General features: G+C 50.2%; 6 protein-coding genes and 1 non-coding gene across 13 annotated transcripts; 2 read left to right on the top strand and 5 right to left on the bottom strand.

Moving 5' to 3' along the window:
• Window positions 1-26,566: 26,566 nt before the first annotated feature.
• LOC100501346 (uncharacterized) lies at window positions 26,567-28,139 on the bottom strand. The gene has a single exon (NM_001357680.1). The coding sequence runs from the start codon at window positions 28,006-28,008 to the stop codon at window positions 26,716-26,718; it is 1,293 nt and encodes a 430-aa protein (NP_001344609.1). The 5' UTR covers window positions 28,009-28,139; the 3' UTR covers window positions 26,567-26,715.
• A 3,909-nt stretch (window positions 28,140-32,048) lies between these two features.
• LOC100216927 (VQ motif-containing protein 9) lies at window positions 32,049-33,948 on the top strand. Of its 2 annotated transcripts, NM_001143312.1 has the most exons (2): window positions 32,049-32,933; window positions 33,595-33,948. In NM_001143312.1, exon 1 carries the CDS (start codon window positions 32,084-32,086, stop codon window positions 32,792-32,794), a length of 711 nt encoding a protein of 236 aa, NP_001136784.1. In that variant the 5' UTR covers window positions 32,049-32,083; the 3' UTR covers window positions 32,795-32,933; window positions 33,595-33,948. The 2 variants fall into 2 exon arrangements, with proteins under 2 accessions (NP_001136784.1, NP_001144612.2); NM_001151140.2 differs by lacking the exon at window positions 33,595-33,948 and having other exon boundaries at window positions 32,061-33,335.
• Window positions 33,949-35,038: 1,090 nt separating this feature from the next.
• Window positions 35,039-37,371, bottom strand: LOC100272235 (Ras-related protein RABA4a). The gene is made up of 2 exons (NM_001159426.1): window positions 37,074-37,371; window positions 35,039-35,686 (listed from the first exon to the last, which is right to left on the bottom strand). Exons 1-2 carry the CDS (start codon window positions 37,286-37,288, stop codon window positions 35,248-35,250), a joined length of 654 nt encoding a protein of 217 aa, NP_001152898.1. The 5' UTR covers window positions 37,289-37,371; the 3' UTR covers window positions 35,039-35,247.
• Window positions 37,372-38,713: 1,342 nt separating this feature from the next.
• TRNAY-GUA (transfer RNA tyrosine (anticodon GUA)) lies at window positions 38,714-38,800 on the top strand. The gene is given in 2 exon segments: window positions 38,714-38,750; window positions 38,765-38,800. It is a non-coding gene; the product is annotated as a tRNA-Tyr (tRNA).
• Window positions 38,801-38,914: 114 nt separating this feature from the next.
• On the bottom strand, window positions 38,915-44,475 carry LOC100280724 (protein binding protein). 3 transcript variants are annotated; one of them, XM_008660325.4, is made up of 5 exons: window positions 44,125-44,475; window positions 43,820-44,037; window positions 42,598-43,717; window positions 42,369-42,515; window positions 38,915-39,676 (listed from the first exon to the last, which is right to left on the bottom strand). In XM_008660325.4, the coding sequence occupies exons 1-5, from the start codon at window positions 44,150-44,152 to the stop codon at window positions 39,105-39,107; spliced, it is 2,085 nt and encodes a 694-aa protein (XP_008658547.1). In that variant the 5' UTR covers window positions 44,153-44,475; the 3' UTR covers window positions 38,915-39,104. The 3 variants fall into 3 exon arrangements, with proteins under 3 accessions (XP_008658547.1, XP_023156749.1, NP_001147116.1); XM_023300981.2 differs by having other exon boundaries at window positions 43,820-44,042; window positions 44,139-44,475; NM_001153644.2 differs by having other exon boundaries at window positions 38,968-39,676; window positions 43,820-44,042; window positions 44,125-44,195.
• An 8,702-nt stretch (window positions 44,476-53,177) lies between these two features.
• On the bottom strand, window positions 53,178-54,884 carry LOC100283693 (legumin-like protein). Its single transcript, NM_001156594.2, has 3 exons — window positions 54,578-54,884; window positions 53,769-54,492; window positions 53,178-53,679 (listed from the first exon to the last, which is right to left on the bottom strand). The coding sequence occupies exons 1-3, from the start codon at window positions 54,774-54,776 to the stop codon at window positions 53,523-53,525; spliced, it is 1,080 nt and encodes a 359-aa protein (NP_001150066.1). The 5' UTR covers window positions 54,777-54,884; the 3' UTR covers window positions 53,178-53,522.
• A 5,138-nt stretch (window positions 54,885-60,022) lies between these two features.
• Window positions 60,023-67,955, bottom strand: LOC103639491 (probable mitochondrial adenine nucleotide transporter BTL3). Of its 4 annotated transcripts, XR_002264924.3 has the most exons (6): window positions 66,887-67,955; window positions 62,237-62,277; window positions 61,855-62,153; window positions 61,298-61,765; window positions 60,391-60,535; window positions 60,023-60,296 (listed from the first exon to the last, which is right to left on the bottom strand). XR_002264924.3 is itself a non-coding variant. In XM_020544055.3 (5 exons), the coding sequence occupies exons 1-5, from the start codon at window positions 67,345-67,347 to the stop codon at window positions 60,467-60,469; spliced, it is 1,338 nt and encodes a 445-aa protein (XP_020399644.1). In that variant the 5' UTR covers window positions 67,348-67,955; the 3' UTR covers window positions 60,023-60,466. The 4 variants fall into 4 exon arrangements, 2 of the variants coding, with proteins under 2 accessions (XP_020399644.1, XP_008660461.1); XR_004852857.1 differs by lacking the exon at window positions 62,237-62,277 and having other exon boundaries at window positions 61,855-62,158; XM_020544055.3 differs by having other exon boundaries at window positions 60,023-60,535.
• Window positions 67,956-69,456: the final 1,501 nt, after the last annotated feature.

Raw genomic sequence — 69,456 nt, 5'->3', positions numbered from 1 at the left:
ACATTAGGTCGGTTCCAGTACACCATCCCCTTTCGCCCTTGCCACGTCAGCTCTTGACTCCACTCTCACTTCTGTTGTTCCAGTACACGACATGCAACAGACTATAGCCTCACCCTATAGCCCGTCAGTTTTTTCTATTTTAGAATTAAGTAATTGTCGGGGACCATAATTAGGGGTACCCTCAAGGCGCCTAATTCTCAGCTGGTAACCCCCATCAGCATAAAGCTGCAAAGGCCTGATGGGCGCGATTAAGTCAGGGATCAGTCCACACGAGTGACTCGATCACGCTTCACCCGAGCCTAGCCTCGGCCAAAGGCAGCCGACCTCGAGAGACTTCCGTCTCGCCCGAGGCCCCCTTTTTATGGCGGACACATCACCGGCTCGCCCAAGGCCTTGGCTTCGCTCAGAAGCAACCTTGACTAAATCACCACACCGACTGACCAAATTGCAGGGGCATTTAACACAAAGGTGGCCTGACACCTCTATCCTGACACGCGCCCCCGGCAGAGCCGAGGTGACCGCCGTCACTCCACCGCTCCACTGGCCAGTCTGACAGAAGGACAGCGCCGCCTGCGCCACTCCGACTGCAGTGCCACTCGACAGAGTGAGTCTGACAGGCAATCAGGCCTTGCCAAAGGCGCCACGGCGAACTCCGCTCCGCCCGACCCCAGGGCTCGGACTCGGGCTAAGACCCGGAAGACGACGAAACTCCGCCTCGCCCGACCCCAGGGCTCGGACTCCGCCCTAGCCTCGGCCGAACGACTTCCGCCTCGCCCGACCCCTTGGCTCGGGCTCGGCCACGGCAACAGAAGGCAGACTCAACCTCGGCTTCGGAGGAAACCCCACGTCGCCCTGCCTAGGGCACAGACCGCCACGTCAACAGGAGGCGCCATCATCATCCCACCCCGAATCGACTCGGGTCACGGAGAACAAGACCGACGTCTCATCCGGCCAGCTCCGCTAGAGAGGCAATGATGGCGCTCCACAAGCTCTATGACGACGACGGCCCCCAGCTCTCTTACGGAAGCAGGACAACGTCAGCAGGGACTCGACCGCTCCAACAGCTGCCCCTCCATCAGGCTCCGCCGCACCTCCGACAGCCACGACATCACGCCAGCAGGGTGCCCAGATCTCTCCGGCTGCCACATTGGCATGTACCTAGGGCGCTAGCTCTCCCTCCGCTAGACACGTAGCACTCTGCTACATCCCCATTGTACACCTGGATCCTCTCCTTACGACTATAAAAGGAAGGACCAGGGCCTTCTCAGAGGAGGTTGGCCGCGCGGGACCGAGGACGGGACAGGCGCTCTCTTAGGGCCGCTCGCTTCCCTCACCCGCGTGGACGCTTGTAACCCCCCTACTGCAAGCGCACCTGACCTGGGCGCGGGACGAACACGAAGGCCGCGGGACTTCCACCTCTCTCACGCTCGGCTCCGGCCACCTCGTCTCTCCCCCCTTCGCGCTCGCCCACGCGCTCGACCCATCTGGGCTGGGGCACGCAGCACACTCACTCGTCGGCTTAGGGACCCCCCTGTCTCGAAACGCCGACAGTTGGCGCGCCAGGTAGGGGCCTGCTGCGTGCTGACGAACAGCTCCCCGTCAAGCTCCAGATGGGCAGTCTCCAGCAACCTCTCCGGCCCGGGACGGTGCTTCGTTTCGGGACTCTCGAGTTCATGTCCTTCGACGGCAGCTACGACATGACACTTCTTCCACCGCCGCGCGACTACGACAACGGCGGCCGACAACCCGCCCGCCGGCGGCGGAATCGACGACGTCTTCCCCGCGTGGTGGAAGAGCAATATTCGGGCTCGCTCCGTTCTCTCCCCCGCCAACGGAGGAGGAGGCGGAGCCGTCAAGGCCAGACGGGAGGCCGCGCTTCGTCGGCCGTCGAGCGAATCGACGCCCCCGACGCCCCGACGGAAGGCACGCCGGACGTTGACCTCGCGTTCAAGACGGAGGCGAGCGCCGTCCCCCCGCGGCACGCTGACCTTGAGCAAGAAGACGACGCCGGCGCGCTCGCGGAAAGCCTGCAGGACGTCGCCCTCGAACCAGAGATGACGGCGCAACCAGTCCCCGATGTGACTACGTCGCTCCTCGTCGACCAAAAGGTAACGACTAACTCCCATCTTGCGTCATTTCGACTCGGCCTCAACCCGCCAAACGACCTCGTTTTGGCGGGCGCTCTCATTGAGGCGAGTGCAACCCCACTGAGGTTCTGTATGCGGTCGCCTTGGGACCGACTGACGGACGTCTCGACCTACGGGCCCTCTGGGTCCGAGGAAGATGACGATCCCAGCATCGGTTGGGATTTCTCCGGACTTGGCAACCCCAGTGCCGTGCGGGACTTCATGACCGCATGTGACTACTGTCTATCCGACTGTTCCGATGGAAGCCGCAGCCTTGGCGACGAGAGCTGCGGCCCAAGCCGCGAATGTTTCCACATCGAGCTAGGGGATCCCACCGAAGGCAACCATCTTGGCATGCCGGAGGATGGTGATCTCCCCAGGCCGGTGCCTCGCGCCGACATCCCACGGGAGCTAGCTGTGGTCCCCGCTCCGGCGGGGGGTTACGACCCACAACTCGAGCAAGTCCGCGAGGCGCAGGCCAGGCTCAACGAGGGAACAGGAGCGCTTGAGCCGATCCGTCGGGACGTCGGACAGGCATGGGTGGGCCAACCCCTGACCGGAGAAATACGTCATCTGCCCCAAGGTCTCCAGCACCGCGTCGCCAACGATGTCAGGATCAGGCCGCCGCCCGCATCCAGCGGGGTCGGTCAGAACCTGGCAACCGCAGCGATGCTCATCCGCGCGATGCCGGAGCCGTCAACCACCGAGGGTCGGCGAATCCAGGGAGAACTCAAGAATCTCCTGGAAGGCGCTGCGGCCCGGCGGGCCGAGAGCACTGCATCCCGGAGGCAAGGATATCCCTCGGAACCTCATGCCGCGACTTCCCGATTCATGCGGGAAGCCTCGGTCTACACCGGGCGCACGCGCAACACCGCGCCTGCGGCCCCGGGCCACCTCGGCAACGAGCACCATCGACGCGACCGTCGGGCTCACCTCGACGAAAGGGTGCGCCGAGGCTACCACCCCAGGCGTGGGGGGCGCTACGACAGCGGGGAGGATCAGAGTCCCTCGCCCGAACCACCCGGCCCGCAGGCCTTCAGTCGGGCCATCCGACGGGCGCCATTCCCGACCCGGTTCCGACCCCCGACTACTATCACAAAGTACTCGGGGGAAACGAGACCGGAACTGTGGCTCGCGGACTACCGCCTTGCCTGCCAACTGGGTGGAACGGACGACGACAACCTCATCATCCGCAACCTCCCCCTGTTCCTCTCCGACACTGCTCGCGCCTGGTTGGAGCACCTGCCTCCGGGGCAGATTTCCAACTGGGACGACTTGGTCCAAGCCTTCGCTGGCAATTTCCAGGGCACATACGTGCGCCCCGGGAACTCCTGGGACCTTCGAAGCTGCCGGCAACAACCGGGGGAGTCGCTCCGGGACTACATCCGGCGATTCTCGAAGCAGCGCACCGAGCTGCCCAACATCACCGACTCGGATGTCATCGGCGCGTTCCTCGCCGGCACCACTTGCCGCGACCTGGTGAGCAAGCTGGGTCGCAAAACCCCCACCAGGGCGAGCGAGCTGATGGACATCGCCACCAAGTTCGCCTCCGGCCAGGAGGCGGTCGAGGCTATCTTCCGAAAGGACAAGCAGCCCCAGGGCCGCCCATCGGAAGAAGCTCCCGAGGCGTCTGCTCCGCGCGGCGCCAAGAAGAAAGGCAAGAAGAAGTCGCAATCGAAACGCGACGCCGCCGACGCGGACCTTGTCACCGCCGCCGAGTATAAGAACCCTCGGAAGCCCCCCCGGAGGTGCAAACCTCTTCGACAAGATGCTCAAGGAGCCGTGCCCCTACCATCAGGGGCCCGTCAAGCACACCCTCGAGGAGTGCGTTATGCTTCGGCGTCATTTCCACAGGGCCGGGCCACCCGCCGAGGGTGGCAGGGCCCACGACAACGACAAGAACGAAGATCACCCAGCAGGGGGGTTCCCCGAGGTCCGCGACTGCTTCATGATCTATGGAGGGCATGCGGCGAATACCTCGGCTCGGCACCGCAAGCAAGAGCGCCGGGAGGTCTGCTCGGTGAAGGTGGCGGCGCCAGTCTACCTAGACTGGTCCGACAAGCCCATCACTTTCGACCGGGCCGACCACCCCGACCATGTGCCGAGCCCGGGGAAATACCCGCTCGTCGTCGACCCCGTTGTCGGCGATGTCAGGCTCACCAAGGTCCTGATGGACGGGGGCAGCTGCCTCAACATCATCTACGCCGAGACCCTCAAGCTTCTGCGCGTCGATCCGTCCTCCGTCCGAGCAGGCGCTGCGCCCTTCCACGGGATCATCCCTGGGAAGCGCGTCCAGCCCCTCGGGCGACTCGACCTCCCAGTCTGCTTCGGGACACCCTCCAACTTCCGAAGGGAGACCCTGACGTTCGAAGTGGTCGGGTTCCGAGGAACCTACCACGCCGTGCTAGGGAGGCCATGCTACGCGAAGTTCATGGCCGTCCCCAACTACACCTACCTGAAGCTCAAGATGCCGGGCCCCAACGGGGCCATCACCGTCGGCCCCACGTACAAACACGCGTTCGAATACGACGTGGAGTGCGTGGAGTACGCCGAGGCCCTCGCCGAGTCCGAGGCCCTCATCGCCGACCTGGAGAACCTCTCCAAGGAGGTCCCAGACGTGAAGCGCCATGCCGGCAACTTCGAGCCAGCGGAGACGGTCAAGGCCGTCCCCCTCGACCCCAGTGGCGACACCACCAAGCAGATCCGGATCGGTTCCGGGCTCGACCCCAAATAGGAAGCAGTGCTCGTCGACTTTCTCCGCGCAAACGCCGACGTCTTTGCGTGGAGTCCCTCGGACATGCCCGGCATACCGAGGGATGTCGCCGAGCACTCGCTAGATATTCGGGCCGGAGCCCGACCCGTCAGGCAGCCTCTGCGCCGATTCGACGAGGAGAAGCGCAGAGCGATTGGCGAAGAGATCCACAAGCTAATGGCGGCAGGGTTCATCAAAGAGGTATTCCATCCCGAATGGCTTGCCAACCCTATGCTTGTGAGGAAGAAAGGGGGGAAATGGCGGATGTGTGTAGACTACACTGGTCTCAACAAAGCATGTCCGAAGGTTCCCTACCCTCTCCCTCGCATCGACCAAATCGTGGATTTGAGAGCACCTAGGGGGGGGGGGTGAATAGGTGATCCTGTAAAACTTCAAAGCTTAAGCCACAAAAACTTGTTAAGTGTTAGCACAATTATGGCCAAGTGGCTAGAGTGGAGTCAAAACACAATAACCACAAGAAATCAATCACAGAGATGACACGGTGGTTATCCCGTGGTTCGGCCAAGTACAAAACTTGCCTACTCCACGTTGTGGCGTCCCAACGGACGAGAGTTGCACTCAACTCCTCTCAAGTGATCCAATGATCAACTTGAATACCACGGTGTTCTTGCTTTTCTTTTCTCAATCCCGTTTGCGAGGAATCTCCACAACTTGGAGCCTCTCGCCCTTACAAAAGATGTTCACAGAGAAACACGGAGCAAGGGAGGGATTAGCAACACACACAAATCCACAGCAAATTGCGCACACACACGGCCAAGAATCGAGCTCAAAAGACTATCTCGAAGTTCTCACTAGAACAGAGCTCGAATCACTTAGAATGACAAACAAACGCGCAAAGACTGAGTGTGGATGATCAAGATTGCTCTAAGGTTGCTTCATTGCCTCCTCCATGCGCCAAGAGGTCCCTTTTATAGCCCCAAGGCAGCTAGGAGCCGTTGGGAACAAATCTGGAAGGCCATCTTTGCCTTCTGTCTCGTGGCGCACCGGACAGTCCGGTGCACACCGGACACTGTCCGGTGCCCGATTTGTTTCCTTAAACAGCACATCCGACCGTTGATATCTGATGCAGATCTGCGCACAGTTGGCGCACCGGACATGTCCGGTGCACACCGGACAGTCCGGTGTACCTTTCCGACCGTTGGCTCGGCCACGTGTCGCGCGCCGATCGCGCGGCCGACCGTTGGCCCGGCCGACCGTTGGCTCACCGGACAGTCCGGTGCACACCGGACAGTCCGGTGAATTTTAGCCGAAGTCGCCGGAGAAAAACCCGAGAGCGGCTGGTTTGCTCCGCGCTGGTCTGGCGCACCGGACACTGTCCGGTGCACACCGGACAGTCCGGTGCCCCAGCCCGAAACAGCCTTTGGCTGTACACAGCCACTCTCCACTTCTTTTCTTTTCTTCTTCTTCCTGTTTCTAACACTTAGACAAGATATTAGTACACAAAACCAATGTACTAAGGCTTAGAAACATACCTTTACTTGTGATTTGCACTTTGTTCAACCATGGGCACATTTTCACATTTAAGCACTTGTGTTTGCACCCAATCACCAAAATACTTAGAAATGGCCCAAAGGCACATTTCCCTTTCAATCTCCCCCTTTTTGGTGATTTATGCCAACACAACATAAAGCAACTAGAACAAGTGCAAAATCACTTCAAATAAAAACTAACTTTGAGTTTTATCCAATTTTGGCATATATGGATCATCTTTTGCCACCACTTGGTTTGTTTTTGCAAATCAAACTCAAATCTCTATCTCTAAGTCAAACACACATGTTGAAACATAAAGAGAGTCATTTCAAAAGAGATTGATCAAGGATTTCAAAAACTCCCCCTTTTTCCCATAATCACTACTTCTCCCCACAAGAAGCCAACTTTTGACAAGAGAGACAAAAGAGTTTTGACAAACCAAAAGTTCTACTCTACTATTTTCAAATCTCTCAAGTGGTAGCTGATCCATTTATTGCTTTGGCCTTTATTTTCTCCCCCTTTGGCATCAAACACCAAAACGGGATCAATCTTGGCCCTTTAACCCCATTGCCTCACCAAAATCTTCAATTAAGAGCAAATGGCAATAAGAGTTCATGAGATGAACTTGGAATGAGTTACCCTCTCATCGGAGTGCAGTGGAAGTCTTTCATGGTCCAAGTCCACCTTTTCCCTTTCAATTCTCCTTCGAGACTAAACTAAGCAAACTCAAGCAGATGGTTAGTCTCAAAGGGTCAAGTTGTAACACATCTCCCCCTAAACATGTGCATCACTTTGCAACGGACTTGTGAGGTCCAGGGAGTGTTTGTACAACTTGAGCACCATAATAAGCAACAAAATGCAGAAGGAACATGATCAAAGGCATAGACACATGTATGCTACAATTCAATCCAAGTTCCGCGAATCTAAGACATTTAGCTCACTACGCAGCCTGCAAAAGGTCTTCTCATCTAGAGGCTTGGTAAAGATATCGGCTAGCTGGTTCTCGGTGCTAACATGAAACACTTCGATATCCCCCTTTTGCTGGTGGTCTCTCAAAAAGTGATGCCGGATGTCTATGTGCTTTGTGCGGCTGTGCTCAACAGGATTTTCCGCCATGCGGATTGCACTCTCATTATCACATAGAAGTGGGACTTTGCTCAGATTGTAGCCAAAGTCCCTGAGGGTTTGCCTCATCCAAAGTAGTTGCGCGCAACACTGTCCTGCGGCAACGTACTCGGCCTCAGCGGTGGATAGGGCAACGGATGTTTGTTTCTTAGAGTTCCATGACACCAGGGACCTTCCTAAGAATTGGCACGTCCCCGATGTACTCTTCCTATCGACCTTACATCCAGCATAGTCGGAGTCTGAGTATCCAACCAAGTCAAAGGTAGACCCTTTTGGATACCAGAGCCCGAAGCAAGGCGTAGCAACTAAATATCTAAGGATTCGCTTCACCGCCACTAAGTGACACTCCTTAGGATCGGATTGAAATCTAGCACACATGCATACGCTAAGCATAATATCCGGTCTACTAGCACATAAGTAAAGTAATGACCCTATCATTGACCGGTATGCTTTTTGATCAACGGACTTACCACCTTTGTTGAGGTCGGTGTGCCCGTCGGTTCCCATCGGCGTCTTTGCGGGCTTGGCGTCCTTCATCCCAAACCGCTTTAGCAGGTCCTGCGTGTACTTCGTTTGGGAGATGAAGGTGCCGTCCTTGAGTTGCTTCACTTGGAACCCAAGGAAGTAGTTCAACTCGCCCATCATCGACATCTCAAATTTCTGCGTCATCACCCTGCTGAACTCTTCACAAGACTTTTGGTTAGTCGAACCAAATATTATGTCATCGACATAAATTTGGCACACAAACAAATCACCATCACATGTCTTTGTAAACAGAGTTGGATCGGCTTTCCCAACTTTGAAAGCATTAACAAGTAGAAAGTCTCTAAGGCATTCATACCATGCTCTTGGGGCTTGCTTAAGTCCATAGAGCGCCTTAGAGAGCTTACACACATGGTCGGGGTACCGTTCATCCTTGAAGCCAGGGGGTTGCTCCACGTACACCTCTTCCTTGATTGGCCCGTTGAGGAAAGCGCTCTTCACATCCATTTGGTACAACCTGAAAGAGTGATGAGCGGCATATGCTAGCAAGATACGAATTGATTCTAGCCTAGCCACAGGAGCAAAAGTCTCCTCGAAATCCAAACCTGCGACTTGGGCATAACCTTTTGCCACAAGTCGAGCCTTGTTCCTTGTCACCACTCCGTGCTCGTCCTGTTTGTTGCGGAACACCCACTTGGTTCCCACAACATTTTGCTTTGGACGAGGCACCAGTGTCCAAACTTCATTCCTCTTGAAGTTATTGAGCTCCTCTTGCATGGCCAACACCCAGTCCGGATCTAGCAAGGCCTCTTCTACCCTGAAAGGCTCAATAGAAGAGACAAAGGAGTAATGCTCACAAAAATTAACTAATCGAGATCGAGTAGTTACTCCCTTGCTGATGTCACCCAGAATCTGGTCGACGGGATGATCCCTTTGAATCATCGCTCGAACTTGGGTTGGAGGTGCCGGTTGCGCTTCTTCCTCCATCACATGATCATCTTGTGCTCCCCCTTGATCACACGCCTCCACTTGAGGTACCTGTTCGTCATCTTGGGTTGGGGGATGCACCATGGTTAAGGAAGAAGGTTGATCTTGCTCCAAGTGTTCCTGTGGTCGCACATCACCAATCGCCATGGTGCGCATAGCGGCCGTTGGAACACCTTCTTCATCTACATCATCACAATCAACAACTTGCTCTCTTGGAGAGCCATTAGTCTCATCAAATACAACGTCACTAGAGACTTCAACCAAACCCGATGATTTGTTGAAGACTCTATACGCCTTTGTATTTGAGTCATAACCTAACAAAAACCCTTCTACAGCTTTGGGAGTAAATTTAGAATTTCTACCCTTCTTCACTAGAATGTAGCACTTGCTCCCAAATACACGAAAGTAGGATACATTGGGTTTGTTACCGGTTAGTAGCTCATATGACGTCTTCTTGAGGAGGCGATGAAGGTAGACCCTGTTGATGGCGTGGCAAGCCGTGTTCACGGCTTCCGTCCAAAAGCACTCGGGGGTCTTGAACTCTCCTAGCATCGTCCTCGCCATGTCGATGAGCGTCCTGTTCTTCCTCTCTACCACACCATTTTGCTGTGGTGTGTAGGGAGCGGAGAACTCGTGCTTGATCCCTTCCTCTTCAAGGAACTCCTCCACTTGAAGGTTCTTGAACTCGGACCCGTTGTCGCTCCTTATCTTCTTCACCTTGAGCTCAAACTCATTTTGAGCTCTCCTGAGGAAGCGCTTGAGGGTCCCTTGGGTTTCAGACTTATCCTGCAAAAAGAACACCCAAGTGAAGCGGGAAAAGTCATCAACACTAACTAGACCATACTTACTTCCTCCTATACTCAGATAGGCGACGGGTCCGAAGAGGTCCATATGCAGCAGCTCCAGGGGTCTTGAAGTGGTCATCACATTCTTGCTGTGATGTGCTCCTCCCACTTGTTTACCTGCTTGACAAGCTGCACAAGGTCTATCTTTTTCGAATTGTACGTTAGTCAAACCTATCACGTGTTCTCCCTTTAGAAGCTTGTGAAGATTCTTCATCCCCACATGTGCTAAGCGGCGATGCCACAGCCAGCCCATGCTAGTCTTAGCTATTAAGCATGCATCTAGACCGGCCTCTTCTTTTGCAAAATCAACTAAATAAAGTTTGCCGTCTAATACACCCTTAAAAGCTAGTGAACCATCATTTCTTCTAAAGACAAACACATCTACATTTGTGAATAGACAGTTATACCCCATATTACATAATTGACTTACAGATAGCAAATTATATCCAAGAGACTCTACTAAAAACACATTAGAAATAGAGTGCTCATTTGAAATTGCAATTTTACCTAACCCTTTTACCTTGCCTTGATTCCCATCACCGAATACAATTGAATCTTGGGAATTCTTATTCTTGACGTAGGAGGTGAACATCTTCTTCTCCCCCGTCATATGGTTTGTGCATCCGCTGTCGATAATCCAGCTTGAACCCCCGGATGCATAAACCTGCAAGGCAAATTTAGGCTTGGGACTTAGGTACCCAACTCATGTTGGGTCCTACAAGGTTAGCACAAATATTCTTAGGGACCCAAATGCAAGTTTTGTCTCCCTTGCATCTTGCCCCTAATTTCCTAGCAATTACCTTTCCATCCTTTCTACAAATTACAAAGGAAGTATTCAAAGCATGATATATTGTAGAAGGTTCATTCACTACTTTTCTAGGAACATGAGCAACATTTCTTTTAGGAACCACATTTCTCCTAGTAACATTTCTATCATACACATATGAAGAACTAGGAGCAAACATGGCATGAGAATCATAAACATATGAATCAAAATCATTACCAGCATTTCTAGCATGTCTCCTATCATGGTACATAAAGGCATGGTTCCTTTTTGCACTACTAGCCATAGGAGCCTTCCCTTTCTCCTTGGCGGGAATGGGAGCCTTATGGCTTGTTAAGTTCTTGGCTTCCTTCTTGAAGCCAAGTCCATCCTTAATTGAGGGGTGTCTACCAACCGTGTAGGCATCCCTAGCAAATTTTAGTTTTTCAAAATCACTTTTGCTAGTCTTAAGTTGAGCATTAAGACTAGCTACTTCATCATTTAGTTTTGAAATTGAAACTAGATGTTTATTACAAGCATTAATGTCAAAGTCCTTACACCTAGTACAAATTGCAACATGTTCTACACACGAGTTAGATTTATTTGCTACTTCTAATTTAGCATTCAATTCATTATTAATGCTTTTTAATTTAGAAATTGTCTCATGGCAAGAAGATAATTCACAAGAAAGCATTTCATTTCTTTTAATTTCTAGAGCAAGAGAATTTTGTGCACTAACAAATTTATCATGTTCTTCATACAACAAGTCCTCTTGCTTTTCTACAAGTATGTTCTTATCATTCAAGGCATCAATCAATTCATTAATTTTGTCTACCTTGGTTCTATCTAGACCTTTAAACAAGCATGAATAATCAATTTCATCTTCATCACTAGATTCGTCATCACTAGAAGAAACATAAGTAGAGTTGCGAGTACATACCTTCTTCTCCCTTGCCATAAGGCATGTGTGACGCTCGTTAGGGAAGAGGGTTGATTTGTTGAAGGCGGTGGCGGCGAGTCCTTCATTATCGGAGTCGGAAGATGAGCAATCCGAGTCCCATTCCTTGCCTAGATGCGCCTCGCCCTTGGCCTTCTTGTAATACTTCTTCTTTTCCCTCTTGTCCCCTTTTTCCTGGTCACTTTCATTATCGGGACAGTTAGCAATAAAGTGACCAAGCTTACCGCATTTGAAGCATGATCGCTTTCCCTTGGTCTTAGTCTTGCTTGGCTGTCCATTGCGACTCTTTAGCACCGTCTTGAATCTTTTGATGATGAGGGTCATCTCTTCATCATTAAGACCGGCCGCCTCAATTTGCGCCACCTTGCTGGGTAGCGCCTCCTTGCTCCTTGTGGCTTTGAGAGCAAGAGGTTGTGGCTCGTTGATCGGTCCATTCAAGGCGTCGTCCACATACCTTGCTTCCTTGATCATCATCCGCCCGCTGACGAATTTTCCTAGGACTTCTTCGGGCAACATTTTGGTGTACCAGGGATTCTCACGAATATTATTCACCAAATGAGGATCAAGAACGGTAAAGGACCTGAGCATTAGTCGGACGACGTCGTGGTCCGTCCATCGCGTGCTTCCGTAGCTCCTTATTTTGTTGATAAGGGTCTTGAGCCGGTTGTATGTCTGAGTTGGCTCCTCGCCCCTTATCATCGCGAACCGTCCAAGCTCGCCTTCCACCAACTCCGTTTTGGTGAGCAAGGTAACGTCATTCCCTTCATGAGAGATCTTGAGGGTGTCCCAGATCTGCTTGGCGTTATCCAAGCCGCTCACTTTGTTATATTCATCCCTGCACAATGAAGCTAGAAGAACAGTGGTAGCTTGTGCATTCTTATGGATTTGCTCATTAATGAATGAAGGGCTATCCGAGCTATCAAATTTCATTCCACTTTCCACAATCTCCCAAATGCTTGGATGGAGAGAAAATAGGTGAGTACGCATTTTGTGACTCCAAAATCCGTAGTCCTCTCCATCAAAGTGAGGAGGCTTGCCAAGTGGAATGGGGAGCAAATGAGCATTTGAGCTATATGGAATGCGCGAATAATCAAAAGAAAAGTTTGAGTTAACCGTCTTTTGTTTGTCGTGGTCGTCGTCCTTTTGGGAAGAAGAGGACTCATCGCTGTCGTAGTAGACGATCTCCTTGATGCGTCTTGTCTTCTTCTTCTTCCCATCTTTTCGCTTGTGGCCCGAGCCCGAGTCATTGGACTTGTCATCCTTTGGCTCGTTGATGAAGGACTCCTTCTCCTTGTCGTTGATCACGATTCCCTTCCCCTTAGGATCCATCTCTTCGGGAGGTTAGTCCCTTTCTTGAAGAGAACGGCTTTGATACCAATTGAGAGCACCTAGAGGGGGGGGTGAATAGGTGATCCTGTAAAACTTCAAAGCTTAAGCCACAAAAACTTGTTAAGTGTTAGCACAATTATGGCCAAGTGGCTAGAGTGGAGTCAAAACACAATAACCACAAGAAATCAATCACAGAGATGACACGGTGGTTATCCCGTGGTTCGGCCAAGTACAAAACTTGCCTACTCCACGTTGTGGCGTCCCAACGGACGAGAGTTGCACTCAACTCCTCTCAAGTGATCCAATGATCAACTTGAATACCACGGTGTTCTTGCTTTTCTTTTCTCAATCCCGTTTGCGAGGAATCTCCACAACTTGGAGCCTCTCGCCCTTACAAAAGATGTTCACAGAGAAACACGGAGCAAGGGAGGGATTAGCAACACACACAAATCCACAGCAAATTGCGCACACACACGGCCAAGAATCGAGCTCAAAAGACTATCTCGAAGTTCTCACTAGAACAGAGCTCGAATCACTTAGAATGACAAACAAACGCGCAAAGACTGAGTGTGGATGATCAAGATTGCTCTAAGGTTGCTTCATTGCCTCCTCCATGCGCCAAGAGGTCCCTTTTATAGCCCCAAGGCAGCTAGGAGCCGTTGGGAACAAATCTGGAAGGCCATCTTTGCCTTCTGTCTCGTGGCGCACCGGACAGTCCGGTGCACACCGGACACTGTCCGGTGCCCGATTTGTTTCCTTAAACAGCACATCCGACCGTTGATATCTGATGCAGATCTGCGCACAGTTGGCGCACCGGACATGTCCGGTGCACACCGGACAGTCCGGTGTACCTTTCCGACCGTTGGCTCGGCCACGTGTCGCGCGCCGATCGCGCGGCCGACCGTTGGCCCGGCCGACCGTTGGCTCACCGGACAGTCCGGTGCACACCGGACAGTCCGGTGAATTTTAGCCGAAGTCGCCGGAGAAAAACCCGAGAGCGGCTGGTTTGCTCCGCGCTGGTCTGGCGCACCGGACACTGTCCGGTGCACACCGGACAGTCCGGTGCCCCAGCCCGAAACAGCCTTTGGCTGTACACAGCCACTCTCCACTTCTTTTCTTTTCTTCTTCTTCCTGTTTCTAACACTTAGACAAGATATTAGTACACAAAACCAATGTACTAAGGCTTAGAAACATACCTTTACTTGTGATTTGCACTTTGTTCAACCATGGGCACATTTTCACATTTAAGCACTTGTGTTTGCACCCAATCACCAAAATACTTAGAAATGGCCCAAAGGCACATTTCCCTTTCAGGATTCCACTGCTGGGTGCGAAACCCTGTCCTTCCTCGATGCCTACTCGGGGTATCACCAGATCCGGATGAAAGAGTCCGACCAGCTCGCGACTTCTTTCATCACGCCGTTCGGCATGTACTGCTATGTCACCATGCCGTTCGGCTTGAGGAATGCAGGCGCGACGTACCAGCGGTGCATGAACCATGTGTTCGGCGAACACATCGGTCGCACAGTCGAGGCCTACGTCGATGACATCGTAGTCAAGACACGGAAGGCTTCCGACCTCCTCTCCGACCTTGAAGTGACATTCCGGTGTCTCAAGGCGAAAGGAGTCAAGCTTAATCCTGAGAAGTGTGTCTTCGGGGTACCCCGAGGCATGCTCCTAGGGTTCATCGTCTCTGAGCGAGGCATCGAAGCCAACCCGGAGAAGATTGCGGCCATCACCAGCATGGGACCCATCAAGGACTTAAAAGGGGTACAGAGGGTCATGGGATGCCTCGCGGCCCTGAGCCGCTTCATCTCACGCCTCGGCGAAAGAGGTCTGCCTCTGTACCGCCTCTTAAGGAAGGCCGAATGTTTCGCTTGGACCCCTGAGGCCGAGGAAGCCCTCGGCAACCTGAAGGCGCTCCTTACAAAGGCGCCAGTCTTGGTGCCGCCGGCGGACGGAGAAACCCTCTTGGTCTACGTCGCCGCGACCACTCAGGTGGTTAGCGCCGCGATTGTGCTCGAAAGGCAGGAGGAAGGGCATACATTGCCCGTTCAGAGGCCGGTCTACTTCATCAGCGAAGTGCTGTCCGAGACTAAGATCCGCTACCCACAAGTTCAAAAGCTGCTGTATGCTGTGATCCTGACAAGGCGGAAGCTACGACACTACTTCGAGTCCCATCCGGTAACTGTGGTGTCATCCTTCCCCCTGGGGGAGATCATCCAGTGCCGAGAGGCCTCGGGCAGGATCGCAAAGTGGGCGGTGGAGATCATGGGCGAAACGATCTCGTTCGCCCCTCGGAAGGCCATCAAGTCCCAAGTGTTGGCGGATTTCGTGGCCGAATGGGTCGACACCCAACTGCCAACGACTCCGATCCAACCGGAGCTCTGGACCATGTTTTTCGACGGGTCGCTGATGAAGACAGGGGCCGGCGCGGGCCTGCTCTTCATCTCGCCCCTCGGAAAGCACTTGCGCTACGTGCTGCGCCTCCACTTCCCGGCGTCCAACAATGTGGCCGAGTACGAAGCTCTGGTCAACGGATTGCGGATCGCCATCGAGCTAGGGGTCAGACGCCTCGACGCCCGCGGTGATTCGCAGCTCGTCATCGACCAAGTCATGAAGAACTCCCACTGCCGCGACCCGAAGATGGAGGCCTACTGCGACGAGGTTCGGCGCCTGGAAGACAAGTTCTTCGGGCTCGAGCTCAACCACATCGCTCGGCGCTACAACGAAACCGCAGACGAGCTGGCTAAGATAGCCTCGGGGCGAACGACAGTCCCCCCGGACGTCTTCTCCCGGGATCTGCATCAGCCCTCCGTCAAGCTCGACGACGCGCCCGAGCCTGAGGTACCCTCGGCTCAGCCCGAGGTACCCTCGGCCCCCGAGGGCGGGGCATTGAACGTCGAGGAAGGGCAGAGCGGGGCCACGCCAGACCAGGATTGGCAGGCCCCGTACCTGCAATATCTCCGTCGAGGAGAGCTACCCCTCGACCAAGTCGAGGCTCGACGGGTAGCGCGACGCGCCAAGTCATTCGTCTTGCTGGGCGACGAAGAGGAGCTCTACCATCGCAGCCCCTCGGGCATCCTCCAGCGATGCATCTCCATCGCCGAAGGTCGGGAACTGCTGCAAGAAGTACACTCGGGGGCTTGCGGCCACCACGCAGCACCCCGAGCCCTTGTTGGAAATGCTTTCCGGCAAGGCTTCTACTGGCCAACGGCGGTGGCTGACGCCACTAGAATTGTCCGCACCTGCGAAGGGTGCCAATTCTATGCGAAGCGGACACACCTGCCCGCTCAGGCTCTGCAGACAATACCCATCACCTGGCCCTTCGCTGTATGGGGTCTGGACCTCGTCGGTCCCTTGCAGAAGGCGCCCGGGGGCTACACGCACCTGCTGGTCGCCATCGACAAATTCTCCAAGTGGATCGAGGTCCGACCTCTGAACAGCATCAGGTCCGAGCAGGCGGTGGCATTCTTCACCAACATCATCCATCGCTTCAGAGTCCCGAACTCCATCATCACCGACAACGGCACCCAGTTCACCGGCAAAAAATTCTTGGATTTTTGCGAAGATCACCATATCCGGGTGGACTGGGCCGCCGTGGCTCATCCCATGTCGAATGGGCAGGTAGAGCGTGCCAACGGCATGATTCTACAAGGGCTCAAGCCTCGGATCTACAACGACCTCAACAAGTTCGGCAGGCGATGGATGAAGGAACTCCCCTCGGTGGTCTGGAGCCTAAGGACGACGCCGAGTCGTGCCACAGGCTTCACGCCGTTTTTCCTGGTCTACGGGGCTGAAGCTATCTTGCCCACTGACCTGGAATACGGCTCCCCGAGGGCGAGGGCCTACACCGAACAAAGCAACCAAGCCAGCCGAGAGGAATCGCTGGACCAGCTGGAGGAAGCTCGGGACAGGGCCTTGCTACACTCGGCGCGGTACCAACAGTCCCTGCGACGCTACCACGCCCGAGGGGTCCGGTCCCGAGAACTCCAGGTGGGCGACCTGGTGCTTCGGCTGCGACAAGACGCCCGAGGGAGGCACAAGCTCACGCCCCCCTGGGAAGGGCCATTCGTCATCGCCAAAGTTTTGAAGCCCGGAACATACAAGCTGGCCAGCAATCAAGGCGAGATCTACGACAACGCTTGGAACATCAAACAGCTACGTCGCTTCTACCCTTAAGATGTTTTCAAGTTGTTCATATACCTCGCACCTACGCAAAGTTTAGTTGTCAAGGAAGGGTCGGCCTAGCCTCGGCAAAGCCCGACCCTCCCTCGGGGGCTAAAAGGGGGGAGGCCCCCTCTGCGTCGAATTTTTCCTCGAAAAAGGATCTCTTTTTAGCAGGATCTCTTTCGTGCTTCTTGACTACTTCGGAAAGCGGATCCTGGAAACGACGAGGTACACGTAAGCAGCCAAGGCTGACCGAGCCGAGGGACTCCTACGCCTCCGGGATACGGATACCTCACTCATCCCTTTCTGCGACAAGTAACTTGCGCTCGGGTAAAGCGACTCCGTGGACCGAACGAGTCATCACGTTCGGAAGCTCTCCTGCCGAAGCAGTCCTTCAAGCTTTCTCGACTATGTCGGGGACAGGGCCTCATGGACGGGTGAAAGTACGCGTAAGCGGCAAGGCCGACCGAGCCGAGGGATTCCCACGCCTCTGGGATACGGATACCTCACTCGTCCCTTCCGCGAAAAGCAACTCTCGCTCACACAAACATCCCTGTTACCGACAGAGTCCAGATGCTCGAAACAGGAGGAAAAAAGACGCAGCTTCGCAAGCGCGGCGAGGGCGTTTTCTTCTGGCCTCGGCGGCCGTAGAAAGCACACGCTACAAGATGATCTGATCCTGCAGGCTCGGGTCTTCACGCCGAAGGGAGCCGTAGCACCCTCGGCATCGACGACGTCTTCAGCAAAGCCCGACCCAGCCTCGGGCGGCGCCGCGGTCCAGGGGCTCCTCCGGGAATCCGGCCCGAGCAGGCGGCTCAACCGGTTACCCCTGGGGCCTCGGTCAACCGGCTTCCAAGGGCGCCAGCCCGATCCGAGGCCTCGACTGACCGACTTTGGCGTCGGCTCCGCTGACGGACAACACGGCTAGGCTCCGGCCAACCAGGTTCCCCATTCTCGAGCCAACTCCGCCTCTGTTCATACTGATATCGCTACCCCCGGCCTCGATCCACCGAAGGGCGGCCGAGGGGTCTCTTCAACTAAGCTAGAGGAGCCTCACATAACAAGGCCGAACGGGCCGAGGGATTCCTACGCCTCCGGGATACGGATACCTCACCCGTCACCTTGACACGGGGCAACTCATGCTTGGTAAAGCGGTTCAGATAATCAAACAGGCGAGACTTAGTGCTCGAAAATGAGGAAAAAACACGGCTCCGTGCCAAAATTACATACACGTTCAGGCCTCGACAGCCACAATGAACGAACTCACTGGCATACGAGATGCCACTACCAACGGAACTCCGGTTCCCCCTCCGCAGGTACGAACAACCCCACTCCGAGGGGGAAGGCCTGCGGAGCAACGGAAGGCCGACGAATGGTGCGCCGTCACCCGCTCCAGCAGCGGCGACGACGACGCCTTCTGCTCCGAGGGACCAAGCAGTAGCAACGCCGACCTCAGGCTCGATGCCGCTGCCAGGAGGCCCCCGCCCGTGCCAAAACTTGTGAGGCAAGGACGGGCAGAAGGCCATAGAGTTGGAGGTCAGCCCGTGGCCGGCCCCGGCCATCTCGCCGGCAGCAGAACCTCTTCAAGCTGCCGTGGCGGATGCCGGCACCGCGAGTGGCTCCGAAGCCACTCGCGCCTGAAGGCCAGGCACGCTGCAGCTGCCAGCGCCACGGACGACGGCCGCCTTTCCCTCCGATCACTGAGTGAAGGAGCGGGCCGCCACCCACGCGGGGACCGACCTCAACTCGGCGCACTCCCCTCCCCAGCCCTGGTGATGAAAATCCTTGAGGCTGAGGGAGGGGAAGAGGCCGCGGCCCGGCTCGCTTTCCCTCACCATCGAGCCGGAGGTCGCCATCTCAGGTGACCGCCGGCGGAGGGGAGCAGCCGGGCAGCATGATGAAAATCCTTGAAGCCGAACGATGGCTGAGAGGTACCAACTCCCATGGAGTTGCGTTCCTCCAACGAGGAGGCGGAAAGGCGGCGGATACCCCCCATCCGGGGGCTTGGAAGACGGGAAGACCCGACGCTTAAGGGAGGAAGAAGACATGGTTGCCTTACGAAAGGAGCCTCCCTCCTTTTAAAGGCAACTCCCCCTACGTGCGCCCCCAGGCGCCGCGGGCCGAGTCTTCTCCAACACGCTCCAAGGCCCTCCCCTGCGACTCGGGGGCTGGGTCCCGCATGTCATGCAAGCCGGCTCAGGGCAGAAGAAGCCAAACCGCCGCGCATGGTGCGCACGACCGTCCAGCGGTTACAGGCGACCCCCCATTTTCGCCCAGACCAACGGGCAGAAGGGGCGGGCAGCCATGCAGGCGGCATGCAACCGCGCCAGATGGACGCGCTTCTCCGACTTCTGACACGCCAGCTTGGAACCCAGGCCCACGCGTCGAGCAACCGGCGCGCCAGTTGCTGCATGCAAGCAACCGCACCGCCACTTGTGCCACCATCGCGCCTCTTCGGTTGCGAAGCCTATGCCACGACTCGAGGCGACCCAACAGCGCCAGACTGGCGCGTCGGTCAAAGCGACCGAAAGTGGGCCGGCAGTAATAGCGGTGGCAGGCGGGCGGGCGCAGCGGTCACGTCGTCAGCCAGGCTCACGTCCCATCCTGAGACAGCAAGAGAGCCTCCTCTCACGGCGTGAAGACGGTGCACCCGTGACCCGTTCCTCGAACGGATCGCACGCGCGCAACGGCCACCCCGCCAACCACTCGCCCCGTCGCATTAACTCCGCGGCGGGACACGCGGCGCCTCTGGTAGGAGGAGCGCGCGACGCTTCACCTTCACCGTAATAACCGCGTCAGAAAAGGTACGCCACGTCGTCCGATTTCGTATCCTTTTCCGTTTTCCTCTTTCTCTATCTCTTGCAACAGGGACCGGGAAAGGGGGATACCCCGAAAGGGATCCTTCTCCGCGAAGGAACCGGGCTCCGAGCCCCCCATTACTGATCAGGGGTTCGAAGGCTGGCCCCCCGAGGGTTCAACAGTCGCCTCAGATCGCGTGGGCCCGACACCCACTACTGGTTAGGGGTTCGAAGGCCAGCCCCCCGAAGGGCTCCATGGTCGCCTCAGGCTACTCGGGCTCCGCGCCCATTACTGATCAGGGGTTCGAAGGCTGGCCCTCGAAGGGTTCACAGTCACCTCAGACACCGAGCGAGGGATGACCAGGGGTACGTTCGATACATAACCGAGGCTCGGGCTGCGCTCCCGAGGTACCCTAGGACATTTCCGAGACTAGCGGGAACGATCTTGTAACGGAATCCCATCGGAGGGAGGCATCGAGCCCTCGGACCCCGTCGCCAGGGGACCGGGTCCGGCAAATCACCCGCAGGTACTTTTGGGCGTGCCTCTGGGCCCCTAGCCGACCCCCAACGAACGGGGCACGGACGTCCACTCGGATTACCCGCTTGCAGCTCACCGGAGACACCATGTTCGGTGCCCATCGAGGGTAACATGGCGCACTCCCCCCCTCCTCCTTGCGGAAAGGCGACGTAGGGGCGTATGAAAAAAGCCGAGTCTGTCCCTGATCGTCCTCTCGCCCTGTGCAGAGGCTCGGGGGCTGCTCTCGCAAAAACCGGCAACGGCCAAATCGTTGACAGCGTCAACATACCAGCCCGAGAGCTTGGGCCCCGACCGTGCACCCGGGCTACGGCCAGTTCGCATGAGGGAACGACCAGACCAGCCGAAGCGTTAAGCGAAGTATTAAGACCTCGAAGGAGTGTAACCACTCCTCCGAGGCCTCGGGGGCTACACCCGGCGGGTGCGCTCGCGCGCACCCACCGGAACGAAATGCAACCGAGAAAGGCTGGTCCCCTTGCAAAAAAGTGCGACAAAAGCCTCCAAGCGAGTGCTAACACTCCCTTCGAGGCTCGGGGGCTACTGTCGGGGACCATAATTAGGGGTACCCTCAAGGCGCCTAATTCTCAGCTGGTAACCCCTAGGACTGGGCATAAAACCCGAGCCCGAAGCCCGTTACCCTAAATACCCGAACCCGTACCCGTTTAGCCCGATGCCCGTTACCCGAACAATTACAACGGGTACCAAAACCGAATACCCGAACTAAGTTTGGGCCTATTCGGGTATTTAACCGCGGTACCCGAAGTACCCACTAAACCCGAAATTAGGCAGGCTGAGGGTATTCAGATTCACCCGCTACGCTAGCCCGTTAGGCAGCCCAACAGGCAACAGCACAGCGTCACAGGCTCACAGCCCACGCGAGTACGCGACCAGTCGACCACGCCTGAGTTCCCCCCACAACCCTAGCTCCCACCTCCCAGGGCGTCCTCCACTGACCGGCCGACCGCCGCCGACGGCGTCCTCCACTCCTCCAGACCTCCAGCCTCCAGGCTCCAGTCCGGCTCGGCGGCTCCTCCCAGCTCCCAGGCCCCAGCGGCCAGCACGGCAGCACCGGGCGGCGGGCACCGGATTGCGCGGCTGCGCGCAGACGCGCAGGGGCTGAGCCGCTGAGTCCTCCACTAGTCCACTCCTCTCTCCTCCAGCAGCACGGCAGACAGCCAGTCAGCCAGACACGCAGGGCGCAGGCCGTAGGGCGCAGCCGCAGCCGGCAGCACGCAGTCGCCACTCGCTAGTTCCAGGCTTCCAGCACGGCTGCACGGCAGCACCAGGCCACTAGCCACCAGCACGTGCAGTCCGCAGCAGCCCACACTCCACAGCAGTCCCAGACTCCCAGCCTCCCAGGCTCCCAGCACCAGCAGGCAGCAGTCCGCAGCACGGCAGCAGCCACAGCCACTCAGCCAGGAACAGGAAGGTATGTAAATTGAATCTTGTATCTGTAGCTTAATATTAGGTAGTAGTGTAACTGTGTAAGTAACTAAGTATGTAACTCTAGTATTTTGTGATTCCATTGTCATTTAGATGCTAGAAATTGAGGAACACACAGATATGGAGGTTGAATCAGTTGCACTTTGTACTGAAACGTCACATATTCAGAATGTAGTTGCACCAGCATCTCAGTCACAGGATGTAATAGCTAAACAAGAGGACCCTGAGTTGACTAAGGATGGGAGTAGGAAGGAAATAGCACCGAGGTCAGATGTATGGCAACATTTTATTAAGATAAAAGATGATAAAGACATCGTTAGGCATGCCAAGTGCAAATATTGCCATCGAAATATGAAAGCAGAGGCTGGACGTCATGGCACATCTTCATTGAAGAGGCATTTGGTTGCTTGCAAACGCAATCCAAATAAGTTTAACAAAGATCCATCTCAAGGTACTCTACAAGCAACTCAACATGAAGGTGTTAGCACGTGGAGGTTTGATGAAGACACACTAAGGGTTTCTTTTGCCGAGATGGTAATAGAGGATGAGTTGCCATTTTGCTTTGGTGAGAAACCTGGGTTTAGAAAGTTTATGTCCAAAGCATGCCCTCGCTTTCTAGTGCCATCTAGACGAACATGTACTAGAGATGTAGTACATTGTTTCTTTCAGGAGAAAGCTAAGCTAAAGAAATTCTTCAAAGACTCCTGTCAACGGGTTTGTTTGACAACGGATGGTTGGACTTCTAAGCAACTAGATAGCTACATGACTGTGACTGCTAGCTTTATTGATGATAATTGGAAGTTCCATAAAAAAGTTATTGGTTTCTTCTTGGTTAAGGGACACAAGGGTGATGATATTGGAAAAAATGTGCTAAGATGCATGGTTGAATGGGGTTTGGAGAGAGTGATGACAATAACTGTTGATAATGCAAGTGCCAATGATACCGGTATTAGTTATTTGAGGAGGCAATTGAGTACCACTAATCTAGCTAGTGGCAAGTACTTGCACATGAGATGTGCAGCTCACATCGTTAATCTAATTGTGCACGATGGCCTAAAAGAAGTAGACCTATCAGTGAAGCGTGTTAGGGCAGCTGTGAAGTACATTAGAAATGGTGGTTCAAGAATGCTCAAATTTAAGGAAATTATAGAGGAAGAGAAGCTAACCAACAATCCATATCTTAAGGCTGATGTCCCAACTAGATGGAACTCCACATATATTATGCTTAAATCTGCAATTGTGTATGAGAAGGTGTTCACAAAACTAGCAGATGAAGACATGAGTTATGTTATGGACCTATCTGAAGGAAGGGGTGGTTTTGGTCATCCTGATGAGATAGATTGGGAAAACGCAAGGAAGATGGCAGAATTTTTAGAGCACTTTTATGATCTGACTGTTCGTGTCTCTACAACTCTCCATGTCACTGCACATACATTTTTTCATGAAATTGGAGAAGTGCATGCATTGATTCAATCATGGATGGACAGTACAGATGATTTGCAAACACTGATGGGAATCAGAATGAAAGAAAAATTTGACAAATATTGGGGACTTTGGAACAGTAGCAGTGAACATGACAAGGAGATGGAGAAGGGGAGGGGGAAGGCAAAGGAGAAGGAGAACTTGAATTTAGCTGCCTGCTTTAGCTGCCTGCTTTAGCTGGTGTTTAGTGTTTACTGCCTGTTCAACTGTTCATACTTATTCTCTAATGCTTTAATTTCTACTGTTTTAGTGCAGACTGCAGACCTGGGCATGTTGATCTTCGTTGACGACTGAATGAGCTGCGGACCTGGGCAGTGGGCACTGAGCACGTTAGCTGAATGAACTGTTGTCTGTTGGTGTCTGGATCTGGGCAGTGGACCTGGAGGCTGGAGCTGCGGACCTGGGCAGTGGGCATCTGGAATTCTGGATCTTCATTGAGCTGTTGGCGACTTGGTGTTGGGCTGTTGGCTGAATGAACTGTTGTCTGTTGGTGTCTTAGTGACTTGGTGTTGGCTGTAGCCTGGGAGTAGGACTGGGCGTTACCATTTAGCACAAAGTGACAAAGCTGTTGCGAGGCGTTTAATTTCTGTTGGCTGTTAGCACAAGTTGGCTGTTAGCACTTAGCAGTTAGCACAAAGCTGCTGGGGTTTAATTTCTGTTGCGTTGCGTTGCTTTGGAACAGTAGCAGTCGCTTAATGATTACTTTGTCTCAGTTTTCTTGTGCGCGTTGTGGACTTGTGCAAGTTATTAAACTCTAATATTTTGTGATTCCATTGTCATATAGTGATATAGAATTATAGATGTCTTGTACTCTTGTAGTCTTATCTTGTGTATGATTTATAATACCGGGTACCCGAATTCTACCCAAACCCAAACCCGAAATTGCGGGTACCCGAAATTGCGGGTACCCGAAAGTTTGGGTACGAGTACGGGTTCTACTGTTGAAAACCCGAAATATAAAAAACCCAAAAAACCCGACCCGAAATTTCGGGTAAACCCGAACGCCCAGTCCTAGTAACCCCCATCAGCATAAAGCTGCAAAGGCCTGATGGGCGCGATTAAGTCAGGGATCAGTCCACACGAGTGACTCGATCACGCTTCACCCGAGCCTAGCCTCGGCCAAAGGCAGCCGACCTCGAGAGACTTCCGTCTCGCCCGAGGCCCCCTTTTTATGGCGGACACATCACCGGCTCGCCCAAGGCCTTGGCTTCGCTCAGAAGCAACCTTGACTAAATCACCACACCGACTGACCAAATTGCAGGGGCATTTAACGCAAAGGTGGCCTGACACCTCTATCCTGACACGCGCCCCCGGCAGAGCCGAGGTGACCGTCGTCACTCCACCGCTCCACTGGCCAGTCTGACAGAAGGACAGCGCCGCCTGCGCCACTCCGACTGCAGTGCCACTCGACAGAGTGAGTCTGACAGGCAATCAGGCCTTGCCAAAGGCGCCACGGCGAACTCCGCTCCGCCCGACCCCAGGGCTCGGACTCGGGCTAAGACCCGGAAGACGACGAAACTCCGCCTCGCCCGACCCCAGGGCTCGGACTCCGCCCTAGCCTCGGCCGAACGACTTCCGCCTCGCCCGACCCCTTGGCTCAGGCTCGGCCACGGCAACAGAAGGCAGACTCAACCTCGGCTTCGGAGGAAACCCCACGTCGCCCTGCCTAGGGCACAGACCGCCACGTCAACAGGAGGCGCCATCATCATCCCACCCCGAATCGACTCGGGTCACGGAGAACAAGACCGACGTCTCATCCGGCCAGCTCCGCCAGAGAGGCAATGATGGCGCTCCACAAGCTCTATGACGACGGCGGCCCCCAGCTCTCTTACGGAAGCAGGACAACGTCAGCAGGGACTCGACCGCTCCAACAGCTGCCCCTCCATCAGGCTCCGCCGCACCTCCGACAGCCACGACATCACGCCAGCAGGGTGCCCAGATCTCTCCGGCTGCCACATTGGCATGTACCTAGGGCGCTAGCTCTCCCTCCGCTAGACACGTAGCACTCTGCTACATCCCCATTGTACACCTGGATCCTCTCCTTACGACTATAAAAGGAAGGACCAGGGCCTTCTCAGAGAAGGTTGGCCGCGCGGGACCGAGGACGGGACAGGCGCTCTCTTGGGGCCGCTCGCTTCCCTCACCCGCGTGGACGCTTGTAACCCCCCTACTGCAAGCGCACCTGACCTGGGCGCGGGACGAACACGAAGGCCGCGGGACTTCCACCTCTCTCACGCTCGGCTCCGGCCACCTCGCCTCTCCCCCCTTCGCGCTCGCCCACGCGCTCGACCCATCTGGGCTGGGGCACGCAGCACACTCACTCGTCGGCTTAGGGACCCCCCTGTCTCGAAACGCCGACAGTAATTCACACACATTTATTTTAACGCATGCATTAGGAATTGGGGATAAAATGGTGTGTGGAATGATCTCATTCGGAGGTAGGGGCATTTATAGAGGGATTGGAGATGAAATTGGTGGTGATTTTTTTACAATATTTTTTTGGCAACAGCTAGCACACGTGGACCAATCAGAAACCACTCGCTCTCGCCCGTAAGACTGGCTCCAACAAACCCTGTAAAGGATTTTGTACTCTAAATTATAGAGAAGATTCTCATCCTCCACTCCCTCTAGCAACGTCCTTTAAGCGGTCCTCTAAATTTAGAGAACACTGCCGGATCCTCTATATAGAGAGTTTGTCTCTACTCTCTATCTATTTAAATATTTTAAACAACCGGTTTACATTTAAGAGTATGACAAATACGTATGTGCAGAACATAATAAAAAAATGTCTCTAATATAGGTATTTGCGTATAGATGACGTTGTTGAGAGAAATGAGATATTGAGGATAGAATCTTTTAAAGAAGACGGTAAAGGACATATATAGTGGATAGATATAGATGATGTTACTGGAGACAGTCTAATCTCGTCCACGCTAGTGTGTCGCTCGCCTTGCGCCCTGCTCTCGCCCGAACGTGTGCTCCAGTGCAGACGAGAGCGAGATGACAGGCGAGCTGTCGCCGGGCGACGCAATTATCTCTCGCTCCTGTACGCCCTATCTCGCCTCTACTGTCGTCTTCACAGTCACCAGCCTTACACTGACTAGTCAGTTTATCGTGCTTTGCTACGATTGTTATATATTAAATAAATATTTATTTAGATATTTATTTAAATATAATTATTGATTATTTATAAACACTAAAATACATATGTTCTGATGGTTAGCTCAAATTATTGAAGAAGAGGATGCGTGAGTTTAAGTGCTATTTCTGCACTCTTTTTTACGCACTGCGGGCGATGGGCGTGGGCGTGCCGGCGTGGTAGCACCAGTCGGCCGGCAACAGAGTAGTATAGATCATCACACCAGAATCCAGGAGCACCTCAAGGCTGGAAAGAAAAGAAAAAAGAACCAGTTGCCACTGCCCTGTGGCTATTTGTTACTGAAGCTCTTCCACCGGAACAAGCTGCCAACCTTGCGAAGAACCACCCGCCGCCGGGCGGGCAACCTCGGCATCGACGAGAACACGCCCATGTCACCCTTCTGCTCGTCCATCGTGCCAAAGATGTCGTACGCCGAACCCTCGAAGGTCTCGGACATCCGCCGCGGCCGCGTGATTCCGGCCGGCGGCCTTATCTTGGAGTCCGACGGGTACTTCTCCAGCCCCGGCGGTCCTACCCTTACGCGCGGCGTGGGGCTCTCCTCCGCGTCCAGCTTTGCAGCCGCGGCAGCGGCCGTGGGGCTCGACGACGTCGCCACGAGCATGCTCTGCAGCTCCTTGACGCTATCGCGCGCGGCGGCCTCGCTGATCCGGAGGCACTCCAGCTCCTGCTTCGTGCACTTCACGGCGGTGTCCTTGTCGCCGAGCACGCTCTTGAGCAGGGCGTTCTCGCTCCTTGCCTCCTCCAGCGCCTCCTTCGCCACATTGGTGTCCTTCACCGCCTGCTTCAGGATGTCCCGTAGCTTGGCGACCTCGGCCCGCCAGGAGCGCTGCGACTCCAGGAGCCGCGCGTTCTCGTGCCGCGCCTCGGCGAGCTCGGCCTCCGTTGACTTCATGCACGCCGTGAACCCGTCCTCCTTGCCCCGCCACGCGGTGAAGGACTCTTCGGCTTCGGCCCGGAGCCGCGCCACCTCGTCGGACAGGGCGCGGAGCTTCTCGTCCTTGCGTTTCGCCGACATGTGCAGGCGGTCGGCGTCCAGCCTGGCCGACTCCGCCTCGTGCTGCGCGCGCGCCAGCTGCTGCTTCGTCGTGTGCAGCTCCGCGTTCACCTCCTTGAGCGCTATCACGAACTCCTCCATCGCCTTCTTGCTCTTCTCCTCCGCCGCCAGCGCCACCCGCAGCTCGCCGTGAACCCTCTGCATGTCGCGGTCGCGCCGGTTTCTCGCCGGCATCGTGGCGACGGGGCTTCTGGCGGCCTCGAGCCTCTGGACGGTCTCCTGCAGCGACGCAATCTCGAGCTTGGCTTCCTCGAGCGATATCTTGGTGAGCTCCAGCTGCTTCGTCTGCATTGCCAGCGAGTCGAGCATCCGTTTCTCGCATTCCCGCGACACGTTGAGCTCGGCCTCGAGCGTCTCTATCGCAGCGCGGTCATTGGCCGAAGCCAGCGCCTTCCAGTCGGTCACCTCCAGCGCGCGCTGCGCGCGGTCTCGCTCGTCGCGCACCTTGCGCAGCTCGCCCCGAAGCCTCGCGACCTGATGATCCATGTCCCAACGGCTTTCCTGCATCTCTAGCTTCCCCGATGGATTGACTTGAAATGCTGCACGGCGATCGGAGCAAGGGATCTGGGACCCCTGGAGGGTCGGCGATTGGAAATGCGCCCAAAATTTTAAGGCATTCCAAGGAAGCAGAGGGTAAAAGGGGACGTCGTCGCATGCGTGGATTTGCAGGTTTTGCTAAACCTGTGGTGTGGAATGCCAGCCTAAACTTGGAGCGGACGATAAGCACAACAACTATATTTGGAGCAACGAAGCATCAGTGCATCACGTCACGTATCACGTGTGAGGCTAAGGTCATCAAACTCTATCGTCATCATCCATTTTAAACTCGATTTTAGGGGTGGATAAATTGCCTGATAACCAACTTGAAACTACCCGCATCCCAAATACCCAATCAAAATTCCGAATAATATAATCCATATGATCGCAATGGACTGGGTGCAATGGTAAACAACAAGCGAGGTTATAATCGATGAACCAATAAGTCAATGTGATGACGTAAAGTGGACAATATTGTTAAAGGAAGATCAAGTCAAGTGTTGATTTGGGTTGTTGATCAAGCAACTATATGAAGAATGATGGAGGAACTTTATGCTATGTGCTATGATCAAAGATAGTGTGGTTGACTAACTTTATTTGTAATATACTTCTATTCTTAGTCGAGGAGGATTGTTAAAACTATAATCTTTATAATTAGTAGAACCATGAGTAGTATTAGTAGATGTTATGTGACCTTGGGGGGAGGTAAGGAAGTTCCGCAAAAACCACAAAAATATGTCGAAGTTCTGTGTGCGCGAAAGTTCCATGTCCAAGTGTGGAAGTTTTGCACTTTTATAGGTCCAATGGCTAATTACCATTTAGTTTGTATGGGACACACACACACACATCTCTTGGAGAGGCTATTTGTGATATCCAATGCCAAGAACCATTGCAAACGGCTTGAGAGCTCTCTTCACCCCCTATTTGTGAGATGTGCATGATTGTGACAAATCCAGCGAGTTGGGTTGAGAGATTTTATGGCTCACACATGAGTATTGCGAGTTCATGAATATTGCGGGACATAAGTTTCACAAGTTTGTGAATTGATTAGTATATGTTAGCAATGCAAATTGTGATAGCTCAAAATGCATCGTTAATAGAGTAAAATGTAGTTCTGACCCTTAAACTTGTCTCTGTGTGTCATGTTGGTTTGTGGGAATGGTCTATGATTATAGAAGCTACCAGGAGTAAGAACCTCCGGTCCGGGAGTGGATGTGGTGTTACAACGGCCGAGATCCACCTCATCATGGAGGTCCATAGGTCCATCTCCTGGTAGTTTTCATGTCTCATGATCTACATCGCGAGATTTGGCTCCTCGCCGCGGTGCTCGTCGGCCCGAGCTTGTCGTGAATCAGGCTCTCCTACAACAAAATCACATGCATCACCATTGGCCACCACGATGTTGTCAACCTCACTGTGACTTGCGGGGGGATGCTCCAGCGACACACTCTCGATCGTCCTCGCTACATCGTCCCATGGAGGGTCCTTGCTCGGGCCGCGACACCACACACGCTAGTGTCATGTGCAGCAATGCTACCATCTCCTCCTCGATGTCACTATATCGGAGCGGCTCCACATCGAACACCTATGCGGCCCACTCCTCCCGCACCACAGACCGCACCCACTCAGGGCTTGTTCGGTTATTTTCAATCCATATGGATTGGAGAGGATTGATACGGATTAGAGGGGATTTTGATTTACTAGGGATTGAACCCCCCTCAATCCCCCTCAATCCATATGGATTGTGGTAGAACCGAACAAGCCCTCAGGGTGGCTTAGGCCCATTGCTGTTTAGCGCCTCCAAGACCAGCACATCGAAAGTGGCCAACCTCCTACGACAACCGCTTGTTGACTTGTTGTTTGGGCGCCATGTAACCCCCCAACACGACGATGTCGTGCGATGGGATGAGCAGGAGCGTGATGGAGAAGTCTACCACGCGTGCCTTACCGTCCTTGTCAAGTACAACATTGGTGGACTTGCCTGGATCTAAAAATTGGTCCATCATGGACATTGTCGTTGGGCTAGACACCGACGTCAAGGATAAAATGGACCGCGACATCGGCCTGGAGCCTTGAATGCACTGCACTAGTTGAGGCCAATGTGAGTGACAATGTGGTGTTGTGCGAGAGCCGCTCCATCACCGAGCATGTCGAGCAGAGGCAAATGGTGTCTGCGTACAACTACACCGGCATGGTCCTGATGAACAAGGCGGCGAAGGGGTACACCACTCTCGCCGCCGTGCACGTGTTGCCCGGTTGGACGTAACAGAATCAAACAGTGGTCGGACTTTTAAGATACATACATTATTAATTAATGAACCAAATTGACATGGCGAGTCAAATTTAAGTACCAGAATTGTATTTTACTCTCCTTAATAGGTTAACAAGAGTATACTAGTAGCATAACATGCTTCACAACAATATAAAGACATAAGAGCAAATTCAGAAACCCGCACGGCTTATGTACACTAATCTTTATCTTTAGTAGTAATATAAAGCAAGAGTTTCATCGTGCACAGCGAGAGTAATAAATTTCTTTTCTCCTACCACGTTGAATATCAAAAAGTAGGGTTAACTTGTGTCTATTTATGTTATATAAAGAGAGATATTGTAAATAGTAGATACTAATAATTTAAAAATAAAAATATAACTGTGTTTCAATAAACGTCGCATTTAAATAAGATATATATAGATACTGTAGCATATACAGTTACTGTTAATTTATAAAACCTAACCGCAACCATAGAGTAGCGACGATACAAGATAAAACGACCATAAAAACTAATTTGTAGCCTCTTTATTTTATTTTATTTTAGTGCTTCAGTTATCAAATGCGAAAAAAAAAACTTACGAGCCATAAACGCCTGACAAAACTACGAGACGGTGTCCCTCTGTCTCCTCTGCGTGCTACTGCTACCGCTGCAGTACGAGCTCCGTCTAGCTGGGCCCATCTGAAGGGACGATTCTGCTGCCCCCACGCCCGGTCAAAGACAGCCTTTCGGTCAAAGCAGCTTCCCGTGCGTGCTGTCGTATCGTCGTAATTTTTTTAAAAAAAAGCACGAAAGCGATTGGAGTATATAAACAAGACAGCGCGATTACGGCTCCACATGGCTCCGCTAATGGCCCACGTAATCTCCTCTCTCGGGACTCCGTTGCCATGGCAGAGACAGAGTAGTAGTATATTACTTGGCTTGCTGCTCCTTCGACTGCGTTCTATTCTAGCGGCAGTTACTTTGATGGTGTGTGCGTGGTCCCAGCCCCTAGCGGCCAGTGGATTTGCTTGTACGGTTTCTTGCTGCGGCAGTGATTGCTTCCACTTCCCGGGGCCATTGCCTTCTTCCGCTTCCGCCGATAAAAATGGCCTGAGCGCTCATGAATGATCGCCATAATTTTTTGGTGCTACTCACATAATCCTCGTATTGCCTACGTGCTAATGGTACGTAATCCTGGCAAAAAAAATCCTATCTCAGGGAGAAGTGAAAAAAAAATCCGAGTGAAGAATTGGGTTTCCCCCCTGGGTCATCAGTAATTCAGTAAAGAAACACGCGTAGAAGAAACACACGTAGAAAGCTCGCGAAACTGCAGTCGACATGCGCAGGAGAGCGGCTGAAGCGCCGAGCATGAAGAGGCCACAGGGAGGCGCCGCAGCAACCAGTCGGCTAGCCCAGACATTGCTACCACCGCACAGCACTGTCCCACTGCGTCTGGTTCGGTTTGCCCCATAAGAGAAGAGCCTGTTGCTTGCCACGGAAAAAAATTTGTTGCAGCCGGGCTGCAAACCAGGCCGTTTGCAGCCCCTCACAAAAATGAGGATAGACCCCACCTGCAGGTCAATAATACAACAAAAACGTTATCTGGTAGACCTGCAGGTGGGGCCTATCCTCATTTTTGTGAGGGTTTGCAGCCCGGCTGCAACAAATTTTTTTCCCTTGCCACAGTGCCACTCGCCCGCCTATCCAAAAAGCTCGGTCTCCTTCCCTACTCCGTTCACTCCCCAAATCCCAGACTCTCACCGCTTCCCTCGTCTCCTCAGTCCTCCCCCGCCATGGTCACGGACAAGTCCAACCTCCCACAGCAGCAGCAGCCGCCTCCTCCCTCCGCCTCCTCAGCACCCTCCTCGCTCAAGTCCCTCAACAAGGCCTCCTACAAGATCTCCAAGCAGTCGTCTTCCGCCTCTCCCGCTCCCGTTCCCGCCTCCACCATGCGAGCGCCTTCCCCGCCGCCGCCGGCTCCCCGCCCGCCTCCTCCTCTCCCGCCGCCGCCGCCGCCGCCGCCGCAGGCCTCCTCCATCCCTGCCGACCACCCGCCTCCCCAGCCCCCCGTGTACAACATCGACAAGTCCGACTTCCGCGACGTCGTGCAGAAGCTCACAGGCTCGCCGTCCCACCTCCTGCCGCCGCAGCCAGCGCCCACTCCCGCCACCGCCCGCGCCCGCGCCCCCCTCATGGCGCCACCGCCTCCCATCATGGCGCCGCCGCCTCCGCCGCCGACGGCGATACCCTCCCGCCTCCACCGCATCCGGCCGCCGCCGCTGGCCCCGCCGCCCATCCTGCCCCCGGCCCCGCCGGCGCTCTCCCCGCTCCCGCCGCTCCCGGCGGTGTGCATGACCGCGGAGTCGCCCATCTCCGCCTACATGCGCCGCCTCCGCGGGATGCCCTCGCCGATCCGCGCGCCCACGTCGCCGCTCGGCTTCGGCTGCCTGCCGTCGCCCGGCGTGCCCATGCCAGCTACCAGCCCCCGCGTCCGCGACCCGTGACGTGCGTGATGCAGGAACCCCCACCACCACCGTTGCGCCGCCGCCGATGTGTACATACGGCCGGCTGGTGTAGGAGAGATCTGGCGAGGCGGCGGGCGGCGACCGCAGAAGGAAGCAGGCAGCAACACCTTCACATTCTGTTAGCTCCATCACTCTCTCTCAAAATTTCTCTCCTTTCTCCTAGCGTGCTCCACACCTGCCTTGATATTTTGTTGGTGTATATGGGACATGCGGCGTTTGGTTGGCAACCAATATGGATTGCTCATGCTTGGCTAATTTTTTTTGTAACAAAGCTCATGGAAGCAATATGTATGGCAGAATCTCATATCCAAAATTCCTTTAGGATGATATAGCAGCAGTAGTGGTAGTTTATCTACTCTAGCTTGCTTGGCTACACTTGCAGTAAAGAGTGAACTCATTTGAACAGCAATGTTCTTGCTTGTGAGTTGTGACTTGTGAGGTCAAAAAGGATTGGCTGGGACTAGCCCAATCTGATTTCCTGTGCATGCGATTCGTTATAAAAAAAACTTGGTCTTTGTTCTGTGCTTGATCTTTGGATCCTTGTTCATGATAGATTTTGTTCGGTAGACAATTGCAGTTGAGCTTTGGTTTCTGGCATGACATGGACCTGGCTTGTTTTGTGGTGTATGGTGGTGGCTCGTCTAATTATTATGGGTCACATGGATTACAAAGCGTGTTTGGTGACACATGACTGATTGATAAGCAGTTGTTGACTCATTTGTATCTACATGATAGATTTTTGTGTTTTTTTAAATCTCTCTCATATCTGATTCCTGAAGCTGTCGACGTTGGAGCAATGGCGTTTCTCTGGTCAATTGGGTGGTAGTAGTGCCGACGTGAGGTGCTCCACTAAAGAGAATTTTATTACTGTGAACCAAGTTGGTCGAAAAAGCAGGAGCTGGGAAGCGTAGGTGTCCATTTCTGCCAAAGATCGGTGGCATGATAGGGGTAACAGTTGCTGCGAAGTCCAATTCGGAAAGCGATGCGCTGAGAAGACGCCGGTGCCTGTTCTCTTCCTGCGAGCTGCGCTTTCTAGGGTCGAAACATTGGTTTCCTGGTGTAATTTTATCGTCTGAATGTACTGTAGTGTAGTAGTAGCATTTCACTCTCAACATGTTTTTTTTCCTTCTTCCAGCTGCTCTTGTTGTTCGTGCCAACACCATCCAGGTTGGATTTGTGCCGGATCGTAGCGTCGTCAGTTCTCTCAGTACCATCTGCTTAAATACTCTAGCTTGCCTGGACAGACAGACAGACGGAAACAGGACGGTGCAATTACAAGCAAATGGTGGGAGAGATTACCGCTAGATTGGGAGCCATAAAACCAGAGAGAATTCTAAAGACTAAAATCATCATCTTATTTAAAATTGAGGGCCCCTTTGTAGGACTTATTTTTCAGCTTCGGCTCTGCCTCATGCAAAAGTTGTGCCAAACACCTATTTTTCAAATGGCTTCACCAGTGAAGTGCTTTTCCAAAATGAACTAGAGGGCATGAGCCAAAAAAATTGGCTCGCCCGGCTTCAGCTCACGTCATTTTTGCACAATAGTCCTCCCACCAGTCCAAATTATTATTTTTTGGTCCTGCCCTCAATCCCTAGCCACGTACAGGAGAGATCGATCAGTAGAGGGTCTTTATGAAAAACAACCTATAAGCTGTTTTGCCAAATGATTTTTCAGAATGGCTTTGACTCATCTAAAGAAGTGGCTTCACCTCGTGAGGCAGAGCCAAAGTCGTTTTTGGAGAAGCCAGAGCCCTGCCAAAGGGGCCCTGAATAAGAAAGGAATTCTAGCTCCTCCAATCTACTCTGGATTTGTGGCTCACAAACTAGCCCTCTTAGCGTCTCCATCAGTTCCGGTATAGCTAATCCAACTACCATATTCGTACACGGAGAAAATGGGGAGGAGAGAGTGCAGCGTTGCAGTGCGCCTCACAACGCAAGCTGACGTGACAGATCTGCATGTGCACTGGCTTCGCAGGCCCAAGTCGGACCGACGACGGCCTCCGTTTCGCTTGCCTCCTCATACCTAAAATTTGGATCACCAATTCAACTCTGAGCAGAGATCTGTGGAGTTAGAACCATGCTACACAGGGCCTACATTTATCTTTTCCGTTTAGCTCCAAAGACAAAATATGATTGCAACCAGCAGATCAGATGAGTGGATTATTTCTTGTACACGGCAAATTCACACCTCGCATCTCAAAAACAATCGGTGCTACAGATACTTGCAGCAGGGATAAAACGTATCAATTAGAGAACAAGAGAACTAATACATCAGCACACCCTTCCCTCATGTCACAATTGTGACAAATATCTAAAATACACCGGTGTTCCAATACAATCCCGCCAAAACCCAAGTATTTCAGCAGGGATTTAAAACCAACACAATGTTGCGTGAATATATTTTCAACCCACCCAGCACCAAACGTAGAAGCATCACATGGAACTGCAGCACTTGCTCTTTGGGATTTCCTGCGCCGGACCTGGGACAAGGACCTTTGTCCCCGGCATTGCTGGGGCAGCTCCATTGCTCTTCGGCTCCGACACCATGTTCTTCTTGCTGTGGATCTTGAATATCTCTGTCAAGACAGTTTGAAAAGCACTCTCTACGTTTGTTGCCTGGAGCGCAGAGGTCTCCAGGAAGAAGAGGTTCTCCTTCTCGGCAAACTCCTTGGCATCTTCAGTGCTCACCGCTCGCTGCTCCTCGAGATCACTCTTGTTGCCAACCAGCATTATCACAATGTTCTTGTCAGCATGGGCTCGGAGTTCATCTAGCCAGCGGGGTATATGATCGAAGCTCTGGCGTCTGGTAATGTCATAGACCAGCAAAGCTCCCAGTGCACCTCTGTAATAAGCACTTGTCACAGCTCTGTACCTGCAGTAGTTGGGTGTAACCAGCAACTCAGCATGAGAAGTCAATGAAGAAAAAAGTGATGGAAAGCAGGTGCAAAAAGTCACAGCACCTAAAAATGGCTAAATATGCCATGCTTTAAGGCCACGGATATGAACCAGGACCCAATATATAAAATAATTTCCACGGGTCAGCACTCCGATAATCAGAATGCCCGAACACTATGAACATGTCTAGGGGTGGTAATAGATCACGATTCAAATGTTTCTGCACAATTTATTTGAGCCCTTAAATAATTTTAGTTAAAAAAATAGAAATAGAGCTCAATCCTAATCTGGTCTGATCCTTAAATTTTATAGTGTAAAAATTTTAGTGTAAAATTTAGAACACATTACCACCCCTAAACATGTCTAAAGCAAATGATGATTCTAATATGAAGAGTACTTCGAGAGTGAGAATCATGCACATTGTAAGTTTTCTTGTCATGAGTAAAGAATTGCCTGAAGAAGATAATGACAGACTGATGCTTGTATTCTACTTCTACGAAATTCTCCCAGTTCTACTAACAGGGCACGAACATGCCTTGCGGGCTCAAGCTATTAAGGCATATTTGCTCAAAATAAGGAGTAATGACATGTTGACAGCTGACGATGATTTGTGACCAAACGAGGAACCATGACCTAGTGCACAAGCAATGTACCTCAGATTCAAACCAGCATGGTAGGCCTCCCACCAAAGAGGTCTGAACAAACAAATTTTTTTTATCAAAGGTTTTAGATTCTTGCAGAGCATTTCATAGTACGTCTATCAGGCCTGTTGATTTGTGTACCACAAAAACTTTAAAGGTGGTGTCAATTGTGCATTAGATGACGTCGGGTATCGGAAAGCAGAAGAGCGAAGTACAAGGTAAATGTGAACAATTCAGAATTCGAATAATATTGTCCCATTTGCTCAAGCTCCCAGTCAAGCTCAAGCAACTTCTGTCAATGCAGAACCACCACCTCCACTACCTATAGCACACGTTTACTTCCTCAAATTACGGTTCCAAAAACTACAGAGCAAGTAGAAGCCAACATGAATGATTGAATTCGTCGTGCCTCAACAGTTAAAGACTTCAGTAATAGCACTGCACCATAAGCATAGAGCTGCCAGATCTAATCACCTAACAGCACATTGTCCTTTGCTGGTAAGGTAGGTGTGAACGCGCAAAAAAAAGCAAATGCTTCAGAAGTAGAGATCCACCATTGCGCTCAGCGTTTCAGCAACCGCTACAGTCCAGAGAGATCTAATGCGCCAGAGGAACGGATCGAGGAGCATGATTTGCGCAAGAGACTAGTGAGTAAAGCAGCGGATAGGATCGGGAGTAGAGCGGGGAGGCGGACGGATGGACGGGTGCGTTGTTTGCTGGTACCTCTCCTGGCCGGCGGTGTCCCAGATCTGGGCCTTGACGCTCCTGTGGTCGATGACGAGGGTGCGGGTCTGGAACTCGACGCCGATGGTGGCCTTGGAGTCGAGGCTGAACTCGTTGCGGGCGAAGCGGGCGAGGATCTGCGACTTGCCAACCGCCGAGTCGCCGATCAGCACCACCTTGAAGACGTAGTCCACCTTGTCTCCAGCCCCCGCCATGACACGGCGCCGGTAGCGAGCTGTTGGCGGCGCTCTTGCTCCGGCTCCGGGGGGCAAAGAGAGGAGAGGCAGCTGCGCTACTGACTGCCGGGATGCGCGTGCGCGTGCGCTTTTCGTTGGTTGTTGTATGGTTTTTGAAAGCAGACGAGACGACACCGGCTGGTTTTCTTTTTAGATTTTGTTTTCTAAAAGTTCAAATTTATACTTCTAAGAGCAAGTCCAATAATTCTAAGAGCAAGTCCAATAGTTCTCTAAAGACTTCTAGATCAATAATAGATAAGGCCCCGTTAAACTTTAGCTACTTTATAATCAAACAAGATAACTAATAGATCGACAAGATAAACTTTAGCTGGCTAAGAGCATCTCCAAAAGACTAGCTAAATAACTCGTCAAGCTAAATTTTAGCTACTCAATAGTAAATTAAATCTCCAACAGACTAGCTATCTGACTCGTAAGCTATCTGACTCTGTAAATTGTCTCTCTCACTAGCTAAATTTGACTAGCCAAACTAGATAGATAGTCTGTTGGACTGAGATGCTATATATAGAGTGTAATATTTATAAAAACGTAAATAGATAGTCAAATAGAGAGAAAAAAAATGAAGAGTTTCTTGTAGATGCTCTAATAGACTAGATAAGTTTTAGCTAGAACTCAGATTTCATTATTCCATCCATTTCTCAGCCCCAGCTAATGACAACTAATATTAGCTGATTGACTCGTATATCTATAACTTTCATCTATCCATGATATAGTATCGTAAAATCAAAAGGATATTTATGTCATTTTATTCGTATTAGCTAGTTCATTATCTAGAAAACCAAACAACATATTGCTTGCTAAAATTTAGCTAGCTAATATTTTTAGCTAATCTTTAGCTAGCTAAAATTTAATTAGGAAAGAACCAAATAAGTTTAAGACCCGTTAGAACTTTGCTAAGGGTCTGTTTGGATCCTATATGGTAATCTTTAGCGGTTTAGCACACTTTAAGGAGCTAAACTGTTTGCTAAAAGTGTAGTGCTAAACATGTCCTAAGTTTGGAATTTTAGAAGGTAGTCGTGTAGGCAGTCATACAGAAACTTTTTCATGCGTGTGATGTGTGGATGCAAGAGAAAAAAGTAACAACTTGTAAGAGCAAATAATGCAAAGCACAGCCAGTCGTGCAGGAATAGAGACTGAAGCTGATGGTATTAACCTGCCGTAACGTAATGATTCTTTGGACCCGACTGCGCCTTTATTTCTTTGGAGCCGATTCAAAGGGGTAAATCGATGCGCAGTTAGCTTTGGCAAAAACAAAAGAGCAAATCTGTAGTGGCAAGCGGGGGTGCCATGCCATGATGTATCTGTCAGGCTTACCATTGGACAACTTATGTAGTTATGAATGATACAAATGTTATAATACTTTACGTTATTAGTGCAAACATCAAACCGACCTTAGCTCAGTTGGTAGAGCGGAGGACTGTAGTATTTGCAGAATTAATCCTTAGGTCGCTGGTTCGAATCCGGCAGGTCGGAATTTTTTTTAAGTTTTTTTTTGTCCGGACTGGCCTGGTGGCTGGTGCTATGAAATTTGTTGATGTAGCTGCGCTTTCACGAGTTCAACTGAACCTCATAATTCGTAGTCTCAGATTCTTTACGCTTCGTCATCATCATCATCCAGAGAAAGAAAACAAGATCAACGAATCAAATGGTAGACGCTAAACATTTTTTTGCATTGGAGACCTAATCCGTCGACGGTGGTACTACAAAGATAAATTAGACACACCGCTAACTAGCAATAGATGCGTCAAACTCGAGCTCATTAACAACATCTTGCAGTTTAAACGCACGGACTTGTTTCTTCTCCCTCTTCAAGCCCAACACCGTTGTCATGTTTTGCCTCATCTCCTTGGTAGCTCGAGCTCTGGGGCCTGGCCACGAACCTGCTCCTGCTGCCCCTGCGGCTGCCGTTCCCCTCCCTGCCGCCCCGGCCCCGGCCCTTGCCCGACGACGAGCCGGGGCTCTGGCTGAGGCGGCGCGCCAGCCGCCTCCGCGAGCTGCCCCCGGCGTTGTTCCCGAGCGCCGCCTGCGCGACGCTGTCCTTGGCCACCTCGCGCGCGCGCTGCGGCTTCACGGCCTGCTTGTTCAGGTAGTCGATCCGCGGGAGCAGGCCCGACACCGCCTTGCGGAGCGTGTCCTCGCCGGTGTTCGCCTGCACCGGGTTGCCCAGCAGGCTGATCGCCCGCAGCGAGCCGTAGTTGGCCACGAGCTGGCCCAGGGACTTGGCCGTGCTGATCTTGTTGAAGCTCACGTCCAGGACGGCCAGCTTCAGCAGGCGGTGGAGCCCCTCCACGTCGCTGATCTTGTTCCCGGCCAGGTACAGCTCCCTGATGGCCGTGCAGCTCGACAGGCCTGCATAAACCAAAAGCAGAAACACACGTTAAATTGGTCTGCTGTACATTGTCGATCCATAACTCCACAGACCACATCCACGTATAAATCGTGGGGTGTAAGAGAAGCTAATGTAGATTATGAGATGTGTAAAAGTCATAAGCTGTTTGGTTCGAACAAGTATAAAACCTCTTTTTTTTTTAAATAACTCTGTTTCACTATTTCAAGGAACCATAAGTCAAAACAAAAAAAAAGATCTAAGATGCTTTCGATTAGAAAAGTGGCTTCTACCTCTCCGTCCCAAAATGTCGGTCATTCTTACTTTTTGAGGAGACAAATATTTTTTTTAACTTTGACCAAATATATAACGTTTTATATTACATAACCAGTATCGTTAAATATATATTTAATTCTGTTTTTATAGTAAAATTATTAAGAGATACAAATGTTGCTAATATTTTCTGTAAATCTAGTCAAACTCGAGAAAGTTTAATTGACACGAGTACCATAACACAATAGCGACAAACATTCTAGGACATAGGGAGTATTATTTACCAGGTTCGAAAAGAAATAAAAAAACAACTCTCATAAGTCAGAAACCCAACAAAAACATTCATAGTTGAGTGGTTAAGGTTGTCTTCGTGGATCATAAGAGACGTGATAATATAGATGACAATGTTTAATACTATTTATAGAGTGAAGTTTTAAATAGAGGATAATATATGAGATCTGCCGGAGATGGCCTAATCTATATATTGTACAAATGGACCTCCTAGGCCGATCCCAGCACAGTCCATTTAGGCCCGAATATGTTAACAGGTCGTATCCATCACGCCAGCCCAAGGCATGGCTCGCATAGCCTATTGGGACCATGAGCTGGTCCAAGGCACAATGACCCCACTAAGATGCATATGGTCCATTAAGCTTTAACATAAAAAAATAGCACTTTGTGAGGATTTAAACTGTTGTAGTCAACCTCATAAACCACCATTGTAAAAGACGTGCTAACCAATGTATCAAAATTGACGGTATAAATGCAACTGTAAATTAAATTTTCTAGAAAAAATGGGCCAACTTGAGATCCTTGCGGTATGTCGATCTTTAGAGGTGGTGGCTATGGAGATCTTTGCAAGCCATGGATGGAGGTCCAATGCTAGATTAGAAGAAGCTTGATTTGTTGATGTTTTATTTTAAAGAATGTTTACGATGGATGGTTGTTTTTTTTCGATTTGTAAGGCCGTATGTAAGAGATTGCAAAAGGCTGAAACATTTTGTTTCCATAATCAAAAAAAGAAAAAATGGGCCATGCTCGGCCCTGCTACAACTTGGGTCCTATTTGTGATGGTCTATGTTCCGCATGTTTGGTTCACTGCTGAGGAGGTGTAGTTGCATCCGCATGTTTGGTTGTTGGATGAGCCGATATAGACGTCCGACATGCAAAAAGGACAGGTGAGCCAGCCTCCGCAGAGACGCTTGTTAGCTGCGTACCCGCGCGTGCAATCACGGCTCATACATCCTCATGTTCATGCACGCAAAATAAAAAACATTTTTGGTTTTTTTGTTATATCTTCTAACTAAAAAATTTAATCGCTGAACGGATTTTATATTTATGTTTCTGATATTTTGTGAACAAAACTAGACCACATAAGTTGTATAATACTTGAAGATTTATTTGTGCATTTTTTCTAATACACGTTCTGATGCAGACAACCAAACACGAGCTATATCTGTTCTAAATGTACTAATGTGTAGACAACCAAACACAAGCATATGCACGTGCCACGTACCTAGCCTGCACATAAAAAGTCTGGCTCCACACATGCGAACCAGGCCATCACTATGCAACAACCAAACATGCACGTTGTGTCTCGAGCCGTCCAAAGAATCTGGACTATTTGGACATCATCGTTGACCCTGATGTCATAAACAGCGGCTGGACCACGCTGTCATGGTGATGTGCACATATGTTTCTGTGAACAATCAAAGTTAGGGCTTGTTCGGTTAGCTCTCAATCTATGTGGATTGAGTGGGATTGAATAGATTTTAATCCCAAACAAGTCAAACTTCTTCTCAATTTTTTCCAATCCCATCCAATCCATGTGTATTGGAAATAACCGAACAAGCACTTATTGGGACGGATAGATCCCCTGGAATCCAAAATCCAAAGGTCTGAACTCTCTGAACAGGCATTGGGTACCAAACAGGAGAAACATGGGAAGCGCCGAAGCGTGTCACGGGGCTGAAAAGAAAAGCATCATGAATGAGAAATGTCCGCATCAGATATCTCTGAAGCATGTGGCACCCCCATTCGTACCTGCAGGCGACTGACGTTCTTGTTACCACCCAACACCCACACGACCACATGGCGTTCTGAGTCACAACGAGCTAAAACTGCTGGACCCTTTCCCCATGATGTCTAGCAGGAACCCTAGCTAGCCCCTGCAGTGTGGTATGGACTGGACCGTGCTACTATGGTGGTATGGCCTTAGCAGTTAGCACGAGCAAAGGATCTAAACGCGCCAAACATCCAGGGTGTCAAACATTACTGCTGGCATGGGCACTGAACAATATTCGTGCGGTGCCAATAGCTCCAAGCTCTGTGTTTCCAGAGCACAGGAGGGCAGGCAGAAACGCAGACACTAACTGGTAGAGAAAGTACGTAAAAGTGATGTTGCATCGCCAGCAGAGCACAAGGACATGCTTGCTTGCTTACCATGGCCGATCCTTGAGATCCGGTTGTAGCTGAGGTTGAGCACCCGCAGCCTCGTCAGCTCCCGCAGCCCCTCGATGACTGCAATGCTGTTCCGCGACAGGTCCAGTGAGTGCAGGCCTTTGGGCAACGATCCAGCGGTGATTTGCACTGCACAAAGAGCAAGGACGATCGTGAACTGAGTCAAGCGTCAAATCAAGTAACACATGCTGTTGTTACAGTGGGAATTTACCAATCATGTTTCCAGACAGGTTGACGGCGCGGAGGGTCGAGAAGGCGGCGATCATCGGGACGGTCCGGAGCCCCATGCCGGCGATGTGCGCGACGGAGGAGAAGGCGTTGAGCGTGTGCACGACGCCGCTCGCCTGGGCGGGGGCGGCCTCGTCCGCGGCGCGCCGCTTCGCCTGTGGCTGCCTCTTGCCGCCGGCCGTCCACAGCTCCACGATCTCAGAGCGTCTCGGTCGGGGCCGCGGTCGCGCGCCGTGCAGCGTGGCGTCGTCCTCCTCGTCGACGGCGTGGAACGAGGCGTCCCCGAGGCTGTTCACCCACGCGCTGACCCGGTCCAGTGGAGACGCCTCGGCGGAGAACGCGACCCACTGGTTCGGGACGGGGTCCTCCTCCACCGCGACGACGCCCTTGTTCTTGGCGTCCGCGGTGGCAGTGCCCAGCGTGTCGGACGTGTACCCGTGGTGCACGGGACGGCCGTCTTTCCACGCAGACGGCAGCGTGGGAGTGGTCGCGCTCGCGCCCGGCCGGTGCAGGTTGCGGTGGCTCCAGAGGAACGTCTGCCACCACAGCTTCCGGCTCCGGGACGGGAGCACCTGCCGCGACGACCGTTTCTTCAGCAGGACGCGGTCGGCGGAGCACGAGGACCTGAAGGACGCCGTCGGGCTCAAGCCGCTGCGGGCGGTCGTCGGCCTTCCGGGGGGCAGGTTCTTCAGCAGGTCGTTGTGGGAGCGTGACCTCGCCGGCAGGTCGGAGTCGGACCCTGGCGGGGGGACAGACCTCGCCGTCTCCATGTTGGAGCAGGAGCGCGTCAGCTTCGGCGATGCCGTTGGCGACATGCGGCCAATGCTGTAACCGGGCGAGCCAGCGCCGGCGGAGGATGAGTCCTTGTTAACCGCGGCCTCGTCTTCACCGTTCTCGGCAGTGGCATGGCGTGGCAGCTCGGTGGCTGCGTGAACGACAAAGCTACTGCTGCATGCGGACGCATGAACGCTGCCTCCGCCGCGTCTGCCGACGAAGTCGTCGACAGCAGTGCCCGCCATGTCTACGAACTCTACCGGCTTCACCTTGGGGCAATCGTTGCCACCACTGGCCGCCTTCTTGGCGTAAGCGCCCTTGTTGCCACCCTGCCGCCATCGACGAGCAAACAAAGGCCAAAGTCACTAAAACTGATGAACAGCTCCGCCGAAATTCGGTTGCGAAAAGCCGAGCCTGGTTGTGCCACCAACCTTGAATGCCTTGCTCTTGCCGCTGAGCAGGCCGGAGAAGCAGTTCATCTTGCCCATCCCGGCGACCCGGCCGCGCCGCCACCGCACACGCTCACGGCTGGAAATCCTTCGATGCTTCAACGGGCTTTGGAATGGCAGCTGCTTGATGCTCCGCGCGGTGGTTGATGGTCCGGCCGGCGACGTGGGCCAGAGCGATCGGTACAACCTCTGCCGCCGGTCTGCCCTGCATGAAGCAAGAAGCCTAGCATGAGATGAGAACCGTGGACATGGAACCAGGTAGAGAGGGACGGAGGACACAGGGGCACCTTGTGGCGGGCACCTTGTGGCGGACATGGAACGGCGGGAACCGAGAAGCAGAGGAGCCGGGGTATGACATGAGAAGTGTCGATCCGGCGCGGCGGTGCTAGAAATAGTCGGGAGCCAGTGAGGGCGGAGGAGGGAAGAGCGGTGGGGGGCGGACCGCCACGCTGGCGTGGTTCGTTGCGAGGAACCGAACCGAACGACACTGCGGCCGCACGGCAGCTTCCGACGTCACGACGCCCCGCGTCCCATTCGACAGTTGACAGGGGCGCCATTTGGGTCGCTCGGTTCCAACTTCCAACTTGCAAGCGGCGCCGGCCTTGGGCTCGTGCCGTGCAGTCCTGCTCAATCTCCGTTCCGCGCACGTTGACAGAGGCACCATTCTTTATCATGGCCCAAATCGCTATCTTAATTAACATTTTTTTTGAAGACGTTGAAATCATCGTACCTGAGGGGGATGCCAAGGGTGCGATCGCACAGGCCCAAAAACAAAAACAGAGGGCCCTCTAACCACCGGATGGTAGCACTTTTCTGTTAAACATATGTATATTAGATAAAAATACGCAAAGAGCGATGCGTTATCGACCAGTCTCGTTTATATTGTTAAACTGATGTCTCAATTACTTATTGAATACTCCACCCGTTCTAAAATAGTATTTGTTTTATCTCTTCATTTTTATGTTTATATTTAACTAGATGATGATGAATCCACTAAAGAAGCAAAACGAATTCTATTTTGATATAGAGATAGTATTATTTACTATACACATGATGATTGCATCAGCGGAGAGAAGATTTTTAAAATTAAAATATTTTTTGAACTATTTAAGGTCAACAATAACTTAAGAGAGGTTAAATGACTTGGCGATTCTATGTGTCGAAAAGAAATTGTTGGATGAGATTGATCTCAATAATATAATCGATGACTTTATATCACAAAATGTTAGAAGATATTTTTAATGGTACCAGATAAGAAGTAATTGATTTTGACTATATCTTACATTTGTTATTTTATAAACTTTAAAACAGAATAATAATTTTAGATGTGCCTCTATATAGCATCGCTTGGATATCGTTGGTATGTCGAATGGCAATCCGACAACGATGATAGCGGCTGAAAAGTTTTTGATGCACTGTCTGTTGTCTTTAATCTGCTATCCTCTAGCGATAGCGCGCGGGGCAGAGGATCGCTGATCCTATTATATATAATAAGTGACGTACATATAATAAGTGACGTACGTGACGCCTACGGTACGTTACGCGATAGCGGCGCGTGTTGTTTCTAAGTTTGACATCAACAGGTAGAACTCGAAATCTCCATGATTTGTATTATTTGTATGCTCGGTGGCTCGGTGCTGATGAAGCATCGCAGCGGCCGCCGAACCGAATGACAGGTGCATCTGGGGGGCGCGTAAACCGGCGCCCCACGCTCAAATGAACGGCTCCCCTCGGTTGTACCACCTGACGGCGAGGGCCACCGCGACAGGCACGGTGGCGTGCGTGTCGCTTCGCCGGCCGTCGCGGTTGCGGGTCGTCGTCGTCTCGTCTGCCTTGTGTGTGCGTCCCTGTTGGCACGAGGCGGCAGCAGCAGCAGCACGCAACGGAACGATCCGGCGCTGCAAAAGAATGGCTCACGGCCGATGTGCCTTCGCCCCGCATCACGGAACTAGCTAGCTAGAGCATCTCCCTGCCACTGCCCCTGCCCCGGAACCAGAGTGCCAAACATCTTTCAGCATCGTTATCAGTACGGGTACGCTGCCACTGCCCGCTAGCGGCACACAGCTTCCCGGCCATCATATCGCAGTCGTTGCATGGTTCTGGTTGCCCCCCCGCCCGGCTCGCCATGGCAAGAGCACATGCACGCACACACGCCCATTTCACGTTTCCACTGCGTTTCAGACCTGAGTCGCCATAGCAAGCACATGCTCTCACCCACCCTCGAGATCGCACTCGAACCGAACAGGGGGGATGGATGATTTCCACGGGTATGTACTCGTAGCAACAGGACCATCAGGGCTAGTTTGGGAGTCTCAAACTCGGAGGGGATAGTTTGGGAGTCTCAAACTCGGAGGGGATTGGAGGGGCTAAAATCCCCTTCTTATTCAATTTTAAATAAGAAGAGGATTTTAGCTCCTTCAATCCACTTCGTGTTTTGGACTTCCAAACTGCCTTCAGTGTTTCACGGCATCTCAGTATTTCTCCCAGGTAGAGTCCCAGCAGGTACGCCGCCAGCCGTCCAGTTGTATGAGCACCGCTGAAGCTAAGGTCTCGCGCGTGATTGATACGACCGATCTATTTGCACGCGCAGGCCTTTGACACATACAATACAACACAACACCGTCTGCAGACGCTAGCCGAAAGCCACAAAGTGAAAGAGCACGGCCTCTCACAAGTCGTGATCAAAAGGTCAAATGCCCCTTTTTTCTATATTGGATCTTTATATCAACGAGAAGGCAGGCGTCAGGACTCAGGACCATACATTTCCAAACTTATATTATTTCTTAACTAGCTACAGATTGCGAGCAGGGGTGGTAGTGGATCAACGATCTAAATTATTCTTCACAATTTCTTAACTATACAATTTAACTAGCTACAGATTGCGAGTAGGGGTGGCGGTCTTTATCTAAAGAAGAAGGAGGAGGAGAAGAAGTCGATAACCTTTCAGAAAAGAAGAGAAGGCGTCAATGCAACACCGCATTGTGACGACGAGTAGTGGGACATGGAGGCTCGTGTGTGATCGTGTCTCATCGCCACACGCTGGTCTGCTATGCTCAGGCTGGTGCCAACGCAGGCTGCAAGACGGGCGGCACGGCGCTCCTCTCGCCCGACCGAAGGCGAGAGCCAGGCGAGAGAGCGTTTCCGGGCGACGCCGCTCGCGCCCGGCGAGAGCAGGCGAAACCGCCTCGCTCTCGCCCGCGCTGGAGCGCGCGCCCGGGCGAGAGGCAGGCGGTGAGGCGGGCTACGCACTGGCGCGGGCGGCGTGCGGGCGAGAGTGTGGGGCGAGAGCGAGGTGGCTGCTTCCGATTGGTTCTGCTGGCCACATCAGCGCCACGTGTGATAACCGTTTTTTACCGTTTGGACTCCAAAAAATTTGAAAAAAATACAAAAAAAATCACAAATTTCATCTATAAATTATTATGCACTTTGTAGTTTTTAATTCAATAAAAAGTATTATGTTGTGTGATTTCTAAGCGTTAAAATAAATCCGCGTGAATTACTTAATTCTGAAATAGAAAAGCTGATGTGGCTATAGCCTGAGGCTGTAGCCTGCTGCAGCCTGTGCACTGGAGCAGCAGGGGCGAGAGTGGAGGCGAGAGCTGATGTGACAGGGGCGAGAGGGAGGCTGTGCACTGGACTCAGTCTCATCGGTCAAACTGACGCAAGTAGATGAACAGGCGCCCGTTGCTACCGTCTGGGCATAGTTGAAAGTTGAAACCCACTGCTGGCCGGATCAATATCTGTGCTCATGCACACCTCCACAGGTGTCCCTATCCCGGCCCTGAACATCAGTTCTTCTTAACTATACAATATTTTTTTCACTTGCATTTTTCTTCACCAAAGGAGGGTAAAAACTGTACTGCTCTACATACGAGAGAGTATGTATATTTTATACGGGCCCAAAGCTCCGGCGAAAGCTGTCTACCTGGTCAGTTGTCGTGGCTGCTCCTATATATTCTGCATTTCTGACCGGAAATCCGCTGCGTCTTATGCTGGCAGATGATCAAAAAATAAAATAAAAAACTGAAACTTTTACCCTCCTTTGATGAACGAAGAAAAACGCAAGTGAAAAAACATCGCTGATTCAATGGTCTATCGCTATCTTCCAAGACTCCAATCCACCAGCAGGTTCTATAGCAGCATCCATCTGACCATCTTGCATAGTTGCATGGGGAAAGAAGAGACGATTTATCCTATTCTTCGTATACTTGCGAAGGTAGACAGCCCAACGTCGCTCTCGCCTCGCACACGGCACACCACGTCTTGCGGTGACCAGATGGGGGGCGACCCCCGGCACCGCACGCGGAAGATTAAGATTACTGCTGGCTGTTCGGTCCTCTCGATATCTGGAAGGACAAAGGCACAATTTCGATTCCCCCCTCCGAACAGAAGAATCGCTGTGGTTGCTTTCCTTTTTAATGTCTGAATCTTCAGACAGTATTTTAAACAATCAACTGGTACAATTCACATGAGACAACTTACAGTTTTTTTTTCTATAGTTAAACAAATACGGAATTACATATTGCAAATTAGGCATCTGAAAGAAAGGGAACGAGAAGCGAAGAATCCTACAAATATCCACATGCTTCCTGGTCAATAATCACGTACAACTCCCTGCTGCCGCAGCGGAACGGAAGACAAAGCGCGGAGAAATGCGCTGCAACTGCAACTTCGTCAGTCTATCTCCATCACGTTCCGGCATCGCTCCATGCCTCCATCTGACCATCCACGACACGTTTCTCTCTCTCCCGAGTCCTGCGGACACCAGATGGAGTAGAGGCGGCCTGCCGCCGGCACCGCGCGGGAATGCGAGACCAATAGGCCAGATGAAGCCAAGGCCAGAGAATCGGTTTGAGTCAGCCGGATAGTAGGCGGCAACGCATATATATAGGCTACAACATGCACATGCATGGGGGGGGGGGGGGGGGGGGGGGGGGCAGGTTGCTCGGCAAGCTGGAGATATTGTTGCGTGCACAGGGGCGGAGCCAAGGGGTAGCCGGCAGGGGCCATGGCCCCTCCGAAGGCTGCCACACATACAAGAGTATATATGTAGTTGAAATTTTGTGTGTGTAAATATATATACTCTAAAGGTTTAATATAGCGGTTAGTAATACATGATCCATACATGAATCTTGTAGCCTGATCTACGCATAGGAAAAAGCTCAGCGCTTCAGGCCTAGGATCTGCGACGAGTTACCAGGTAGTCAAAAATCTAGGAAACGTCGAGAGGATAGAGGCCGGACCACGATAGTGTACTTGCCCCTAGATTATTGATAGCCGCTAGCCACGATTGTAGACGCTGCACCTCAGCGTTAGTCGTCTGTAAGTCGAATGTACTGCTCTTGAATCCCTTAAAAAAGCATCCTCGGTTCGCTCCTGGGGAGTCCGTAAGGTGGCTGACCAGGGCACGAAGCCACGACGGCTTCACACCTCAAGAGAGTCGACCAGCACCCTAGAGAGTAAGCTAAGAATTAGTTGGCATAAGGATTAAAGGGAATCCATGAGGAAAGATGGGACGATCGCCCTTGGGCTGATTTGGTGATTAGGGATCCCTAGGGGATCCATGGGGGAGGAATCCCCTTGCAATTCAATTTTGAATAGCAAGAGGATTTCTTCCCCTCGGGATCCCCGGTCACCAAATCAGCCCTTAAGGAGCCATCATGATCCATGGGCATCAAAGGAAAGCACGAGCTAGCGAGAGATCCATGGAGAGGAACACTTTTCCCTTTCTCTCTCTATCACTCTCCCTCTCCCTCTCATGTGCTCTTAAAGAGGAGAGGTACCCGGACCAGCCCGTGTAGATAGCAGAGGGAAGGGGTTCGAAGGCCCCACAACACTAGAAACCAGAAAGCAAAAGTCTTTTTTCATATGTATTATTATTGCCATGGTGACAGTGTCGAGGCGTAGCATGTCGCTGTTAGCTTGCAGCACGATCGACGTCGTCAGCAGACACCCTAAGCACAACGTGGCAGACTACGTCATCATAACCTTCCAGTAGGTCCTCTGACCCTTCATCCGAGAGGAACGAAGGGTGGACCGATGAGATCCTGATGGTGGTAGCCAGAGCAGACCTCCGCCATGAGCAGCGCCACCGCAACCCCATGATGAACACCGAAGTCAGCAATGTCCCGAATGCAGCACGGGGCGTTATCCAAGCGCTCGATCAAAGAGGCACCATGGGCCCCAACGTAATCAAGAAGTTGGCTCGAGCAGTGGCACGACATCTTGAGCTCTGCTTCCAAGGCTGCCACGAGAAATGGGCAGGACAATAAAAGGGAGGGGAAAACCATAGAAAAAGTGAGAATGAACTGACTTACCGACGACGCGATCGTCGACCTTGATGAGTTGCACCTGCACCAGCTCGGCTTCAACCTTGGTGGCCTCCTGCGCCACGTGAAAGGCATCGCAACCCCCTGCGAGCACCCGAGGGGGAGAAGGAAGAGACGTGGAGCTCGGCCGAGATGCATCCCCCGGTTCGACGACGACCGCACCGTTGCACCGGGGGGGCAGATTAAAGCAAAATCAGACAAAAAGAGGAGATCGGTGAGCCCGAGGAATGATGCCTACCTCGGCTTGTGACCGACGAAGCGCGACATGTTGATAAACTCAAGGTTCAACCGCTGACCCGGTTCAAAATGAGTTCAAAAGACACGTCAAGGATGACCTGCAGGGGAGCGACCGCCCGAGGTTAATAAAGATGAAGAAGAGCGCCCATCTCCACCTTAGGAGGCGGACGATCCCCACAGAAGTGACACCAATTTCTGAGGGAACGCCACAATTACTTGTGAAACAAATACACAAGACATCGTCCGACCTGTCCTTAGCCCCTGAAGGTAGATACTCCCCCTTCGAGGTCTCGGGGGCTACTATCAGGGGAACGGCCCCCCAGTCCCTAGGACCCACGAGTCAGTGAGCACGCTGAGGAAAGAGCAACTGATCGCTGGGGCGCGTTAGTTATTCTGAAGAGGCAGGTGTGCCAACCCTCGAAGGACTCGTCCCCGGTCGAACCCTGCGGCACCGAGCCCGGGACCAGGCTTGGCGGGGCATGAAAGGGAAGCCGGGCGTGTCGGAAGGGAGCCACTCGAGTGGATCACATCTCGGTCCTGGGTTGACCCACCATAAAATGACTGGATGCATTAACCATGACTGGATATAGATGGCCAATAAGCACGAGGCCCGCGAGCCCGGCGCGAAGCCCGCTGTTTGGGCCCGGTCTGAGCCCGGCACGACCCGGTTCTATGCGGGCTTGGGCCAGCCCGGCATGAATAAGCAGGCCGGGCTCGAACAGGAAACTAGGCACGGTGGGCTAGCCCGGCACGACCCGTTTACCTCTAAGCTCGTTAAGCCCGCTTTTTTGCACTAAAACGTGATTACCAGCCCGTTTAGCCCGCTTTTCGGTCCGTTTTTCGTGCTAAACGGCCCGGCCCGGCCCGTTTAGGCCTGCTGCGGGCTGAGTCCGGACAGAAAACTAGGCACGGTGGGCTAGCCCGACACGACCCGTTTACCTCTAAGCCCGTTAAGCCCGCTTTTTGCACTAAAACGTGCTTACCGACCAACTTAGCCCGCTTTTCGTGCTAAACGGGCCGACCATTTAGGCTCTCTGCGGGCCGGGCTCGGACAGGAAATCGAGCCCGCGGGCTTAGACGGCCTGGCCCGGTTTTCTAATCGTGCATGGCGGGCTGGACCCAAAACGGGACGGGCTTCACCGGGCCGGGCCGGGCGGCCCGTTCGGCCATCTCTATGTCTGGCACCGAGCCAACGTCAGTTCGCTTCTCACTCATGACCCACGGACCCCTCAGGCCGCATAACGCTCATGACCTACGAGCCTCCGGAGTACGGCTCATTAATAGACTACTCGTCTCTCGGCTTGCGGCGCACTTATGGCCTATCGAACTAGACCTGAGTGCGCATACCTCTCGCAGAGCGCTACACGACGGGCCGAGCCGAGCCCTAGGCTATGGAAGCCAGGAGTTGGCGTAGTCAGAATGATGGCGCCTGGAACCATCACTTAATTAGGGCTTGTTCGTTTGTGCCGGATTGGTGGGTCGGAACGATTTTTAACCGGATTGCTTCTCTAATTTATATAAACTTTGATTAGGTGGAACGATTTCGGATGCAATCCGACACAAACGAACAAGGCCTTAGTGTTATCAAATTAGGCCGTGGATAGGATTCCATTCCATGCTTCACCTGCACTCTGCACTGCTCACCAGTCGCCGCAGGTTCAGAAACATGTCAGTAGATATAGAGGAAGGGACCAAAGCCAAACAGGGGTGAAGCCAAATTCTAAATCATGGTGGTACACTTCTAATGAAAGATAAATAATTTGATATGGTAAAAGATTATAATTATTTATATTTTTTCTTTACCTTGGTGCGGCCAAATCCATTCATTCTCACCGATCACCCAAGCACAACAGCCGGTCGCAATTCGCAAATCAATGCGCAGCTTGGACCAGCAGGTCGCACGTTAATGCCAAAACGTGGAAAGGATGGCGGCCTATACCAATAGCGACGGCCTCCCCCAAAATCCAAGTGCAGTCGAGCAAGCACCTCGTCTCATGGATACCTTTGCTCGTGACCTGCTTACTGAAATAGCTGCATCCATAGCAGGACCGTTGTTCCCACGTCTTAGGCCAAGAACGGACGGAAGAACGGTTGCGATTCACACCTTGACTGCTCATTATACATATATGAGGCCACTAGCTTGGGTAAGGAAGAAAGGGAAGGAACGGGTTGTGTAGCAAAGAAGCTCCACTGTCAGAGGATGGTGTCTTCCCTGCAAACTCTGAAGCTCTAAGGTAGTGAGCTGTGAGCGTCTCCGTGCCTGAGAGCGACTCCATTCCAAAGATTTTGGATGCTGGATGGTTTAACATTTTAATATAATTCTTTTTTAGAGTTACTTTGTTCTAATAAAACAAATCCAAACAACAATAAACTGAGCGAATCCGTCCCATCATACTTATGAACTAAAAAATACCTAAGTAAATAAGTAGGTGTTTCTTTAGAAAATAGTCCAACAAAGGTGGTACGGCCATAGATGAAGTATCAGTTTATTGTTATATATCTTGAGGAAGTATCAGTTTTTTTTTATATAAACTAATAATGACAACGATGAGCACAAAACTAGGGCCGAAAAACGAGCTCCCTCGATCATTGTATGAACTCAAGAATAAGCTTGGCTTGGCTTAAAGTTAGCTTGCAAACCATACATTGATAAATATTATTATATTAAAAATAATTAAATATATAAATGTGGAATAGAATATCACCCTTCAATATTATGAATAACCTAAATTATGAAATATCATAAATGTATCATAAAAACCAAGAAACAACCATATTATTATCTATAGAATTATAATATTTATTATTATTTTATAGATTAATTAAAACAATATAGCTCGCGAGCCTGAACAAGCCGCGGCTTAAAGTTTTTTTCCAGCCCTAGACCTAGACAAAACAGAGGGTGACAATAATAATAATTAACAAAACTTGGCAGTTCGACGAACGGACACGACAACCGACCGACGCAACGACTGAACCACTGAACGACTGAAGCTACTGAAGAAGCAGTGAGCCGAGGACCACCACCATTCTCTCTTTATTAAGGCGAGCTAAGCTAATGCTAATCTAACCACGACGACTTCACGAGAGCACTCCACCGTGGGCTTCCGCCTATTTGCTCAGTTGGACGGGGGCGCGAAGAAGATCTCCGAGTCAAGCCTCTTGGACCGGAACAGCTTCTCCATCTCCGGCGTGGTGTTGAACGACGCCTGCAGCACCTCCGCCGAGATGGCTTTCCACACCGACGTCTTTCCGGCCAGATGGCTGAAGATCGGGCTGCAATGCAAACATTCCCGTGCAATCAAATGTCCAGTGCAATTCGCAACAGCAGACCAAAAAAAGAAAGATCGATCGAGACAAATTACTTGGGGGTGGTGATGATGGAGAACCATTCCATGCCCGACGCGTCCGCGATCTTGGACACCACGTGGAAGCGGGGCACGATGAAGAGGAAGCCGCCCTCGACGCGCGTCTCCAGGACGCGCACCCCGTCGGGCCCGACCACCTGCACGCGCCCGCTGCCGCGCACGATGTAGGTGACCTGGTACGCCGAGTCGCACGAGAAGCCCGGGGAGCACATGGAGTGCGCGTCGATGCGGACCAGGTCGGCGCCCAGCCCGACCTCCCTGACCAGGGGCAGGTTCGCCGTGTTGAGCACCACCACGCGGCCCCCGCCCGGGATGTCCACGTCCAGCGGCGCCTCCAGGCAGTTGAGCGCCACCCCCTCGCGGTCCTGCGCCGAGGGCGCCGGCAGCGGGGACGAGGCCCTGACGATGCCCGACGCCGGCTGGCTCGACACCAGCGCCGCGGCGTTCGCCTCCGGCAGGTCCCACGCGCGCGACACGAACTCGGTGGAGAAGCCCGTGAAGATGCCGCTCGCGCCCGTCAGCTGGAAGTTGGTGAACTGCCCCGGCCTGTGGCCCTTGGAGGTGTCGCCGAGGAAGAGGACCGTGAGCTGGGTCGGCGCGGCGGGGCCGTTGTGCCACCACGTGACCACGCCGAAGGGGAGCGCGAGGGCGTCGCCCTCCTTCACGGCCAGCACCTTCTCCTTGGTCGCCTCCGGCAGGACGATGCCGCAGGTGCCAGTGCCTGTTGTTCGTTTCGTTCAAGCATCAGCAGATTCAGATATATTTAGGTATCTATCAGATTATCAGTGAGAGAGGCGCGCGCGTACCTTCAAGAACGTACGCGACCTTGGAAGAGTCGGAGTAGCTGGGGAGCGAGAGCCCACCGGCGGCGAGGGAGAGCTTGGCTGCGCCGATGGAGGCGACGCCGAGCATGGGCAGGTCGGCTGGGCTCCACTCGTAGTAGGCGCCGGCGTCGCCGCCATACGCCTTCCGGGGCTGCCTGGGGGTTAGATCTACCGGTGCCATCGGGACGTGGAACGAAAGCGGTGGCGGCGGTGATCGGGATGGAAGGTGGAGGAGAGGGTGTTGGTGATTCGTGATGAGGCGACGGGGCCAAGGGGGCGTCTATTTATATAACGGGATCGGAGTATCGGATGACTGCGAGTAACTGCGGCTAATCCAAGAGTAATAACGGCCACTATCTACTTATCCGGTTATCCATCGCGCGCTGGTTAACAACAGCTTCTCTAGTCCCTGCGGCGAGATTCGCGGCTGACTCACGGCCCCCGCAGATCGGATTGATGAGTCTGCGCGCCACCGAGTTTTAAGGCTATCCGCATTTATAGTAGTATAGATAGCTAAATAGAACATTCTAAATGTACCGGCACTAAACACGGCACAATCGGTAGTGTTTCGGCATGGTATTCGTGCCATATAAAATTTATATAGCATCTGTTTGGTTGTGGTACCGTGATAGCCTGGACCGTACGTGATGATTCAGGCTCATTGTATACAGACTAATTTCGTGCATAGATTTATGTTTGGTTGTTTGTATTAATATATTCAGGATAAATGTAACATGTGTTTGGTTGTCTGCGTCAGAACATGCGCTATAAAGAGTACATAAATAAATCGTCAAATATTATATAGCATGTGTGGTCTAATTTTGTTTCAAAAATATCAGGAACACGAATATTAAATTGGTTCGATGATTACATTTTTTATTTGAAAGATACAGTTAAAAAACAACGTAAAAAGCGTTCTCGGTTTATGTGCCGTTGCATGCACTTGGCCTGAACGTGGGCATACGCGGCTCGGGAGCATCGCAAGCATGCCTGGCCAGTGACTACTTTTTGCATCTATTCAGTCTGTATGTTCAGTGACTACTTTTTGCATCTATTCTGTCTGTATGTTCAGAGATGGAAACCAAACAAGGTGTACTTTAATCTCCGCGGGTGCAGTTGCACGTTCCGAGAAGCAAACCAATCACACAGATAGTGTCAATATCGACACGACACGAGTCTATGCCGTGCTTGTGCCGCCACCCCGGTACGATGGGCTTGCACGAGCACAACATGATTAAGTGACCAGCACGGTTAGGCACGACTTACACCAACCGGTAGTTTATAGATATGATTGTGATATGTGCACGTGATTGTAAATTGTTATTTGTTATGATTTTAAACACAGTGAATTCACTTTATAATGGTATATATATTTAACTTTTAAAATTATATATATAATCTTAAAGATCTTCTATATTTTTGAACTTTTAAAATGAAATAGTGTCTGGTCTGACACAAGCACTATTAGGTGTTAGTGTCGTATAGTGCCGATACGACACGATTAGCACTATAGTGTAGTGTCCGGGTCGCTGGTTAGGCACTAATGCCAGCACGACACAACACAATTACTAATAGTGTTGTGTCTAATAGTGCTAGTGTCGTGCTGGGCCGAGCGACCCGTTTAGCCATCTATATAGTAGTCTAAATTCATACTCTAGAGGCTAGTTTGGCTATTTTTCCAAAAAATTTCGATTTTTACCAAGGGAGATTAATTCATTTTCATGAAAATTCCATGAAAAATAGAGTTACCAAACTAGCTCTAAAAGAAATATTCTATACTCGTCAACAAGATTATCTAACTTATACTACAATAAGATGTAATCATGTTTACTCTATATCTCAACCATATATTAACTACTATATATTATATTATTTCTTTCCACTTCACTCACTTCTTTCTCTGCACAAATCCTCCCCTCTCTTCGCCACTTCCGGTTTATAATAGAAAAGTGTGTACGTTGGAAATAGAGTTGCCCGTGCCCTCCTAAGGTTTACAGTTGTCGGTAAGATACCCGCTACAGAGTTTTGTATGTTGGTAACGTTCTCTTTAGAGCAGGTCAGTGACAGCCTAAGAATCTGTGAGCAGATAGTTTTGGAGTACTATTTTGTTATTATATAAGATAGAGTTTGGATTGGATGGTTTCTGAGATGAGAGATTAGATAATAATTTGGATGTGCACGGATCTGAACCAAGGTGTTTTGGGCGTGCGAAATACCGCCGCCCCGCCCGAATTTGGCGCGTGTGTCGATCGGGCGCACACAGCTGCACAGCACGGGTTCCCGTCAAGGCAACTCTCCCAACTAAATCTCTGTGGCCGGATTCGAATCTAGGATCGCTACGACTACGAGTAACAACATTTGTTCGTCCATCCATCGTCCATCGTGCAAGGGTAGAGCCTTGGAGGAGGGGAAGAAGCAGTGTTCGGAGGACACGATTAACTACATAGGAAGGAGTGGTCGGAGGAGATGAGTATAATAGCTCGTTTGGATACCGACATTGGAGTATAGATTTAAGAATTGGAATCAGATTTCCTAAATTCTATTGTTTGTCTGCATATAAAATTGAGATTTAGAATTAGAGACCTAATTTTCTAGAGTTGAACTATAACTAGAAACTCTCTCTCCCAACGCAAAGTGTCACCCCTCTGTATTGTGTGGAATTAGACCGCACAATTCCAAACTCCAATTCAGTAACATCCAAACAATAGAATTGGAATTACATATCATTTTAATATTATGGCTGATTTGTTATTAAATTCAATTCAATTCAATTCTATATCATCTAATATCAACGTTCAAACGGAGCATAAGTAGTCTTCCTACACCTGCCACATTGGGCCAGAGATTCTCGTGCTAGGCCTCAGAGGCTCAGACTTTTCATGGACCGGACCAAGACAGTGTGGCGCCCATGTTGTTGTCATTTCGTTCATGCGGCGAAGCCAAGAAAGCATAAGCATTGCTAGTAGTGCAAGTCATGTGACTAAGGGTGAAAACAGTTGGAAAAAATCAGTAGTTTTTCGGTATTGTTTACTCAATTTTTCTGGTTATTTTTTTATTTATCGGGATATATAAAAAACAATACGAAAACGGGATAATGTGTTAAAAAACGGTACGATAAACAATGGGGCGTATTTACCGTCTATTTTCATATTTTTCGGAAAAATATGGTAATTTTTCGTGTTTTATGTATTTGTACTCAATTTCTTGTCTTCGGGAAAATTCAGTAATTTCTCATATTTTGAAAAAAAATCATCTTATTGTTTACAAGTAAACAATTAATGTTAGTATTATCATCTTATTCTCATCGTTAGTAGTCATTTCTTAAATCAAACATCTCATAACATATTACATTTAAACATCATGTAATTTAAACATTTTGCATTGAAACAATTTTCATTTGTAATCATCATGTAATTTAAAAAGTTTGTAATTGTACCGCTTTTATTTATAAAAATCATGTAATTTAAAAAGTTTTTATTTGTAACTATAGAAGATTTTCTTGTACTAAATTGTTTTATGTCTTTCATTTCAGCTTTCACGCATGTCCTATCTCTTCCTATGGATTTAGAGATTTTAGATGTGATACTTATTTTTTTGGGTGTCATAAAAGGTATATCAAGTGATCCAGACGATATGATACAAGATTTTTAGCTTATGTATCGTTTGTTTAAGGCATACGTATTAAAAGTTTAGAACTTATAAATGGATATATATGATCAACTCTGCATGGATAGTCTATAGTGTTTGTGTGAGTGAAACTTGTATGTAGATGTAAATGAACAGTCGTGTGTAGTTGGAACTTATTTATTGTGTGTAGTTGGAACTTACTTATTATGAGCTTTTCTAAATTAAGTTACCGTTTCTCGATTAATTTCAAGATATTTTGTCCTCATTTATCTATATTTTATATTCTGGAATTCGGCATAATCCATTTTCGACTTTTACGTTGTCGGATTCTAACCAAACAAAAACGTATGCGGGTCAAAACGGTGAGAAGGGTTTCCTAACTTTTTTATCCCTACAGGCTAGTTTGGGAGCCACAATAACGGAGAGGATTCGAGGGGCTAAAATCCCCTCCTTAGGACTAGTTTGCCAACAAATGTACAAAAAACCTAGGGAAGTAATCCACCAAGAGAATTTTAAATGACATCTCAATTCACTGGAAGATTTTTTTTTTCCACTCGGGTGTATTTCCCTGCCACTATTTGGCAACCACGGGGCTCAAAACCCCTATTGAGTAAAATAATTCAGAAAAATCACAAAAAAATCAAAGAAAATAGGAAATATTTAGAAAAATAAAAAACACAATGAAACATCACTAAAAATATAAAAACATGCACCGGACTTAATCTAATATCCAACATAGTTTAACTTAAATATCATCTAATATCCATGAAAGTTACCCCATAAAATTACCCCACTAAAAAAAATCTCTACCGCTGATAAACCTCTTCGTCTCTACCAATCGTTCACCCAATATCCCACTAAAAAATCAGCACAACTACCCATCACTCGTGTTATGTCATTTGCTTCACAGCAGTCATCCTTTTCTACAGCAAACGCGGATACCAAACCAAAATAGTTGAGAGGTGGTTGTTGTCGAGGTAGGGATAAATCAATGAACGGATTTCTACCTAGATCATGGGGGTAAGAAAGAAATCAAGAAGAGGAAATCACCACTAGGAAATGCTAGGGCCAAGCGAGCAGACGACATGAGGGAAGTGTTGTGGGGATGCTTTTGAGCGTGGCTAGAACAACAGCACGCTTTCAAGAAGATCCAGACTTCCAGAGTCAGTTCTACCACGATCCCCAGACCCCAACAGCACGCGTTCGTCACCGTCGTCCCAGACCCCGAAATACAAGATGTCGCGCTCGCTCCTACCATCCGTCCAGCCCACGTTCGTCATCGTCCAAGGAGCGAAAACAGAGAAAATAAATCCTAGCAAGACCAAGAAGGTGCGGAAGAGTTTGGATTTACTCAACAAATCACCAGCGGAGTCGTGGTGGTGACCAGCGAAGGAGGGGGTGGCGGCGCGTCTGACCGTGTCCGTGACGAGAGGAGGCGAGAGGAAGTGACGAGTCAGGGATAGTCACCCGACGTCCGAAGGCCAGACGAGTTTCCACGTGGAAGTTGGGCTCAGACTGGGCCATTATCCCGCGGAGCCGGTTACCAAATAGGACAGAGTGGCGGTCCGTGGAAGCTTCTCGCGTGGGCCAAAGACACCAGGAAAATAGCAAATTCCCCACAAGGATTTGGGCTCCCAAACTAGGCCTTATATAATTTTAATATTATATAATTTTAATAAGAAGATAATTTTAGCCCCTTCAATCCCCTCCGATATTCGAACTTCCAAACTAGCCCTACATGCGGCCGCTGGAAAGCCGATCGAAGTATAGGTATAACCGCATTAGACAGGGTCACAGATAGAATGTCCCAAATGTCGCTCTGGACTGCTGTCAATGTGTCAAATACATCAACGACAAAGTATGAAAAAAATTGTCAACAGAAATTGGGCAAGGCCGAGATTATTTCGCTGGGGCAGAGTTGCAGAGAACAATCTTCTACTAAGCCACTGAATTAGGTCTTGAATATATCCTCGTGTACAATTTGGTCAACTAGTGTGAAAAGCCTCAGCTGAACAATGTTTTACGGTACCAACCTGAAGCTACCCTCAGCATCAGGAGCTTTCGTCAAACAAGTCTACGAGAAAATTTCACAAGTTAGGGCTAGTTTGGAAATCCCATTTTCCCTAAATCCCTTAAAAAATAGAGTTTCCAAACTAGCCCTTACATACTTTTTTTTCGGCAATTTTATCAAGGTATGTGATCACCATTTGAACGTGGTTCGTAGGCTCACCAATTAATTTGTATTCACTCCACTTTCAGGACTATCTTCATCAACTCATAAACAAAATAGCTGATCGATGCTGATGGTAGAACCTGAACAGTAGAAGAAAGAAAACCAGAAACTTGAGACAATTTGAAACAGACTAGCATACACTGATCACAACGAATACTAGGAACAAAACGATACATGCAGATCTCTAAGGTCCTGTTTGGAAACAACCCAGTTTTTAAGAAATCAGTTTTTATTTTTTAGTTAGGAGATGCTAACTTCTTGGTTTTTAAGAAACTGTGAATCCAATTTCTATAAACTGATGCATAAACTGGTATATTTGGAACCACCTTGGTTTCCATAAACCAGTTTCTTAAAAACTGGGTGGTTCCAAACAGACCCTAAGTTTATGAAGGCTGTGCTAATCTGTCTCTTTCAGTAAACCAGCTCATTGCAGGGATATGTCAAGAACCTTGTCACTTCCATTAAATATGTTATCTTTATTACTGGTTTGATACATTAACAATCGAAATAGATACCCTCTCCATATCTTGTTATAAAGCATATTAGGATTCGAAAAGGTCACACCTGACCAACAATTAGTTAGAGTATATGCACGCATACTGTTTACTGCTTAGTATAAAAAAGGTATATGACCAGATTAGAATTTGGCTGATGTTTTACTATGACCTTGAGCATGAAGCAATCGATGATATACTTCAAGTGAAAAATTGGAGTCTAGAGTATACCTCTGAAGAGTTCTTAAAATGGTAGGTGCTAGTAAGCCTTATTAAAAAATGAAGGCAGTACAATAATAAATCTGAGCCCTACATGTATGTGCACATAGGTTCAGAAAGAATACATACCTGTAACATGCTGGGGATCAGACCGGCATACAGTGCTGGTACCCCACCTTGATCAACAATCTTAAGGCATGTTGCAAATGCATTCATTCTTGTTGCTTTTACTTGCATCTGTAGCTGCCTACGGACCACTTCAAACGGGTATGTAGCTGCTTCAGCACAGCAACCAGCAATAGCCCCATAGAGTAAGGTCCTCACAGTACCCAATTCAAGTTGATCCAATGCATTTGCCTCTTGTTTCTGTTGCTTCATCATCGATACTCTTTTCTTTCCTTCAGGGGAATGCAGATAAGCCATCTTCAGTATGTCATACACTCCATAGAATACAGCACCAGAGGGTGCCATGCTGATAAGAGAAGGCACCAATCCCTTGTACAGCGAGAAGAATCCTTCAGTTTGGATCATGTGGCGGGCAACACCAATGACCCCACCTAAAGCTTCACCGCCAGGAGCTACCATCTTTGTCCTGATCTGACAAACCAGGTAATTGTCAGTGAAAAGATGACAGCAAATTAAAATATTAAGGAAATATGTGATACAAATTCTTTAAAGAAACCTACTGTATCCATAGGTATGCACATAATTGTTGCTGTAACACCAGCAAAAGCACCAGCAATAAATCTCTCAAAGTTCGTAGCTTCTTCATTACCAGCCCATTTGACCAGTTGCTTTCTGTAACTGTCATATGCATAGAAGTTGACTGCCTTGAATGGAGCAGTGCGGAGGATATTCACAAAGTTTCCTTTCCAAAAGCCTTTCAATCCTTGTGTTGTTGCAATAGCATGCATAAGCTCAAATAGATTCCTCTGCTCACCACGAACTATATACTCCAACTTTAGCCTCTCAAGTGGAGCAACGGCTGTTCTGCATGAAATATAAAAATTATGAAAAAAATTCCCGTAGTATCTTCCTAATAAAAAGAACAATAACTAAAATAATTACCCAGAGGCCATGAATATACTGTGAATCTTCTAAATCTGGAGCTAGCAATAGACATCAACCATGAAACAAGGATACACAACATTCAATTTCCCAGCAGCAACAATAGTAAAAGGATTAAGAAAAAAGGGGAAAGGTTACAATATATCAAAGCACAACAATCTAATCACCTCAAAGCAACCAAATTTAATGAAAAAAAATAGTTCCCTTCTTCCAAGGTTGAACAGCAAGATCTCACAATCAACCAACTCAACAGTGAATTACTATCTGAACTCTAAAGTAGCACAGAAAATTTAAACTACTGAAAGCACACAGTGTCAACTGGGATCCAAAACATCCTGTGGAAGCCAAAAAAAAATTATGTGTGTGGTTAAGACTCGAGAGTATCATTCTCAATTCAGACAATTCTTACTAACCTACGCAAGTTTTTTTTGTCGAACTACGCAAGAGAGCTGCGTGTCATTTCATTAAGATAGAAAAAGAAAACAAGGGAAGGCTAAAAAAGCCTAACCCAAAAACACAAGAAAATCTAATTACAAGCCACACCCAAAAGGAAGGAACCCAACCAAACCGCCATAAATCCTAAGGATTAAGGGGCAACAACATGGCTAGGAGCTTCTGAAGATGAATGGCTCCAGCCATGCACCAAACAGTGCACTCATCGGCCACTTTTTGAAGGACAGCTTCCACCTGAGGTGCCAGACCATCAAAAACACAGCTGTTGCGATGCTTCGAAACTTCCCAGGCCACAAGGATAATGAGGGAATTCAACCCTTTGCGCAGATTTTTATGGGCCGCACTGATAGTAACCCTCCACCACTTAGAAAAACTGTTCGAACAGCCCACAGGGGCTGCAGCAATCAGACCCACCTGTAAAACAGCAGCCCAAATTTGCCTCGTGAAAACACAGGAGGTCAAAATATGCTGAATTGTCTCCTCAGCCTGGTCACAGATTGGACAGGCAGAAGGATGGGGCAAACCTCTCTTAGCCCGATCCGCTGTCCAGCATCTATTGTGGACGGTAAGCCAAATAAAAAACCTACGCAAGTTTTATTTTCCTATTTCTAGGCCTGTGGCTCCATTTGGGCTCTAATTTTATGAAACCAGTTTTTCCATGAGATGGTAAAGGAGCTTCACTAACTCTAGCTTCTAGCTTACATATACATCCCAGATGAAGCATCTGTCATACAGCCATACACAGCTTAAGTTACTTGACCTACAACTTAACTACTTAAATAATTTACCAAACCTGTTTCACAAAAGCTCACGCTGTTCAAATACTAATCAAGTGGACTAATGACAATAACTTGCACTCCCTCCGTTCCAAATTATAAGTTGTTTTTTTGGTACATCAATTTTGCTATGCTTCTAGATATAATGTACATCTAGATGCATAGAAATTGATATACCAAAAAAGTCAGCGACTTAAAATTTGGAAGAGGGAGGTAGAAGCCAAATTTACCGAACCACATCTAAAGGTCAACATACTCAATACCTCATTAGAGCCGAGGAAGTAGAAATTAACAAACAAAAATAATTCTTCAGCATTCCTATCAAAAGCAACAGCAACTGTTCAACGTCAAAAGAGAAAAGACTATTCCTTTTTCACTAGACTAGTAAGGTGCCCATGCTAACAATTACGACAAATCTAAAAGACATTAAAGTGAATACACATTAAGAATCGTGGCAAAAATGATGGGGATAATGAGGGGGCGCAAAAAATCTTGAGTCGTGACACCTGTGCCACTGCCCACTGATGTCAATAGAATAACCATTTCTATTCAGCTAAGGACCTTTACAGATTATCAGCTATAACTTTACATGAACTGTACCTTTTATGTCACAGTAGCAGCATTATACATGCGATTTTGTCTCATAGCTGATAGGATAGTTGTATATGCCAACAGATGGGTAAACAAGAAAAAAACAAAAGAATTTGGCAGAATATTGCCCTTTGTTTAGTCTTCGTCTCTATAATTAGATTTATAATTAAACTATATCTAATACTGTTGGTACCCTGAAACAGGGGTACCCCCTACTACAGTGTGAAGGCACGGTAAACAGCACCTGACCCCACCACGTGGACGGCTCCGGGGTCGCCACGTGGCCGGAGAAGACGATATACACCAGGATATCGACGGTGGGTCCGGACCCCTATGGGAAAGTGTCGGACCCCTGTACGTACGAACCGGACCTCCGGGTGAGGTCCAGAACCTCCACGGGCGTGCTCCGAACCCCAAGGACGGGTCCCGGACCCCTCTGTGTGGGGTCCGGGCCACTCACAGCAAGGTCCCGGGATTCTGGGATAAAGAATACCCAGGCCTTAATCAAGGTCAGGTGGGGGTCCGGACCCGACACGTGTCCGGACCATACCGTGTACGTTACCGCTCCCCGCTCAGGCGGAGTCCCGATGCTGCCACGTGGCCTACTGCCTGTGACGTAAGCCGGCGGGCGGAGCCTGACGTAAGGCCTCTGGGCCGCGCGGCCACTGCATTTATTGCGGATAAGGCGTGCCGCCTGTTTATTCTACTGGCAGGTGATGTGCCGCCTCAGCATTTAATGAGCCCTGCCACGCCGCTGGCAGGCGATGTGCCACCTCGGCATTTAATGTGCCCTGTCCACTTCGCTGACGGGCAGCGACTAGGCCATCCTGCAGGCGGCGTGCCTGTCCAATCTGTTGGCAGGCAGTACGCCCGTGCTGCGGCGTACACTATGCTCATCATCACTCGCGCGTTACCGAGGAAGGAACGCAGAATATCAATACCATATGCACTACGGACATTATGGCGCTCGGAGATCTTCTGGGCGACACTGGCATTGGATACTTCTATAGTTATTTCCTTCCATTTTGCCCCTAGGCCCACATGTCGGGGCTCAGTGCCCTTGTACGTGCCCCCCTTGAGCTATAAAAGGGAGGGCACACGACGTTACAAGGCAGCTTCACTCAGACCCAACATAGACACTCAGACTCACAAGTTCATACAAGCTCTCAAGCTCAATACATTACACAGTGGAGTAGGGTATTACGCTTCGGCGGCCTGAACCACTCTAAACCCTTGTGTGTTCTTGTGTTCATCGTCCATCTAGCTAGCAGGTAGAACGCTTAGGCCCCTCCTCATCTTAGGATTTAGGGCGGGTGCGTTCCGCCACCCGGCCGGAGAATTTCCTCTCCGACAAATACCCATAGTCGACATTCAAATGTTCGATGTGACACATACTATATTTTAGTCAGGAAAACCAAGCACCCCAGTCGAACCGATCGAACCTCCACCAGTTCCACCCTCAGTATACACTATACAGGCGGATATTACTCATACCATATTTGTTTTCATTTTTACTCTTTGGATTCGAATCAGATACGAATATTATTGAGTTGTGTCGGATAACATTTGAATGAATATCAATATCTTAAATACCCGACTTTGATTATACGGATATAAATCGAATAAGAATCGGTTACTGAATACCAGGACCCGGATACGGTTCGGATCTTAGCCCTTTTAGATGGATCGAATTCGAATACGTACAGATAATATTTGTATCGTTTACATCCCTATGCAGCATGGCACGCGGCAGCAATATGTCAATGAAAAAATAAAATAAGAGAATTGATTAGAATTTTAAAAGATAAAGAAATCAAAGAAGAAAAAACACAAAAAGTAAAGGAAAGGAAGGAAAGTGTATATGATTGACGTCGCGTACATGATTGATGGCGGGGAAGAAAGAAAATAAAGGAAAGAAAGAAGAAAAGGAAATAAAGAAAATAAAGGAAAGAAAGAGAATAAAGGAAGAAAGAAAGTGTCCCGCCATGCGGTGCTTGTGGGGTGGGAGCATGGGGATGAGTGATGATCCGAAGAATATCATCCGTTGGATGTAAATGAGTAAGAGAAAGGAGAAGTTTAGGTAGGATCTTGTCCGTTTATTTTTAATGTGTTGGTTTTCTGGGTGCATTTGTTTGGATGGCTCTAGATTTATTTGAAGTGGTGGATTATATAGTGGTATAGATAAGCGATCATGGTAAGTTGCTAAATCATGCTAATTACCAAATGCTAGATCGATAAAATTTAATTCATTTGAATAGACTATCAACAACATCCAAAAACAATTTGAAGCCAGTACTTATTTGGTAAAAAGATTCAAAGTTTTCGATTCAATTTAACTGCACGAGTACCAATCTCCCAACAATGTAATAAAACACTTAAAGCCAAACACAATGGAGGGCGTTGTTCGTCTTGACTAACTCCAACAAGAATCTCTAAAGGGTTATGTACTATAAATTTAGACGATGGGGTCGTACTCTACATATCCAGCAGTCTCCTCTAAACGGTCCTCTAAATTTAGACACTGCTGAATCCTCTCTATATAGAGTTTCTCTCTCATCTCCTCTCCTCTATCCATTTTCATACTTCAAACAATAAATTTAGCAAAATTAAAATATGTATAATACATTTGAGAGTAAGACAAATATGTATGTAAAAATAATTAAAAGTAAATTATGTCTCTGATATCGGTATTTATGTATAAAGGACGAGATACAGAGGACGCTGATAGAGGTAAAGAAGATATAGAGGAAACTGGACAAATATAGAGGATGAATAAAGAGTTCGTTGCTGACAATATTATCAATGTGAACCACAGACAATGCGGCTATACCTCGATATCATGGCAGCAACGGCTCCGGCCCATAGGTGTTTGGTCATGTTCATCGCGCCAGCTCCAGCACAATCGTCCAGCTTCTTCTTCTTTTTCTCCTTCTCCTGCAGCAGAATCACTCCCTCCGCCTCCGCCTCCGCCTCCGCTTCCACGGCCCTCTTCCCCGCGACCAGCGCGTCCGACTCCTCCGCCCCGCTCTTCTCCTCCGCACCAGCGAGCAACCCCACCGGGGCCGGCACAAAGCCCCTGCCCCCCTTTACCGACATCGTCAGCGACAGGAACCCCGGCGGCGACCCCCGGCAACGCTGGTGCCGGAGCACGAACGACAAGGAGCAACCAGGCATGGCCGCGAGGAGCGCGCCGTGCGCCGCCGCATCGGCGCCGTCGAGGAACAGCCCCCCCGCCGCCGCCACAGCCCCCTCGCCAGGCACAGGAGGCAGCCACATCTCAAACCACGGCATCGCGGCGGACCGGGCAGGACTGGGCAGGACCCTTCACGCGCCGTGCCTGTAACCTTCCCCTCGTCCCGTCGCCGGTAGGGTACGCGAGGCCGGGCGACGCATCGGTTTTATCGATGGGGGAGAGGGAGGGGAAGCTGAATCCAACCGAGCGGAATGGGATATATAGGGCGATATGCCTCGATTCGATGCGGATGCGAGGGGAGACGGGGAGTGCCAGCTGCTGGGCGAGCAAGGAGATGTGAGGGAGAATGGAGACGTTGTCGGATTGGTTCTTCTCTTGTTCTTGCGATTTGCGATCGACTTGTTGGCTGTTGGGAGGCTTTGATCTTGCCGCGCCAGGACCCTTGGGGCAGGGAGAGGACAACGGACAGCGAACGAGGTTGATGTGCTCGATGTGGGATTGTATTTTATTTAGAAAAGGAGAATTTTGTTCTTAAGAGAAGATGAGCTTTTTAAGATTTTTTATGTTCTTCAGTGGTTGTCCTCTCATTTACATTTGAGTGGAGCGCAAAAGGAGGCCGGTAGTACAACTGTAGAAGTGTATCGAAGTCTTTATCTAAAAAAGGAAATGTATCGAAACGGAGAAACAAATAACATACTTGTAGTACACTTCCGAGTAAACTATTGTACTCCCAAAATATAATTCTTTCTAACTTATTTTTTTCAATGTTCATTCAAATAATAATATATATATAAACATACATGTAAACTACATTCATATATTACATAATAAATATATAATTAGTCTAAAATAAATTATATTTTAGAACAAAGAGAATAATTAATTACTCCAAGCAAACTAAAAAGGATCATTACTCTTCAAATAAATTTAGGTCATGTTTTAATCAACTGGAGTTGATAGTTAGATAGTTAAAAAATCATTAGTAGATTTAGCTGATTAATAAATAGTTGGCTAACTATTACCTTATTTTAGATGAGTTGAACGAGCTAATGACTAGTGGGTAAATAAGGGTGCATCTAATAGTTAGTTGGTTGTTTGGATGTTTATTAGTTGAGTTGTTTGGATTAGGGATGGCAGTTGGATCCGTGGGTATGGATACCCGCGGGTTTCGTACCCACCGGATATGGATACGGGTACAAAAACTCACCCGTGGGTCCTATCGGGTCGGATACCCGAAATACATCGAGTCGGGTATGGGTAAAATACTTTACCCACGGGTATCCAGTGGATACCCGAAATATCAATATACCTCTTTAAATATGCTACATCCACTAAAAATGTGCTACATTCACTAGAAAAACTCACTCGGATGTGTTGTTGATTAATGAATATTAATTTGTGTTGTGTTAACAGTCAACTGTAATGTAATTGAGACCAATGAGGCATTGACAATGTTATAACTGTCAACTGTCATGAACTCATTAAGCTTTTATTCTCTGTACTCAAATTTAAATTTATTGGATGTGATAATTATGAGTTGAAATATTGTATCAACGTGTAGCCAAATATAGTCATTCTCATGTTGCATTGGTGCTTAGATGTAAACTAAAATATTTTATGCATTTATTATAACACTGACCGAATGTTATTTAGTCTACAATAACATATCCACTGGATACCCGATACCCGGTGGATACCCGATGGGCATGGGTACGGGTACAGTTTCTCGCCCGATTGGCTTGGTGGGTATGGATATTTGTAGAAGTCTCGGGTACAATTTCGGGTCGGGTATTATTATACCCGAACAAAACCCGACCCGCTGCCATCCCTAGTTTGGATGTCTCCAACTAATTTACTGTAAACAAGCTAGGAGACATTCAAATAGCCCAACTAATAATTCAGCTACTAGCTCGAGACATCCAAACACCTCTAACCAATAGTACAACTAACTATTAGCTGCACTCTTAACTATATTCCTTAGTTTATTAGGCGGTTCAACCAAGCTAAAATCAAAAGTCAGCTAGGCTCGTTGGAACCAGATTATGACATATACCGATATTAATTATACTACACAGTGTAGATTTTTATGCATTGTGGTACACCGCGTAAACAATTTGTTTTCTGCTACATGCACACAAATTTAGGATGAAAAAATGTGCGTTGAAAGAAAATGTATTGACATGCACGGAAACAAAAAAATGATTTAA

This window comes from Zea mays, chromosome 9 (genome assembly GCF_902167145.1).
Source record: "Zea mays cultivar B73 chromosome 9, Zm-B73-REFERENCE-NAM-5.0, whole genome shotgun sequence".
NCBI classification, from domain to species: Eukaryota; Viridiplantae; Streptophyta; class Magnoliopsida; order Poales; family Poaceae; genus Zea; species Zea mays.
The sequence above is the reverse complement of the archived record's forward strand: the minus strand, read 5'-3'. Positions and strand labels throughout refer to the sequence as shown.

Coding starts and splice junctions, on each gene's coding strand:
- LOC100501346 (NM_001357680.1), bottom strand. CDS start 28,008: ATGCAGGAAAGCCGTTGGGACATGGATCATCAGGTCGCGAGGCTTCGG.
- LOC100216927 (NM_001143312.1), top strand. CDS start 32,084: ATGGTCACGGACAAGTCCAACCTCCCACAGCAGCAGCAGCCGCCTCCT.
- LOC100272235 (NM_001159426.1), bottom strand. CDS start 37,288: ATGGCGGGGGCTGGAGACAAGGTGGACTACGTCTTCAAGGTGGTGCTG. Junction 35,687..37,073: donor GACACCGCCGGCCAGGAGAG/GTACCAGCAAAC, acceptor CAACTACTGCAG/GTACAGAGCTGTGACAAGTG.
- LOC100280724 (XM_008660325.4), bottom strand. CDS start 44,152: ATGTCCGCCACAAGGTGCCCGCCACAAG. Junction 43,718..43,819: donor GCAAGAGCAAGGCATTCAAG/GTTGGTGGCACA, acceptor CGATGGCGGCAG/GGTGGCAACAAGGGCGCTTA. Junction 39,677..42,368: donor GATCTCAAGGATCGGCCATG/GTAAGCAAGCAA, acceptor TGGTTTATGCAG/GCCTGTCGAGCTGCACGGCC.
- LOC100283693 (NM_001156594.2), bottom strand. CDS start 54,776: ATGGCACCGGTAGATCTAACCCCCAGGCAGCCCCGGAAGGCGTATGGC. Junction 54,493..54,577: donor GGTCGCGTACGTTCTTGAAG/GTACGCGCGCGC, acceptor AACGAACAACAG/GCACTGGCACCTGCGGCATC. Junction 53,680..53,768: donor TCCATCATCACCACCCCCAA/GTAATTTGTCTC, acceptor TTTGCATTGCAG/CCCGATCTTCAGCCATCTGG.
- LOC103639491 (XM_020544055.3), bottom strand. CDS start 67,347: ATGCCGTGGTTTGAGATGTGGCTGCCTCCTGTGCCTGGCGAGGGGGCT. Junction 62,278..66,886: donor GTTGCTGCCATGATATCGAG/GTATAGCCGCAT, acceptor GTCTATTGCTAG/CTCCAGATTTAGAAGATTCA. Junction 62,154..62,236: donor AGTATATTCATGGCCTCTGG/GTAATTATTTTA, acceptor CATGCAGAACAG/CCGTTGCTCCACTTGAGAGG.